Source organism: Bombina bombina, chromosome 10 (assembly GCF_027579735.1).
Source record: "Bombina bombina isolate aBomBom1 chromosome 10, aBomBom1.pri, whole genome shotgun sequence".
NCBI classification, from domain to species: domain Eukaryota; kingdom Metazoa; phylum Chordata; class Amphibia; order Anura; family Bombinatoridae; genus Bombina; species Bombina bombina.
Window position 1 is genome coordinate 114,728,620 of NC_069508.1, and position 60,948 is coordinate 114,789,567.

At 37.9% G+C, this 60,948-nt stretch overlaps 1 protein-coding gene across 1 annotated transcript; it reads left to right on the forward strand.

Annotated features, from left to right (window-relative positions):
• Window positions 1–36,562: 36,562 nt before the first annotated feature.
• On the forward strand, window positions 36,563–56,953 carry CTBS (chitobiase). Its single transcript, XM_053693308.1, has 7 exons — window positions 36,563–36,737; window positions 40,487–40,625; window positions 41,626–41,834; window positions 42,902–43,073; window positions 43,888–43,985; window positions 47,628–47,789; window positions 50,333–56,953. The coding sequence occupies exons 1-7, from the start codon at window positions 36,606–36,608 to the stop codon at window positions 50,513–50,515; spliced, it is 1,095 nt and encodes a 364-aa protein (XP_053549283.1). The 5' UTR covers window positions 36,563–36,605; the 3' UTR covers window positions 50,516–56,953.
• Window positions 56,954–60,948: the final 3,995 nt, after the last annotated feature.

A 60,948-nucleotide genomic window follows, 5' to 3' on the forward strand; every position in this document is an offset into this window, starting at 1 on the left:
AATGAGGCAGCAGGAGTTCTCTAAAAAAACCAAAAGTGATAATCTTGAGACAAAGTTGTTTTCTAGGATCTTTTCTAACTTGAGAGTAAGGGACATTTGGAGACTCCAAAATCCAGATACGCGGGATTTTACGTGTCTTTCAAAGGCACATAAGTCATTGTCCCGGATTGACTTATTTTTGATTGATGAAAGACTATGTAAATCCAAAGTATCAGCTCAAATATTGCCTATTACGGTATCTGATCATGCCCCAATCTGTTTTGAATCTCAAATGGGTACATCTTTGCAGGCCAATAATCGCTTCTTCTATCCTAAGTTTTTGTCTTCTGACGTTAAGTTTAGAAATTTTCTGGAAACCAAATTTGCGGATTTCGCTATGTTTAATGTAGAGGCCATGAGTCGGCCGTCTCTGTTCTGGGAAACGGCCAAAGCAGTGATGAGAGGGGAGATTCTTGCTTATACTATTAGGCGTACAAAGAGTCTTAAAAAGCGTGAGAATGAACTGCTTCAGGCAGTCACAAATTCTTATAATCTATACTTACTGGAAAAGACACCCCAGAAGTGGGCCAAATATACTACTGCATTAGAGGCGAGAGACTCATTGTTGATATATAAAGCCACTCAAAAGGATATACGCTTTTCCGCAAAATTCTATAAGTATGGGAATAAGACGGGAAAACTTCTAGCTAGATTAGTTAAGCAAGATCTAGGATCCCAGTTAATTGACGGTCTCCATAGAAAGGGGCAAATAGCCAGCTCTCCACAGGACCTTCTGCAAATTGTTTTTGATTATTATCAATCTATTTATTCGGCTAAACCAACTGATACCTTGGAACGTCAGAGGTTTTGGTCAGGCATTACATTCCCATCATTAATAGCATCGTTAACGGAAGATCTTGAATCTCCTATTACTGAAGCAGAAGTGGCTAAAGCGATTAATAAGTTGGGATATAATAAAGCATCGGGACCGGATGCAATACCTAATGAATTCTATAGATCGATACCAGATATTATAACACCGTATTTAACTACATTATTTAATCATATATATATAGAGGGTAATGCTCCTACACCTAGCTTTACCGCATCATTTACGTCCCTGATTTTAAAGAAGGGAAAAGATCCAAAAGCAATAGAATCTTATAGGCCAATTGCCCTCATGAATACGGATTATAAATTGTTAACTACAATCCTTGTACAGCGGCTGCAGTCCCTTCTTCCTTCTATTATCAATTCAGACCAGGCCGGGTTCATGAAGAATAGGAATTCTGCCGCCAAGATAAGAGAACTTTTGCTAACCTTAGACTTTTTTTCCAATACTACGATCCTCGATCAAATGGGAGGAGTAAATGAAGCGGATCTGGCAATATTAGCCATAGACGCCGAAAAGGCCTTTGATTCAATCCATCATGATCATCTTTTATTATCTTTAGAGAAGTTTGGGTTTAAAGGCAATTTCACGAATTTTATAGATAAATTATATCATACGGCTTCTACTAGACTAATAGTTAATGGCCAGCTGTCTCCAGAGATAATTCTTCAGAGGGGAACGAGGCAGGGGTGTCCCCTGTCCCCGCTCCTTTTTAACATCGCTATTGAACCTCTTGCACTAATGATAAGACAGAGGCTTGAGGGGATTGTAGTCGCTGGACGTGAATTAAGAATAGCATTATATGCGGATGATATTCTTCTGTATTTAGCTAATATCCGTAGGAATTTACCAATTTTGATGGCCATTATACAACAGTTTTGATCCTTCTCAGGGTATAGGGTAAATATAAGTAAATCTGAATTTCTTTGGGTTAGGCAGACAAGTAACTCTCCTATAAACATACCTTTTTCCATAGTGAAGGATTCGTTTAAATACCTGGGCATAAATATCTCTAGTAACCCCGACACCTGGTATGCGCTGAATATCCCTCCTGTTTTAAACAAGGTTAGAGCAGCTCTCAAGAACTGGCAGAATTTACCTCTGTCATTATCTGGACGCATAGCAGTATATAAAATGATCCTACTACCTAAAATATTGTATGTTCTACAGAACATTCCTGTATTATTGAAGAAAAAGGATATTACTTTATTTAATTCATCTCTTCGATCCTTCTTATGGCAGGATAGGAAGCCCAGAATGTCACTGGCAAAACTCTCTTTCCCAATAGGAGTTGGGGGTCTGGCTCTACCTGATTTAAGGGCATATAATTATGCTTTTCTAATTCGCATTGTAGCGGACTGGTTATTTCAGCGCAACTATGTTACAAATACTGATCTTGAGACTAGCATCATGTATCCTTATGTACCGGCGGCACTTATACATATGGACACGCCCAATATTCCGTCCCATATTAGAAGATATAAAACAATACATAACATAATCCTTGCCTGGAAAAAAGTATGTAACCTGCTTGGAATAGAATATCACGTATCCCGATACTTGCCATTTGTAGGGAATCCACAATTCCAGGACGGTTCACCCTCTTTAATTTTTTCAAAATGGAATACTCGAGGGCTCAATAACGTTTCCCAGCTGCTTGATATAGAAGAAGGCTGTATTCAATCATATGATGCATTAAGATTGAAATTTAATTTTCCACATAGTAATTTTTATGCTTACCTTCAAGCTAGACACTATGTCATGAAGTTAGTAAATGAGTTCGGCTGGAACTGGTCTCTAGGGCAGCTGGACAAGTGGCTTATTTTGGCAAAGAACGGAATTACGTCAATCTCCCCATGCTATAGGTTACTGGTATCGGACAGAGGTACAATCAATCTCGATAAGATTGCGGGTAACTGGGCTAAGCTCTTGGATAGAGAAGTTGATTCTAAAATACCTTCTATTTCAATTCAAGAGGTTGCTCGGACAACTCTCTCGTCTACATGGAGAGAATCCCATGTTAAGTTGCTACATAGGACATATTTTACACCAGAAAAGGGAACAAGATGTGGGAAAACTAATTTTACTATCTGTCCTAAATGTTCACTTCCTTCTGCAGATCTTTTGCATATGTTATGGACTTGTCCAAAAATTAGGAACATCTGGTTTAAAGTTCAATTTTGGCTTTGTAGAATACTGGGTCTCCCCTCGATAAGTCTGACAGATCTGAATGTAGTTTTTCTTCTTTCCAATCCAGAAGATAAGCAGCTTAATACTAAATTGATTAATATAACTATACTGGCTGTCAGATATCTGATTTTTAAAAAATGGAAAATTAACTCTGGTCCCAGTATATCTGAAATTAAAAATTGCTTAAAAAAGCAATGTGTTCTCGAACAACATAATGTTAATATCGATAACGACAATGATATCTCCAGGTTTTTTTTAAAATGGTCAGTATTTATTAAAACATTTCCCCTCGCTGAAAGGGAATGTTTGATATACCCTTTACGTAACACTGAACTAGTCCTCTTAGGGAGGTGGTGACGGGGGTCTGAAGATTTGCGTGCAGGGGTTTTTTTTTTTTGTTTTTTTTTTTTGTTTGTTTTTTTTTTTTCTTTCTTTCTTTGTATTATTGTTTTGTATTGTCTTGTGCTGTTTTTTTCCTTGTTTGTTGCATAGTGTGTCGTTAGTTATGTCTGGGTAAAATTAATACAAAATCATCCAACAAAGAATTGAGTATTATTGTAACGAAGGAAAACTATTATATTTTGGGGCAATCCTTAGTTAATGAATGCTATATAGTCATTTGTTTTTTTTTTTCTTGTTTCTCTTTTTTTTGTGTCATGCTGTAAACACCTGAGGTTTTTTTTTTTTTATGATCATGTCTATTTTATGCCTGTTATTATGACGTCTAATTACTGGTCCATTATCTAAAATGTATTTACTTGAAACCCAGAGTGGATTGCTCTTGTTTGACTTTTGTTTTTTTCTCTCTTTTCCTTGCCATTGACTGTCAGTGTATCTTGTTGGATATAAATAAAGACTTTAAAAAAAAAAAAAAGTGCGGGGGGAAAAAAGCCAGCGTTAGCTACGCGGGTCATTACCGACAAAACTCTAAATCTAGCCGTAAGACAATTATTTTAGACTTTTTTTAGGCTGTCATTTCTGCAATTAAACAGCTCTAGCCACATTAATAATTACATTGTAGCTATTTTAGGATTTATTTTTATTTTATAGGTAACTTTCGCCTAGATTTAGAGTTCTGTGTTAGCCATCCAAACCAGCGTTAGGGGGTCCTAACGCTGGTTTTGACCGCCCGCTGGTATTTAGAGTCAGTCAGGAAAGGGTCTAACGCTCACTTTCCAGCCGCAACTTTTCCATACCGCAGATCCCCTTACGTCAATTGCGTATCCTATCTTTTCAATGGGATCTTCCTAACGCCGGTATTTAGAGTCTTGGCTGAAGTGAGCGTTAGAACTCTAATGACAAGACTCCAGCCGCCGAAAAAAGCAAGGAGTTAAGAGCTTTCTGGGATAACGCCGGTTCATAAAGCTCTTGACTACTGTGCTCTAAAGTACACTAACACCCATAAACTACCTATGTACCCCTAAACCGAGGTCCCCCCACATCACCGCCACTCTAATAAAAAATTTTAACCCCTAATCTGCCGACCGCACACTGCTGCAACCTACATTATCCCTATGTACCCCTAATCTGCTGCCCCTAACATCGCCGACCCCTATATTATATTTATTACCTCCTAATCTGCCCCCCCCCCCAACATCGCCGCTACCTACCTACACTTATTAACCCCTAATCTGCCGACCGGACCTCGCCGCCACTATAATAAATGTATTAACCCCTAAACCGCCTCACTCCCGCCTCAAAAACCCTATAATAAATAGTATTAACCCCTAATCTGCCCTCCCTAACATCACCGACACCTAACTTCAAATATTAACCCCTAATCTGCCGACCGGACCTCGCCACTGCTCTAATAAATGTATTAACCCCTAAAGCTAAGTCTAACCCTAACCCTAACACCCCCCTAAGTTAAATATAATTTAAATCTAACGAAATAAAAAAAATCTTATTAAATAAATTATTAAAGCTAAATACTTACCTGTAAAATAAACCCTAATATAGCTACAATATAAATAATAATTACATTGTAGCTATTTTAGGATTTATATTTATTTTACAGGCAACTTTGTATTTATTTTAACTAGGTACAATAGCTATTAAATAGTTAATAACTATTTAATAGCTACCTAGTTAAAATAATTACAAAATTACCTGTAAAATAAATCCTAACCTAAGTTACAATTAAACCTAACACTACACTATCAATAAATTAATTAAATAAACTACCTACAATTACCTACAATTATCTACAATTAAATCAACTAAACTAAATTACAAAAAAAAACAAACACTAAATTACAAAAAAACAAACACTAAATTACAAAAAATAAAAAAAGATTACAAGAATTTTAAACTAATTACACCTACTCTAAGCCCCCTAAAAAAATAACAAAGCCCCCCAAAATAAAAAAAATAAAAAAATGCCCTACCCTATTCTAAAATAAAAAGTTTACAGCTCTTTTACCTTACCAGCCCTTAAAGGGCCTTTTGCGGGGCATGCCCCAAAGAATTCAGCTCTTTTGCCTGGTAAACAAAAACATACAATACCCCCCCAACATTACAACCCACCACCCACATACCCCTAATCTAACCCAAACCCCCCTTAAAAAACCTAACACTAAGCCCCTGAAGATCTCCCTACCTTATCTTCACCACGCCGGGTATCACTGATTCGTCCAGAAGAGGCTTCCGAAGTCTTCACCCTATCCGGCAAGAAGAGGTCCAGAAGAGGCTCCGAAGTCTTCATCCTATCCGGCAAGAAGAGGACATCCGGACCGGCAAACATCTTCATCCAAGCGGCATCTTCTATCATCATCCATCCGATGAGGAGCGGCTCCATCTACAAGACCTCCGGCGCGGAACATCCTCTTCTCCCGATGACTAGACGATGAATGAAGGTTCCTTTAAGGGACGTCATCCAAGATGGCATCCTTCGAATTCAGATTGGCTGATAGGATTCTATCAGCCAATCGGAATTAAGGTAGGAAAAATCTGATTGGCTGATTGAATCAGCCAATAAGATTCAAGTTCAATCCGATTGGCTGATCCAATCAGCCAATCAGATTGAGCTCGCATTCTATTGGCTGATCGGAACATTTTGTAATTATTTTAACTAGGTAGCTATTAAATAGTTATTAACTATTTAATAGCTATTGTACCTAGCTAAAATAAATACAAAGTTAATATAAATCCTAAAATAGCTACAATGTAATTATTAATTATATTGTAGCTATCTCAGGGTTTATTTTATAGGTGTAACATATCTCAGCCTAATGTCACTATCCCTTTAAGACTTCCTTCTCTGACTGCTGCATTTGGGCAGTATTCACATTCAGCTTGCTTGCCTGCCTGATTAATCATTCATGCACCTGATTACCTCAGCCTCTTTTTAAGCCTTCTCAGGTCTAATGTGCTTTGCATTAACATTGAAGTTGTGATCCTGAACAACAGAGGTCTGTGACTGTTTCCTGTATGAATTTACCAACTATTTCAACCTACAGCATTTTCTATTCCAATGCCTAAATCATCAAATTGCAAGTATCCAAATAATTCCATGTTCTGTTTCCTGGACACTGCTACTTAACAAACTCAGAACTTTATTATAAATCAAGCATACTTTTGGTTATCATCACTCTCTAATTACAACAGCATCTTACTCAGAACTTTATAACTATTTCTCTGCTACAAGTTGTCATTGCTGAAATATCTTGCTGCAAATATGTTAACATATTCTGAACTCTGCATCTATGTGTTCAATTAAAAGCTTTCATGTGATTCTCCAATATATGTTCAAACAGTAATTGATGCCTTAAACTTAACTTTCACCTGTGCTGCTCTGCTAATTACTGACATACAGCTCTTTATAATATTATATACTGTGAACCTGCAACAAACCAAGTTTGCATCTAAATGCACAAACAGTAATTAATGCCTAAACTTGCAGCTTGTCTAAGTACCTGTGCAGTTGTGCTTAAACTCTGACATACAGCTTTATATAATATTATGTACTGTGAACCTGCAACAAACCTTAGTTTGCATCTAAGTGTCAATCTTTTACCAGATTACTCTGAAGCCTGGACATTCCACATTCCTATATATTTCTCTCATTGTATCCTGCAGTTACTTCTATTAACTAACTATAAGTCACAGTGAAGTCAGAATATATTGTATACAAATGTTGCACCCTCCATTTATTCTACAATAACTTCTAGCAACTATGAATCACAGAATATCATCTATCCACGTCCAGGATACTCTTCCCCGGGTCAGGGGTCGGTGTCTTCAAATCCCTACCACTGCCCCGAGGGTCTGTGTCCTGAGCGCATGTACACCGGATCATGACAATAGGTAAGTATTTAGTTTTAAATAGGAATAATTTAGTTAGTAATATTAATATTATTTATATTTATTTAAATAATAATTAAGTTAGGGGGTGTTAGGGTTAGACTTAGGTTTAGGGGGTAATACATTTAATGTAGGTGGTGGCGGTGTAGGGGGGTCAGATTAGAGGTTAATATATTTCATGTAGGTGGCGGTGGTGTAGGGGGTCAGATTAGGGGTTAATAAATTTAATGTAGGTGGCGGCGGTGTAGGGGGGTCAGATTAGGGGTCAATAAATTTAATGTAGGTGGCGGCGGGGTCCGGGAGCGGCGGTTTAGGGGTTAAACACTTTATTTAGGTGCGGCAGGGTCCGGGAGCGGTGGTTTAGGGGTTAATACATATAATGTAGGTGGCGGTGGGCTCCGGGAGCGACGGTTTAGGGGTTAATACACTTTATTAGGTATTGCGGTGGGGGATTGCGGTTGACAGGTAGATAGACATTGCGCATGCGTTTGGTGTTAGGGTTTTTTTTGCAGGCATTTTAGGGAGTTACGGTGTTCCCATACTCAGCGTAAGGCCTGCTACGGCTGCATTTTATGGCGAGGTGAAAATGGAGTAAGTTTTCTCCATTTTCGCCACGTAAGGCTGGATATTGGATACCAAATTGTGCGGGTTTTATATGTTAGACTATGGGGGAAAAAACTACGTCCGACGGGTGAAATATACGTGCCACATTTATATGCGGCGCTGTATATAAGATACCAAACCCGCCCAAAAACCGGTGTCGCCGGCTTTTGCGGGCAATGCTGCATATCGGATGGGGCCCAAAGTCGGAGTTCATAAGGAACTCAGCTGCTCCCTCGTCATTCATCAGATGCTCAGTCATAATTCTCTTTTTTCAAAGTGAATAGACATTTTGAAAGAAATTATGCTGCTAGAAAAAATATATTTTTTATTGCAAAAAAATAAGCTTCTTTGCAGTAAAAATACAGGGGTTTTGAAAGACGATGAGAGTTGTTCAAAGAGACTGTTTTGAGCACCTTCCAAGGGCTCTAAAAGACTGATTAAAAAAATATATACAGGTAGCCCTCAGTTTACGCTGGGTTTAGGTTCCAGAATGAATGGTTGTAAATCGAAACTGTTGTAAATTGAAACCCAGTTTATAATATAAGTCAATGGGAAGTGAGGGAGTTAAGTTCCAGGCCCCTCTCAAAATTGTCATAAGTAACACCTAATAAATTATTTTTAAAGCTTTGAAATGAAGACTTTAAATACAACACAGAATATATAATTAAACTAAGTTAAATTAACAAAAATATTTGCTAAACAGCATTATAAACCTAATAGAATAATCACACAACACAGACTTTACTTGCATTTTTTTGCAAACAGTTCTTTCTATGCATTCCACCTGATTTATAGACAGGAAGATCTTGTTCCTTTAAAAGCTGCTCCATAGCTCAGGTCTAGCAAACTACACTGATTTAATTTCAGCCTGCTTGTGTGCTTGGCTTGCATATCTTTGCTGCAACACAAGCAGACAGCTCCACCTACTGGCTATTTTAATCAATGCACAGCTTCTCAATGCTTTTCAATAGCAGTCACATGACTGAAAAAAAAGGTTGTTATTCTGAAATTGTGCAAATTGAACCGTTGTAAACCGAGGGCCACCTGTATATATATTTTTTTATTAAAAGCATCTCTCTAACATTGATTAATTTGTTATCACATGATCTAGGTGTTTATCAGATAACAACTATTATATCGGTATACGTATAGTAAGGAATTGTCATTTTTCTTAGCTAGGTGATCCCTCTAGTAACACTGGTTACCACGGTGATCATTTAGCTAATATACTTAAATTGATATTTTTTTAAAAAACAAGGACTAATTTATTTGAGGTAAATCTATTTTGGGGGTCTCTAGTCAATTTTGATCTTTATTTATGTGACTTTAGAGACCCCCTTATCATTTTTTAATTTAAGTACAGGAAGCCCTCACATTCCGCCGAGGTTAGGTTCCAGAAGGAATGGTTGTAAATCGAAACCATTGTAAATTAAAACCCAGTTATAATGTAAGTCAATGGGAAGTGAGGAATTTAGATTCCAGGCCCCTCTAAAAATTGACATAAGTAACACCTAGTACATTATTTTAAAAGCTTTGATATGAAGACTTTAAATGCTAAAGAGAATTATAAACTTTTTAATTATTTTTACTGCACTTTAAAGACTTACACCATTGAAAAGGTGAGGCGATTTCCTTTCCAATGGTGGGTCTGTAGCTGCTTTGATACACAAGATACGGGAATCTAAGCAGCATGCCCCCATATCTCCATAACTGTCAATTGACAGTTGTAAATAAAGTTGTGTGATGACGTAATCGCGTCAATCCATGATGATGTCATCACGCTCTGTGTGAAACCCCAAGCTTGCTCTTCAATATGAGGACAAGATCGGACAGGTGGAGGGAGGTGGGGGCTCTCAGTTCCCCCTCAAGGTTAGTGAGTCCTAGTGACGGCATGGAGCCATCGTTAGCAACTGTGAAACTTAAAGACCGTCGTTAGCACTCAAAGGCAGGTGCGTAACTAACAGTGGTGCAGACTCTGCACCTGCAACCGGGCCTGGCAGGTCCAACCCTCAGGAGGACCCAGCTTCAGCACAACAAACTTTTTTTTTTCACAAAAGTTTTTTTTTTCAACACATTTTTTTTTTAACAAACTTTTTTTCTTCCATATTTTTATTCAGTGGCTGCGTGCCTGTGCCCTAATAGTTTTAAATCAGAGCACGGAAAAAGGAGGCTGGAGCTGTCTCTGCGTGATTCAATGCAGCCGCCAGCAGTTGAAACCCGGCCCTAGACTGTGAAGTGGAAGGAAGTAGGAAGAGGTAAGTAAGTGAATTGCTGAACCTAGCTATCTAATTCTACTCGGTCATTACAACGACCCTCCCCTTCTGTATACACTTTGCATGTTAGATAAATATTGACCTAAATAATGTAACTATTTGACACAATATTGGATGCAAAAATAGCATATTTTAAACTTTACTAAACTTCTAACAGTTTTTTTTTTAAATAAAATGTATTGATTTTTCAATATACAGTGACAAATTAAATGCATAAAACATAGAATATGAAATGCCAGAGACCACAAAGTACTGTATAAAAGTCAGGCTATAACATTTTAGAGAGAGTCCTCCTGATTGAAGAGCTTGATTGTCAGTATATTTATAAGAATCTCCATAGTGCTCTCTAAATAATATGTCAGTCTATGGCAGGGTTATAATACAATATATTTAATAATTATCCTTTAAAATAAACCCTCAATCAATATGCATCTACTAGAAACCACAAAATTAATATAAATACCTGAATTATTTTTATTAGTAAATATCTATGAACACATTGAGATATATTTGCAATACTAGAATATGTGTCAATATTATATGCTTTTAAAAACTATTCAAAATATGCTATGTAGAGTTCATACACGTTTACCTTTAGAAGTGGCCTTATTCACAAATAGCCTTTCATTCAGTGTTGCATTTAAAATATCATAGTGAGACTTAAGATAATAGCTACTGATATTCAGACAATACAATTCTAACAATGCTTAGTAACCAATAGGGCAATATATATATATATATACACATCTATTTAGCTGCAATTGATTCTAATACAATTCTAATTAGGATACTAAAAATACATATATTCTTACTGTGAACAGTCACTTAAATGTCTATTTATTTAAACTGGAACAAATTCCTATTTACTTATAATTAAAACCAATTCTAAGATATATATATATATATATATATATATATATATATATATATATATATATATATATATATATATATATATATATATATATATATATATATATATATATATATATATTGCCTCTGTGGCAAAAGGTTTGTAGAGTAGGACCAGTCGAATTGGGGCACCTTGAAAGTGGTGACTGGCTAAGCAGAATATGGCCATATTGTGTTACTAAGTTCCCAATATTATTTTAAAAAGAATAGTTGTCTCTTGATGTATTTGCAGGCAATTTTTTGCAACAGTAAAAAAATATGTTATGCTTTGGAAAATGTATGTGCGCTGATACCTCTTTGTTTGTGTAATTACTGGGTCATATTGGCAGCACTCCCAGATGTGGATTTAAACTTTTTGTAAGGTGTGCTAAAAAAACAAATTTTGTATTTGTATTTAAAATTACCAGGGACACTGACCATCTTCCATTGGTTTAAGCACCCCACCCAAGTTCAGGTGTGCTCATAACAATGTTATAGAGTTGTGAATAAAAAGCCAGGGAGTCTCATTCTATGATGAAGAGTAAAAGCAGGAATGTTTCAGCCCTCTGTGGCAAAAGGATTGTAGAGTAGGACCAGTCGAATTGGGGCACCTTGAAAGTGGTGACTGGCTAAGCAGAATATGGCCATATTGTGTGACTAAGTTCCCAATATTATTTAAAAAAGAATAGTTGTCTCTTGATGTATTTGCAGGCAATTTTTTGCAGCAGTAAAAAATATGTTGTGCTTTGGAAAATGGATGTGCGCTGATACCTCTTTGTGTATTTACTGGGTCATATTGGCAGCACTCCCAGATGTGGATTTAAACTTTTTGTAAGGTGTGCTAAAAAAACAAATTTTGTATTTGTATATATATATATATATATATATATATATATTCTATATTTTGCACAGATGAATTATTTATGCATGCAAGATACAAACTTAGCCTTATACAGGATTATGAACATAAGCAAAAATACAGACTGCTCTCTTTAAATCTATTAAATACAAATTGACTATGTTCTTACCAATAACCTTTGTTTCAAATATTAAAATTTAGAACAATTATACTTCACCAATCTGAACCAATTTGTAGGGGTCTTTAGGTCATCTCATTTGAAGGAAAGTTATCGCATAGATCAAGGGTAAGCTTCCAGCTCCTTGCTGAAGTGAAATGTGTCCCATGTGTCCAAATGTGGTATGGCAGCCACAATCAAATCACCAGTTTCCAGCAAGTCACAAAAAAACTCTGTGTTTTGTTCGCATTTACTATTCCTTTTATCTAATCATTGATGACCTGTTTCGTTCACGCCCACGTGCTTGTCCCTTCTCATTGGATAACTTTAGGGAACGCTCCCCATTGGATTAGTATATATTGTCACTATGGAAACGCATCTTTTATTAACAGTTAAGTCCGTTAACTGTCATACTGGATTCTGGCCCTCGGGTGGCAGCAGACAAACACAAACAGATTCACATAACCATTTCTAACCTTTATGTTTATAAATCTTACATATCCCATATAATGAGTATATTAAACAATACTACAACATTGCATCTATCACCCACAATCCGAATTCCAGGCAGGGTGGCATCATCTGGAGCTTCTGATAATTTCAATACCAAGCACCATTATATTATATCAAAATAAGTACACTGTTAATTCAATTCTCCCTATTAAACATATTATAATTTATTTCATTAGTAAATTTCTCTTGTTAGCATTTATATTTCATTTAGCCTAACAGAAAATTTATAATTTGATATCAAACATCAATATTGTATAGTCATATCAACTCAAAATGACTTCCATATATCCATCTCACTATATTTCAAGAGATGTATTTAAAATTGTATAAACACTTAGTGCTCAATCATATGATATGACTTGGTTCATCCCATGTATGTTTCATCTTTTGGCTCCATCTGGAAAAACAGAAAAACATGTTATATATATATATATTTCAAACATGGGATTATTAAAATTGTTATTTAATCTATGATAATTCTGAATTTATCTCATATATATATATATATATATATATATATATATATATATATATATATATATATATATATATATATATATATATATATATATATATATATTCAATGCAGCAATTATTTATTTAATATAATATGCCCCATTTCATATATGGGTTATTTTAATTATTTCAAACACACACATGAAAAATTTGCATCATTCCTTTTTCAAGAATAATATATTTTTATTTATGCTATACAGGGATAGTAAATGTTAATTTGTCTGTCCCCTGCACATGGGAAAACTCCTCAGGAGACAATTCACACATGGCCTCCTGAAATGGCTCAATGGTCCCTGTTTGTCAACTTGGCCCTTGCCCTCCTGCAGTGCTGCTGGCTTCAAAAACGATGCTATCTTTTAATCAGGATAAACATGTCTTCACCCAGCTAAAACTATTTGGCAAGGGGGGTTTGTTTTATATTAGAATAGAACTGTTGTCTCCAAAATTTATGAGACACAATATAGATGGCTTCAGAGCAGAACTAGGGGTCATTGATCATCTGATAGGGATTTTAAATTCATGCCTCAGTGGGACATCCTTTGGAAACAGTCCTCTGTTTACAGATGTGGAATATATAGAATATACAGATGATTATCTTTGAGGTTTTTTTTCTCTCTGGAATTGTTGTTTAAATTAAGTACACCAAATGTTCTATTGTCCTTGTGTGTTTAGAATAACTTTGCATACTAAGTGCGAGGAGAGCTGAACATGAGTGAAGTCAATTTTTCCAAATGAATGAATGATTTGCTACTGACTGGCCAAATATATGATTAATATATAAAATATATAGATATATATATAATCTTTACTTATACCTTGACATGATGAATGATGAGTCTCTAAATCATAAGGTCCATCAGTAAATGACACTATATGTGTGATATACCTTTAAGGTACATCCCTTCCTTCACCTCTGACCCTTTATAAGGCTTCCTGTTTTGCTCATTCCTTGCCTGAATATTGAAGGACTGACACTACCACAGCTACTAGCACCTTCTGGCTCTCCTAGCTATAAGCTTTGTATTACCCGTTTAGGGTTCTAAAACTTGCCGCAACAATTTGTCTCCTAAATTCTCATTCTCTCTCCTAAGGACAGGATTATTGCTCTCACGCAACTTCCCTTTACTCAAAATCAAAGTTACCTCTTCACTGTCAGAAGACAGTCTCTGCTTACATGTTACACGGAGAACGCAGCTACCGCAGGACCGAAAGTGAGACACACACACGCTTCAGTCTCAGCTCGTAACGCTCCACGCCAAACAGGTACTAACAAAACTGTCTTATAATACTATCTAGACGAACTGTGACTAATCCCTATATATGCTATTCATAGCCCTTTCAGAATAAGAACCAACAAATTTGCTTAACTTGTTGAACTTACCGTTCCCTGACTTGGCTATATTGGTTCCTTGTAAATAATTGATCCGCTCTGTTTTTATCTGTGTGAACTGGCGTGCCTGAGTGAATAGAGTGTGTGTGTGTGTGAAGGCTACAATCAAGCTGATTACTTACCTAAGTTTACTCACTAGAAGATAATAATCTTATCAAGTAACTCATACCTATCTACTGATATAAATATAAGCTCTAGGAGACACAAGTATCACGAAGCAGTCACGCTGTTTCTTTCTCTTGCTGTATTATTAAAACACGCTCACTGTAACTTTCTCCCTGAGTAAAAGGATACTTCTGGGGTCTGTTTACATAGGAGCAACAAACTATATAATTCTCATAGAAGTCATAAAGAGAAGTATTACATAATATTCAGGCCAATTAACATTAGGTTCCGGTTACCAAATAAATAAAGGAACCATGGATCCTAATGAGATAAAACAAGAATTTAATAATATTTATCAAAAACTTGATTATGTGGCACGTGCTCTTACAGACCTTCAAGCTGAAAACAAAGCAATGAGACAACTGATTAAGGACTGTTTAACCACTAAAGAATCACAAATATCTGAACCTCACATACAGCTTCCCACACCTTTCTCTGGGAAAAGGTCAGAATTCCGTGATTTTAAAAATGCATGTAACTTATTATTTTCCATGAAACCTCGCACATATCCCACAGACCGGATAAGGGTTTGTACCATCATCTCCTACCTAAAGGGTGAACCACGTACTTGGGCTAATAGATTCTTCGAGAATAATAATCCAATTCTAGATTCTTTGCAGGAATTCTTCACAGCACTGTCAAGCCTTTATGAGGATTCTAACAGCCAATTGAATGCTGAAACAAAATTACGGGCTCTCAAACAAGGAAAGAGAACAGTGGAAGAATATACCACTGACTTCCAAATGTGGGCTGCTGATTCTCTTTGGGATGAGATCAGCTTAAAAAATCAATTTCAGTTAGGACTCTCAGAAGCCTTGAAAGATGAACTCTCCCGCTTAGAAATACCAGAAACACTTACAGCATTAATCAAACTTAGTACTACCCTGGATCGTAGATTAAGAGAAAGAAAGGCTGAAAAGGGATTCTATGATTCTTCAACACAACGCATGATGCCAACCACACCAGTACAAGAAAGAAACCCCATTCAAGCCATTCCTATGGAAATTGGTGCAATAAAAGGACCATTGTCCGCAGAGGAGAAGACCAGAAGGAGATTGGTCAATCTCTGTCTTTACTGTGCCAATAAAGATCATTCTGTCTCTACATGCCCATTACTGGCCCAACAAAAGAAGGGTAAGATAAAAAATTTAGTATCAATATGTACCTTTAGTGTTCCAAATCAACTCACTTTATCCATTTCTTTACAGTGGGACCAAACACTTATCCTGACTGATGCCCTAATAGATTCAGGGGCATCTGGGTTGTATATAGATATTACTTATGTTAAAAAGAATAAAATCCCAACTGTGTGTAAAAGGCAGCCAGTGTTTGTCAAGTTAATTAATTGATGGTACTTTGATCCAACACGGTCCTATAACTCATCACACTATTCCACTGCTTACAACGACAGTACATGGTCATACTGAATATCTTACATATGACATAATACCCATTGACAAACATTCAGTTATTTTCGGGTATTCTTGGTTACACACTCATAATCCACAAATTGACTGGTTCCATAACTCTCTACAACTCTCCTCTGACTATTGTTCCACAACTTGCTACCCACATGTTTCCATAGGTAACATTGAGACTGGTATACCCATGGCATACTCAGATTTGGCAGATGTATTTGATCTAAAAGAGGCCGAGAGTTTACCTCCACACAGGCCTTTCGATTGTCCGATAGACATAATACCAGGTTCGGTAGTCCCATATGGCAAAATATATCCGTTATCCCAAAATGAATTATCTCATCTTCGCACTTATTTAGATGAAAACCTCAAAAAAGGATTTATTTCACATTCCACCTCACCAGCAGCCGCTGGCATATTTTTTGTGAAAAATAAGGATCACTCACTCCGTCCGATTATAGACTATAGAGCTTTAAACGCCATAACCATAAAAAAACGCTACCCTCTACCCCTGATTCCAGAGCTGATAGAAAGGCTTACAAATGCCACTATATATACCAAGCTGGACCTTAAAGGTGCCTATAATTTCATTCGCATCAAAAAGGGAGATGAGTGGAAGACAGCTTTTAGGACCCGCTATGGGTTATTCCAATATAACGTGATGCCATTCGGGTTAACAAATGCCCCGGCAACTTTTCAATTATTTATTAACGAAATCTTTTATGACCTCACAGACATATGCGTCATCATTTACTTAGATGACATTTTGGTGTATTCCAAAACTCTTCAAGAACATGAGAAACACGTAAGGTGGGTCCTGACAAGATTACGAGGAAACAGATTGTTTGCAAAGATGGAAAAATGCAATTTCCATGTCCAGAAAATAAAATTCCTTGGTTATGTAATCTCACCGAGTAAAATCCAAATGGATCCAGACAAGATCACTACTATAAGTAACTGGCCACAACCCAAGACAGTTCGAGCACTCCAGAGGTTTTTGGGGTTCTCGAACTTCTACAGGAAATTTATTTAAAATTTCTCGATGGTAGTAAAGCCACTCACATTGCTCACCAGGAAAAACCATACCTACAAATGGAACAAAGAAGCACAAATGGCTTTTGATGACTTAAAACATTATTTTACCACAGCACCTGTTCTAACGTTACCAGACTACAGTTCACAATTCATTCTAGAGGTTGATGCTTCTAATTTTGGTATTGGAGCCGTCTTATCACAGAGAGATAAAACAACACAAGAGATGCATCCTATTGCATTCCACTCAAAATCCTTGCTTCCAGCTGAAATAAACTATAACGTAGGTGATAAGGAATTGCTAGCGATCAAATGTTCTTTAGAGCACTGGAGGCATCTTTTAGAAGGGTCTTCAGTCCCGTTTTTGATCTACACCGATCACAAGAATCTTGAATACCTCAGAAAAAACAAGACACTGTCTGCGCGTCAAGTAAGATGGTCACTGTTCCTGGACAGGTTCGATTTTTTAATCAGATACAAACCCGGCACATCAAATATTAAAGCTGATGCTCTATCCCGAATCCCTGAAAACAAATTACATCCTGAAACTTTGAATCCAATCATTCCTCATGAAAAATTCCTAAGATCCCTCACAACTCTGGAAACAGAGATCATTCTAGAGGTCAATAAAGAAAAGGACATACCTATAGAATGTCTAAAAGATAGCAACACGGGTCTTTACCTACATCACGATAAAATATACATTCCCAGAACACTCAGAGGGATTATACTACAACACCATCATGATAACGTCTTGGCTGGGCACAAGGGTGTACAAAAAACCACTGAGTTAATCAAACGTTACTTCTGGTGGCCTCAAATGGAACATAACATTGTAACATATATAAAATCCTGTGACACCTGTGCAAGAAACAAAATTATACATAAAAAACCAATAGGTTATCTCACACCTCTACCAATACCGAGTCTAGCATGGTCCATCATATCAATGGATTTTATAGTGGATTTATTAGTATCTCAACAATACAACACTATATTAGTAGTTATCGACCATCTTACTAAACTGGCACACTTTTTACCACTTAAAAGATTACATACCGCTATAGCAACTGCTAAGGTTTTCTTAGACAACATAGTACGTCTACATGGCATACCCTCAACCATAATTACAGACCGGGGAACGCAGTTCACCTCTTCTTTTTGGAGGTCCCTCTGCAAACTTTTGAGAATAGACACAAGATATTCAACAGCCTTTCACCCACAGACAAATGGTTTGACTGAACGTTTGAACCAGACGTTAGAGCAGTTCTTAAGATGTTATCTCACCCATCTACAAGATGACTGGGTAGATTATCTGCCAATGGCGGAATTTTCATACAATAATTCAATATCAAGCTCCACTAAGATGACACCTTTCTTTGCCACCTATGGTTATCAACCCTCTACAATAGCCCTATCTCATGTTGCCGTACCCTGCCCAAGTGTAACTGACTTCTCCTCAACTCTAGAGGACAGATTGAAAATAATCGAACTTCATTTAGCTGAAGCAAAAGACCGCCAGAAGAAATACTATGACCAGCACCATTCTCCAACTCTATCTTACAAAGTTGGTGATTCTGTACTTCTATCCACTAAAACATCTAAAACTTCAACTCCCCAGTAAGAAATTGGCCAATCAATACATAGGACCTTTTTCTATAGTTTCCATCATCAACCCAAATGCTGTCAAACTAAAACTACCATCTGATTGTAGATTACACCCAGTTTTTCATGTATCACTCTTAAAGCCTTACAATTCCCTACAAAAGGGCTTATCACCTCCTCCTTTATTGCTTTCAGATGGGCCTGAATTCGAGGTCGAACATATACTAGATTCTCGTAAATACAGGGGTTCTCTCCAATATTTGGTTAAATGGAAAGGCTATGGGTTGGAAGAGAATTCTTGGGTGTCCCACTTGGATCTTCACGCTCCCAGAATCCAAGCAGCTTTTCACCTTCGATACCCTGACAAGCCTTCTTGACTGGGGGATTTGGGGGGCCTTGATGGGGGGGTATGTGATATACTTTTAAGGTATATCCCCTCCTTCACCTCTGACCCTTTATAAGGCTTCCTGTTTTGCTCATTCCTTGCCTGAATATTGAAGGACTAACACTACCACAGCTACTAGCACCTTCTGGCTCTCCTAGCTATAAGCTTTGTATTACCCGTTTAGGGTTCTAAAACTTGCTGCAAATCTATATCAACAATTTGTCGCCTAAATTCTCATTCTCTCTCCTAAGGACAGGATTATTGCTCTCACGCAACTTCCCTTTACTCAAAACCCAAGTTACCTCTTCACTGTCAGAAGACAGTCTCTGCTTACATGTTACACGGAGAACGCAGCTACCGCAGGACCAGAAGTGAGACACACACACGCTTCAGTCTCAGCTCGTAACGCTCCACGCCGAACAGGTACTAACAAAACTGTCTTATAATACTATCTAGACGAACTGTGACTAATCCCTATATATGCTATTCATAGCCATTTCAGAATAAGAACCAACAAACTCGCTTAACTTGTTGAACTTACCGTTCCCTGACTTGGCTATATTGGTTCCTTGTAAATAATTGATCCGCTCTGTTTTTATCTGTGTGAACTGGCGTGCCTGAGTGAATAGAGTGTGTGTGTGTGAAGGCTACAATCAAGCTGATTACTTACCTAAGTTTACTCACTAGAAGATAATAATCTTATCAAGTAACTCATACCTATCTACTGATCTAAATATAAGCTCTAGGAGACACAAGTATCACGAAGCAGTCACACTGTTTCTTTCTCTTGCTGTATTATTAAAACACGCTCACTGTAACTTTCTCCCTGAGTTAAAGGATACTTCTGGGGTCTGTTTACATAGGAGCAACAAACTATATAATTCTCATAGATGTCATAAAGAGAATTATTACAATATGGTTGTTACCACATGGGGCAACACAAAACTCGAATGTCCATCAAGTCATAGGTAAAATCCATTAGGCACTAATTACAAAAAGAGTATGGGTAAGCATTTGCAAATCATGTTCTAGCAATATATTAAGAACAATAAGATCAAATAATAAATTGTAAGGCACAAGTTAAGATTTAATAAGAGAAAAAACTAAATAAAACAAAGAAAAAGAAATCTAATTCCTGTCTTCCTTTAGGTTGTTTTTTGTTGTTTGTCTTCCTCCCTTTCTCTCTCCTAACCCATATAGGATGTTATAACTGATGGTAAGTGGTTAGGGGGGAAAAAAGGGGGGAAGGGTTTCTCACCCCCACAGTTGCGAACATAGAATAATTTAGATTAAGCTAGCCTTATAATGGGGATGTTAAACCACATCCCGGAGTAGTCATTTTTATAGATTTATAGGTTTATATTCTGCAGAAGACCCACTAGACTCATCGCTCATCACATCTCACTGACATTGTCTCCAACGTAACCAGGCTTTAGTGACTGATTAGAAGTGACTCTGATGGAGTAGGAGCTCTGCTGTGTCGTGTGACCAGATGTGGCAGATCTAGTAGAAAGCTCTTTCCCACACAGAATTTTCTTCCTAGTACATGAGATCATCATATGAAGCTGGTTTTTATTTCCAATACAGGTTTCCCTTTTGCCTTGTTAAAAAAATCCCTTTAAACCCAGCTATTTTCCTAATTTCATAGCAATGTCCCACATCTAATGAGACCTTGTAGCCAAAGTCTTAGGTTTAATTTCCATGGTTTAGACAGACCCCAGAGCCAGCCAGGGGTAAGGGGCATAGAGAATTGTTTTCCTGTATAAACTGACAGAAGTTTATTTATCTCTGGGTTGTATGTGCTGCTCTGTAGGGACATTATTGTCCATAATGCTACATGACAGACAGCACAGATAAAGACATACCTCGAGACCCCCCTCTGATGTGTGACACTGACAGCTCTCCGCTTCAGTGCTCACTAAAACTAACCCTGCTTCCTATCAAACAGCTTAGGTGAGGCTTCCTGCCCTGTTAGCTGTAGTCTATGTGCAGATCATTTTTTTCAACCCATTGGGCTTATTCCCTGACCTCTGCAATTATCTAGAGTTTAACTGATGATTAAGCAAACGCATCTGGTAAAAATGTTGTAAAAGTATATTAGTATATTGCTTCTATATTTGTGTATTTATTTATTTTACAAATATGCTTCATATTGATTAATGGTCTTAAAATGTCTTCTATAACTATAGGCTCTTCAGTTGCATTTGATTGTAAATCAAGATCTCTCCATGTGACAGATTGTGTCACTTAATTATTAACCCCTAAACTTAAGTCTAACCCTAACACCGCCTAACTTAAATATAATTAAAATAAATCTAAATAAAACCTACTATTAATAACTAAATAATACCTATTTAAAGCTAAATACCTGTAAAAAAAAAACAAAAAACTAAGCTAGCTACAATACAACTAATAGTTACATTGTATCTAGCTTATGGTTTATTTTTATTTTACAGGCAAGTTTGTATTTATTTTAACTAGGTAGAATAGTTACTAAATAGTTATTTACTAACTACCTAGCTAAAATAAATACAAATGTACCTGTAAAATAAAACCTAACCTAAGTTACACTAACACCTATCACTACACTACAATTAAATAAATTACCTAAATTAAATACAATTAACTGAATTAAATACAATTGCCTAAATTACAAAAAAACATACAAACACTAAATTAGCCAAATAAAAAACAAATTACAAGATATTTAAACTAATTACACCTAATCTAATAGCCCTATAAAAATAAAAAAGCCTCCCAAAATAAAAAAAAACCTAGCCTAAACTAAACTACCAATAGCCCTTAAAAGGGCCTTTAGCGGGGCATTGCCCCAAAGAAATCAGCTCTTTTACCTTTAAAAACAACCCCCCAACAGTAAAACCCACCGCCCACACAACCAACCCCCCAAATAAAACCCTAACTAAAAAAACCTAAGCTCTTCATTGCCCTGAAAAGGGCATTTGGGTGGGCATTGCCCTTAAAAGGGCATTTAGCTCTATTGCAGCCCAAAGCCCTAACCTAAAAATAAAACTCACCCAATAAACCTTTAAAAAAACCTAACACTAACCCCTGAAGATCCACTTACAGTTTTGAAGACCAGACATTCATCCTCAACGAAGCCGGGAGAAATCCTCAATGAAGCGGCAAGAAGTCCTCAATGAAGCCGGGAGAAGTCTTCATCCAAGCCGGGAGAAGTGGTCCTCCAGACGTGCAGAAGTCTTCATCCAGATGGCATCTTCTATCTTCATCCATCTGGCGCGGAGCGGGTCCATCTTCAAGACATCCGGCGCGGACATCCTCTTCGAACAAAGTCTTCTTCCCGAATGAAGGTTCCTTTAAATGACGTCATCCAAGATGGCGTCACTTAGATTCCGATTGGCTGATAGAATTCTATCAGCCAATCGGAATTAAGGTTGAAAAAATCCTATTGGCTGATGCAATCAGCCAATAGGATTAAACTTGCATTCTATTGGCTGATTGGAACAGCTGATAATGCCAGATGTTTGCCCCAAGACGCAAAGGATAAAAGTCCAGGAAAAAGACACAGAAGAGATGGAGAAAAAAGAGGGGGAAAACCAACAAAAAGAAAAAGTGACACAGCCAACCAATCTTGGTCATGTTGCTATTGATGGACTTAGTGCTCACAATATTTCATGTTATAATCTAAGGTAAGCAACGATGAGTTGGAAGTCCGATCTAAAGGATTGGGATTTGCACCTACTAATAGCTTCTCTAGTTTTAATACCTTAATTAATGTCAATAAATGTATACATAAATTAACCCTTAAAAGGTTATTTTTGCACTGTCCAATACAAATCCTAGTATAAATTAATTTGATGCTACAGATATCGAGAGTGACACTACGCAGTTTAGGAATGCTCCACATTTAACTTTTAGTGATGCCTGTGCGATTGTCACTCTTGAAACCCTGTACCATCCTGAATATGATCCTGAAACCCCTATGAATATACCACAAAAACCTAAAAAGGATAGGTCTATGTTTTATTCTATGAAGTTTAGGGGTCCCATGATAAATGCATATCTGAGAACCGTTGAAGAGGATATACTTAAATTAGAGGGAGAAACCTTTAGTATCGGGGAGTCCTGCGACCCCTAATCTGAACCGCAAAGAGCGTGTGGCACTTATAGGCAACTCTCGGATGTGACAGTATACCGACAACTACCTAATAATCACACCTTTGTCTTTAAAAGGGACATGGTTAATTGAGGATGGTATTTTATGTGGCGTATTTACTACTAAAGACCAGGACATATTGATCCCTGATCACCCAATAACCCCTATATTTCACCATGTCCCAAAAATCCACAAAGACACATCCTGTCCACCTGGTAGGCCCATTGTGGCTGGTAGGTTCACTATTAGAATCATTAGGTGAATGGATGGATTTAGTCCTCCAACCAATTGCTAAAAGACAATTGAGTTATTTACAGGACACCTCTCACCTATTAGCTACTTGGACACTATCAGCTGGCAGGAGGACTTTTGTTGGATTACAGCTGATATAGCCTCTCTTTATACTAGTATACCACAACATCTAGGTATTAAAGCTCTAGACTTCTTCTTAGAAAAAGATTCCAATTTTTGTGACTCTACAAGGCTATATATAGGGGATGTCTTGAGATTTCTGCTGTCTCACAATTTTTTCCTATTTGATGGGGATTACTACTTGCAGGTCACTGCAGGGTACTGCAATGGGTGCAAAATTTGTCCCTGCATTTGCTAACACTTTTGTAGCTTGGTGGGAGCTAATATATGTTTACTACAACCAAAACCCCTGGCAGAGCAGGATAGTGCTCTTCATCAGATACATAGATGACCTCTTTTTGTGGTACGTGATTGTAATAAGCCTGACTTTTTGGACCAATTATTGACCTATTTGGGTTCCAATGAATTAGACAACATGGAGAATTAGACAACAAAACTATTAACCTCTTAGATCTTACACTATTTATATCAGTCAATCAGATTGTTACAAAAACATATAGAAAACCAACGGCTGGTAATACCATCTTGCATGCTTCCTCTCAGCAACCGGGGCATTTGATCAAGGCCATTCCCAGAGGCCAGTTCATAAGACTTCGAAGAAATACGAAGTCAGATGAGATCTATGATTTACAATCCTATGAACTGGAGAATAGGTTCATTAGGAGAGGTTATGACCGGTACTTATTGGAAAAGTGCAGAAAGGAGGTCAAAAATATGAACTGTAGGCTGAATAGACAAGATTGTAGACCTGTGGATAATTTTAAAGACTGTATAGTTTTCACCACAGAATACACTAAACAATATACCAATATAGTGAAGATACTGAAGAAACATCTCCACTTACTATCAGGAGATACAATATTGAAACCGTTTATTGGAAAGTATAGATTTGTGTCTAGAAAACCGAGAACATTATCCAGATCATTGTCGCCTAGTTTGGTTGAATCTAAAAGTAACCCTAGGTCCTCTAATTGGTTGAACAAAAAAGGCAACTTCAAGTGCGGTAGCAGAACTTGCAACACTTGCTCCAACATCAGGATGGGTGATCACTTTGTATCTTATTTTGATAATACATCATTCCTAATTGACTTCTATGCAAATTGTAAATCTACATATGTGATCTATTTGCTCACATGCAATCTATGTAGAAGTCAGTATGTTGGTAAGACCTCACGTGAAGCCAGAACAAGATTTGGCGAGCATGTCAGAGATGTGAAAAATTATTTCAAGGATTCTTCAGTAGCGAATCATTTTAACAACTTTCATTTTACACACATAGCTGACATGTCCATACAAATCATAGACAAAGCAGTAGTACCAGTGAGCGGTGGCAACAAACAAAAAATTCTAGACAAAAAGAATTATATTGGATACTATAACTAAACTCACACACTCCTATAGGTATGAACAAAGAATGTGACATTAGCTATTTTATTGATGATTAAAAATTTTAAACCTCACCACTTTAAATATAATAATGATTGGTGATAGCTTTGTTTACTTGCTCATTTATTTGTTCATCCGTCGATCTATTTATCTACTAGCTTATTCCAGTAGAAATCAACCTCTATGCGCTAATATGTACATAAATCATTACAACTCTGTGCAATAATTGGTATATGTTCATATGCGACTGTCAAAGTAAAATAGGGGTAATAAATTTATAGATTTTATTGTATAATATTATATAATTGATTATGCACATTACAGATATTCCTATGCTTATTAATGACCCACTGTAAGAAAATTGTATTGTTGTTTTTAAACTAATTGTTTTTTCAGGAAAGGGTTAACAAATCCCTATATAAGGGATACCTGTTTCCTTCTATGTTAGCCTATGATTAAGCGCCACTAGGGGGCACGAAACGCGTCAGTCAGTCGGTCCCTCTTGTTAGTCTGTGTATCTGCACTGCACTGAAGGTATCTGTCAGGAACCTGTTATCATTCATCATGTATCATACTTATTTCCCCTTTAAGAGTTTTTGTCATGTGACCTCACTTCCTATTTAACCATCTCTGACCATCCTACCTTTGCTAGGTAATTTGATCTCATAGGATACCTAACGGCATAACCTAAGCTCCCCTAGCTATTTCTCTGTTTTGCAGCTTCCTGTGTTACATGCTATATATCTACTACGTAGCGTCATACTACGCTCATATTAACTAACCTGAACTGTGGTCTCTTTGGACAAGCACACCAATACATTTTGATTATATTCTTAGCTGTACTGCAAAACTCAGGCAGTTATCCTGAACTAAATAAAAAGAGAGAAGCGCTCAACCTGGGAACGAACAATAGCATAATAGCTTGTTCTATGGCTAGTTACCACCCTAGAAGCAGCCTCTTTTTGCTCAATATGTGCCTTTCACAGAGAACTTTCCTGTAGCATATCAGTCTGATCCTGACTTCACAGTACAGTCCAGCCCCGAAATACCAGGCAATCCCTCTCTGAACAAGAGAAACAGCAAAACCCCAGACGTACGTTTCGGCCTATTGTGGGCCTCGTCAGTGAGGTGCAGCCATATTCCTCTAGGCACACTGAGCAACGGGTCCACGTCTGGATTCCTGCATCACACTTAGGGAGACATCCCTAAGTGTCATAATTTGCATAAATAAAAAGAGAGAAGCGCTCAACCTGGGAACGAACAATAGCATAATAGCTTGTTCTATAGCTAGTTACAACCCTAGAAGCAGCCTCTTTTTGCTCAACATGTGCCTTTCACAGAGAACTTTCCTGTAGCATATCAGTCTGATCCTGACTTCACAGTACAGTCCAGCCCCGAAATACCAGGCAATCCCTCTCTGAATAAGAGAAACAGCAAAACCCCAGACGTACGTTTCGGCCTATTGTTATCCTGAACTCTCTCCTAACATTATTGCATGTGCATTATTCTGAATATAGCTTTTGTTCAACACTATTTCTTCCTTAACTTTAGACCCCCTGTGGTCTCCCTCAGATCTATGAGCATAACTAGGGTGTTAAATACATCATAATACCAGAGGTTTGGTGTGAGACTGAGTTGAGCACTAACAGATATATGATACATATATATATAAGGGTAAACCAGTTGTATCCTTACATATCCTTACAGTATCAGTTTTTTGTATTGTTTGCTTCTTTTCCTGTTATTACATGGAATTGCACAATAAAGCCTCTGTTTGCTTTTTACCTACACCTAGAAGTGCCTGCATCCTTTTTTGCTCTAGTTGTTTAATATCGGGCTGATCACCCGTTGCTACGGCACTCCGTTTTCTTTTGCCACTGATTGGATGTCCTTTACTGGTTCCGGTTCCGGTTTGGCGCAGCCGCACGCCGTGGCTCCAAACTTGTTTGTACATTTTTCTGCAGCCTTTCAACAGATTAACATATCAGCAGTCTCAGCTATAATAGAATCGATTAACAACTTGTTTGCTGCAATAGTTTTTCAGTGGTCAAACTCCAGCCACCACTTGGAGGAGTTGAGAGGACTTGCCACTGTAATTTAGTTAAAGGGACACTGAACCAAAGTTTTTTCTTTCATGATCCCGATAGAGCATGCAATTTTAAGCAACTTTCTAATTCACTCCTATTATCAATTTTTATTCATTCTCTTGCTATCTTCATTTGAAAAGCAAGAATGTAAGTTTAGAAGCTGGCCCATTTTTAGTTCATAACCTGGGTTGTCCTTGCTGATTGGACAGCACCAATAAACAAGTGCTGTCCAGTGTCTGAACCAAAAAGTCGCTGGATCTTTGTGGCTTTCCCATATATGCCCATTTTAAGATAAGTTTAAAATATATCTAATATATTCACTAGTCATGTTGTTTAGATTTAAGTTTTCTGTTCTCTTGCCAACCTATACGATTGTATTGCCTTATTGTTTAACAGTTAATGATCAGCATATAATGACCTTATACGTAATTAAGATAATATCATCTTATGAGTATAGTGGAAGACTATATTGACTGAAGCCACTGCTTAAGCAAATTAACATACTCATTTAGGTTCACTTGCTACATCAAATTATCTGGGTATAATGCACTGTCCAGCATGTTTTTGTCATAGTGGTATCTCTTTGTGTATATGCTATGCCTCTATATGGCAAACTCCATCTGCAGAAGTGTAAGATAACTACCCCCCCCTATTTAATTTATTCTACAGATCTACCTCCCCTATATACCCTATATATCTATCTAGGTTTACATTATGCATAAAGCATTGCTGCCAATATCTAATTGAAGCTAGACTCCTACTATAATACTTTGGGTACTCTTATTCTTCCCATGCGTAACAGATATGATCTACTATAATAGGTATGCTGACCATGAATGTTCATACATTTGGGTAGATATAACACAATATTAGTGACCCTGGCCAGGTCACAGATATTTAGCTGTTTATCAAGAGACACTCCTACTTATGTTTATATAACTATACACTTTAGAAGTTGTGCATAATAGGAGACATTTAACTATGGGTCTGAAACTGTACAAATGATCCTGGTCATGTATTTCTGCTTAATTCGGCCTAATGGGACATAGTTAGCCAGGCTAAGCCTTTAACCATGAACCCAGTACTTGTTGTGCTCTTAATATTACTTTATCTTTGCCTTATTACAGCATCTATTCCCCTTATTTGGCAAAGCTAGAGACATTTAGGTTGTTCATGCTATTGTTCTTAGTTAAGCATAACATTTATAAAACACAAACACTACTATTGTTCCCCTTGTTCAGGGGTCACTGTTCTGCAATGTTTGATGTAGGCTGAACTGTATATATAAGTTTGATACCCACGATTTATTTACCCATTTTAATACTAACTGTTCCAACTCAGGAGCTTAGATTTCATACTGTTCTGAACAGAATTATATTCCATTCGCACTAGATTATTATTATAGTTAAAGGTATTTTGAATGCCATCACACGAGCACCTGTTACAATTTAACCATTATACTAGACCCCCTAGCCTTACATAGCTTGCCTCTTGAGTACTCACATTGCTAATTATACTGTGTATACATTGATCTGTAAATGTTTTGGGGCATACCCTATAGCCTGTATTTGTTTATGACTTCAATAAAAATCATTTAAAAAAAAAAAAGGGTCTGGATTCTTAGCTTAAATGCCTTCTGTTTCAAATAAAGAAAGCAAGAGAACGAAGAAAAATTAATAATGTGAGTAAATTAGAAAGTTGCTTAAAATCGCATGCTCTATCTGAATCGTGAAAGAAAATAAAATGTGGGTTTAGTGTCCCTTTAACAAAATCTCCATTATTTGGCTTCAGAGAAAATTGTAAGATAGCAAACTGTATATAAGGGAGATTTATGCACCAAGGTTAGGTGTGTGAAGTTGGTCATGTTCACTTTCAGTTTTCAGGACTTGAATATCAACAATTTTCCACAGGAAAAAGGGTGCAAAATAAACAATTAAAATATTTTGTAAAGCAGTTAAACTATTATGTATTTTTATTACAATTTCAGTGTAGACATCAGAGTACTTTATATTTGCACTTGTACGTCCATTTAATGGTTTCCTTACTCTTCTGAGGGGGGGGGGGGGGGGACTGTTAAAATGACACATTCAGGCCCATTTATCAAGCTCCGTATGGAGCTTGAAGGGCCGTGTTTCTGGCGAGTCTTCAGACTCGCCAGAAACACAAGTTATGAAGCAGCGGTCTAAAGACCGCTGCTTCATAACCCTGTCCGCCTGCTCTGAGCAGGCGGACAGGAACCGCCGGAAATCAACCCGATCGAATACGATCGGGTTGATTGACAGCTCCCTGCTGGCGGCCGATTGGCCGCGAGTCAGCAGGGGGCGGCGTTGCACCAGCAGCTCTTGTGAGCTGCTGGTGCAATGTTAAATGTGGAGAGCGTATTGCTCTCCGCATTTAGCGAGGTCTTGCGGACCTGATCCGCAGTGTCGGATCAGGTCCGCAAGCCCTTTGATAAATGGGCCCCATTATATATTGCAATCTTAGTTTAGCGTTCTAAATTATTTTCTCAGCCATATCTCATTATTTTCCTACAAAAATTGGTGTGGGGGTTCAGATGAGGGTTACCAACAATGCTGCAATGTTTGTGTCTCTCCAGGAACAAAAAGGGAGCCATATTTTGGGGTGTAAAGTCCCTGTTTTCCCCATCGACTTTCCACAGCCAGCCAGCTCTGCTCACCTACATGGATACATTGTATCAAACACTCAGCCTACAGGTTTTTATACATTTGTAACTGTTTACTGTACACAGACACTTAAAGCAGACCTGTCGGTAACAACTGTACAAACTGCTGAGAAAATAATGTTCACACAGCCTTAAAGGGCAGGATAGCACCTGGTCACACAGTCTTAAAGGGAAAGAAAAAAAACCACACAGCCTTGAAAGGGTCAACTAGCACCACACGCACACAGTCTTAAAGGGACAGATCACAGTAATGTGCACGCAGCGCAACCTTAAAGGGCAGCTCGACACCTGCGCACAGAGCCTTAAAGGGACAGATCACCGTAATGTGGATGCAGCGCAACCTTAAAGGGCAGCACGACACCTGCGCACAGAGCCTTTAAAGGACAGATCGCAGTAATGTACACGCAGCGCAACCTTAAAGGGCAGCACGACACCTGAGCACAGAGTCTTAAAGGGACAGATCACCGTAATGTGCACACAGCGCAACCTTAAAGGGCAGCTCGACACCTGCGCACAGAGCCTTAGAGGGACAGATCACCGTAATGTGGACGCAGCACAACCTTAAAGGGCAGCTCGACACCTGCGCACAGAGCCTTAAAGGGACAGATTACCGTAATGTGCACGCAGTGCAACCTTAAAGGGCAGCTTGACACCTGCCCACAGAGCCTTAAAGGGACAGATCACTGCAATGTGCACGCAGAGTAACCTTAAAGGGCAGCTTGGCACCTGCACACAGTCTTAAAAGTTTTCAAAATGAGGAAGTGAGCGCTCAAAGCATATAGGGCTAGAATAAGGACGGTATAGATTTAAATCCCGTTACAATGTTTTTAATATAAACAAATATTACAATACAATAAAATTAAAAACTTCATGGATCCATGATAACATATAAACAATGATGTAAAAGCAAACGGAAATGCAATAAATATACAATGTGCTTAGTTAAGGGAGACACAACAGATGTCACTCCTTATTACAGCAATACAATGATGCAGTTAAAAAAGTAGATAAACGTGAACACATATAAATATGAGAATCACTAAGGTGGAATAGGAAGATAGAGAATTCTATCTGTGGTAGTGTTAGTAGGTGTATATAGTAGCCTGATCCTAATACCTAACAGTGAATGGTGAGAATGTGTCTCAAATGAATAAAATCCAAAAAATCAAAAATTGAAATGAAGCAGGGAATCAAAATGCAGTCCAAAAAAGAAAGAAATCCAAAAAAAAATGAATAACAAAAATTGAGACACATTGGACTATTTATCACCATTCACTGTTAGGTATTAGGATCAGGCTACTATATACACCTACTAACACTGCCACAGATAGAATCCTCTATCTTCTTATTCCACCTTAGTGATTCTCATATTTATATGTGTTCACGTTTATCACTTTTACATCATTGTTTATATGTTATCATGGATCCATGAAGTTTTTAATTTTATTGTATTGTAATATTTGTTTATATTAAAAACATTGTAACAGGATTTAAATCTATACCGTCTTTATTCTAGCCCTATATGCTTTGAGCGCTCACTTCCTCATTTTGAACAGCTGTACACTCCTAAGTCCACTTGGGCAGTGGTTCTCAACCAAAGTGACCTCAAGGCCCGGTAAATTTTAGCTAGACATGTCCGGGGCCCAGTAGTTTATTTATATATTTATTTATATATACACATATATATATATATATATATATATATATATATATATATATATATATATATATATATATATATAGTGAGCAGCAGGGGCGGGCTGATCAGCCAGGCAAATAGGACCTGGGCCGAGGGACCAGCAAGTAGAGAGGCCCACAAATGGATTCTCCGCGGATCCTGGTGCATTCCTTAAGCTGGAGTTTTCAGTTGCCCTATCAGTAACTAAGCAAATAAGTGTGTGTTTAGTGGGGGCCCTGGCAGGGGTCTGTCGCTGTGAGGGCCATGGAGTGTGGGGTCTGGCCCTGGAGGTTGGGTGCCCTTTCTCTGGCCCTTAATGTTGGGGGTCCTGGCTCTGTAGGATGAGGGGCCTGTTAGGGGCAGGGCAGTAAGGCTACCATGTACATTTGCATACCATTTAATACATTTTGGTCAGTGTGAGACAGTGTTCCTGGGGCCTTGATTGGTCTCAGTCTGCACCTGGTTTGCAGTGGGGTAAGAATGTGCAGTGGGGGCATGACAGGTCAGGGCCCACCAGCAGGGCTATCACGGCCCGGTACTGGGCCACGGCCCGGCTGTTGAGAAACCAGGCACTAGGGGACTTTTTTTGGAAGAGAGCTATAGGGGTACCCACTAGTGCTTTATCTACAACATACTTACCACAGTCCTAAAGGGGCAGGCACACACAAACTTTTAGTGAGTTTACACGCACAGTTTTAAAGGGAGCGATAGTATGCATCCCCATGTGATGCACGCAGCCTTAAACGGACGCTCTGTCTTAACGGGACAGTGGCACGTGCACGCACACAAACACACAGAGCACTCTCAGCCTTTAAAAGGACAACTTGCACCACACGCATACAGCCTAAAAGGGACAGATCACCATAATATTCACGCAGTGCAACCTTAAAGGGCAGCTCGGCACCTGTGCAGTGTGCACACAGTCTTTAAGGTACAGGCACACACAACCTATAGTGGTTAAACAGACAGTTTTAAAGAGAGTGCCTTAAAGGGACACTCTGTCTTAAAGGGACAGGGGCACGTGCACAGCCTTTAAAAGGACCACTTGCACCATAACCACACAGTGTTAATAGAACAGCTCACACCATGCACACCTAGTGCAGCCTTAAAGTGCAGCTCACCACCTGCTCACACAGTCTTAAAGGGGCAGGCACACACAACCTTTAGTGGGTAAAGTCACACCACACGCACACAGTCTTAAAGGGATCGTTAACAGTATACATCCACACGTAACGCACACAGCCTTAACGGAACATCTCACACAATGCTCAGTCTTTAAGGGGCAGGCACACAGGCTTTTAAGCACACCCAAATGCACACAGCCTTAAAGGGGCACCCAGTATTAAAGTGACAGACACAAACGCAGACTTTAAAGGGGGAGCACACACCACACACACACAGTTTTAATGGTACAGGTGCACAAACACAGCACACACAGCCTTAACAGCACAGATCACATTACGCTTGCAAAGTCTTAAAGGCACGGACACCCTCACACAATGCACACAGTCCTTAAAGTGATAGTAAACTTTTCCCCTTTGTCTAAACAAATCTGGAACGTTATAGATATTTTTGGAAGGAGTTTAACTCTTCAGTTGTTATGAAGATGCACTATAACTTACTTTTTAATGTAGCGCTGAAATTCAAATACCCTGCCCTCTGGCCACAAACTTGAAAAGTAATATTTTTATTGATCTAACAGTTTGAAATATTTTCCAATCATCTCTCTAAAACAAAGGTGCTGTATGACTAGAGGGCTGATTGGTGAACCGTTCAAACTGTTAGCTCCACAACAAAAAAACACTCACAGACTAAAAGCACAGCTCATGGCTTTGTGTGGATGCCATAAAATCTCTATAACTCTTTTTATGATTGCCTTGAGCCATCTCTAAGGGTCCGATTTACTAAAGTGCGGACGGACATGATACAATGTAGCGTATCATGTCCGCCGCACATTGATAAATGCTGACAGCATACGCTGTCGGCATTTATCATTGCACAAGCAGTTTTTGTTCACTGCTTGTGCAATGGTGTCCCCTGCAGATTCACGGCCAATCAGCTGCTAGCAGGGGGTGTCAACAGCCTGATTGTATAGGATCGGGCGGATTGAAGACCGCAGCCTCAGAGGCAGCAGATCAGTTATGGAGCAGCAGTCTTTAGACCACTGCTTCATAACTGCCATTTCTGGTGAGCCTGAAGGCTGGCACGGAAACAGGGGGCATCAAGCTCCATTCGGAACTTGATAATTTGGCCCCAAAGTCCGTGTGTACCATAAACCATTCATTTAAAGCATTTAAGGCTGAGCGTGAATGCCATGAGCTGTCCTTTTAAAGCTGTGTGTGTGAACATTGTGGCATCTGTACCATTAAAACTGTGTGTGTGTGGTGTGAGCTCCTCCTTTAAAGTCTGCGTTTGTGTCTTTCACTTTAATACTGGGTGCCCCTTTAAGGCTGTGTGCGTTGCGTGTGGATGTATACTGTTATCGCTCCCTTTAAGACTGTGTGCGTGTGGTGTGACTTTACCCACTAAAGGTTGTGTGTGCCTGCCTCTTTAAGACTGCGTGAGCAGGCGGTGAGCTGCCCTTTAAGGCTGCGCTAGGTGTGCATGGTGTGAGCTGTTCCGTTAACACTGTGTGGTTATGGTGCAAGTTGTCCTTCTAAAGGCTGTGCACGTGCCCCTGTCCCTTTAAGACAGAGTGTCCCTTTAAGGCACTGTACTTTGCGTGTGGATGCATACTATCGCTCTCTTTAAAACGTTTAACCACTAAAGGTTGTGTGTGCCTTTACCTTAAAGACTGTGTGCGCAGGTGCCAAGCTGCCCTTTAAGGTTGCGCTGCGTGAATATTACGGTGATCTGTCCCTTTTAGGCTGCATGCATGTGGTGCAAGTTGTCCTTTTAAAGGCTGAGAGTGCTCTGTGTGTTTGTGTGCGTGCACGTGCCACTGTCCCGTTAAGACAGAGTGTCCCTTTAAGGCTGTGTGCATCACATGCGGATGCACACTATCGCTCCCTTTAAAACTGTGCGTGTAAACTCACTAAAAGGTTGTGTGTGCCTGTCCCTTTAAGACTGTGAGCAGGTGCCGAGCTGCCCTTTAAGGTTGCGTTGCGTGCACATTGCAGTGATCTTTCCCTTTAAGGCTCTGTGCGTAGGTGTTGAGCTGCTCTTTAAGGTTGCTCTGCGTGCACATTATGGTGATCTGTCCCTTTAAGGCTCTGTGCGCAGGTGTCGAGCTGCCTTTAAGATTACGCTGCGTCCACATTATGGTGATCTGTCCCTTTAAGGCTGTGTGCGCAGGTGTCGAGCTGCCCTTTAAGGTTGTGCTGCATGCACATTAGAGTGATCTGTCCCTTTAGGGCTCTGTGCGCAGGTTTTAAGCTGCTCTTTAAGATTGATCTGTGTGCACATTACGGTGATCTGTCCCTTTAAGGCTCTGTGCGCAGGTGTCAAGCTGCCTTTAAGGTTGCGCTGCGTGCACATTACGGTGATCTGTCCCTTTAAGGCTCTGTGCGCAGGTGTCGAGCTGCCCTTTAAGGTTGCGCTGCGTATACATTACGGTGATCTGTTCCTTTAAGGCTCTGTGCGCAGGTGTTGAGCTGCTCTTTAAGGTTGATCTGTGTGCACATTACGGTGATCTGTCCCTTTAAGGCTCTGTGAGCAGGTGTCGAGCTGCCCTTTAAGGTTGCGCTGCGTCCACATTACGGTGATCTGTCCCTTTAAGGCTGTGTGCGCAGGTATCAAGCTGCCCTTTAAGGTTGCGCTGCATGCACATTACAGTGATCTGTCCGTTTAAGGCTGTGTGTGCAGGTGTCGAGCTGCCCTTTAAGGTTGCACTGCGTGCACATTACGGTGATCTGTCCCTTTAAGGCTGTTTGCGCAGGTGTCGAGCTGCCCTTTAAGGTTGCACTGCATCAACATTACGGTGATCTGTCCCTTTAAGGCTCTGTGCGCAGGTGTCGAGCTGCCCTTTAAGGTTGTGCTGCGTTTACATTACGGAGATCTGTCCCTTTAAGGCTCTGTGCGCAGGTGTCAAGCTGCCCTTTAAGTTTGCGCTGCATGCACATTAAAGTGATCTGTCCTTTTAAGGCTGTGTGTGCAGGTGTCGAACTGTCCTTTAAGGTTGCACTGCGTGTACATTACGGTGATCTGTTCCTTTAAGGCTCTGTACGCAGGTGTTGAGCTGCCCTTTAAGGTTGCGCTGCGTGCACATCACAGTGATCTGTCCCTTTAAGGCTGTGTGCGCAGGTGTCGAGCTGCACTTTAAGGTTGCGCTGCGTCCACATTACAGTGATCTGTCCCTTTAAGGCTCTGTGCGCAGGTGTCGAGCTGCCCTTTAAGGTTGCGCTGCATGCACATTATGGGGATCTGTCCCTTTAAGGCTGTGTGCGCAGGTGTTGAGCTGCCCTTTAAGGTTGCGCTGCATGAACATTACTGCGATCTGTCCCTTTAAGACTGTGTGCGTGTGGTGCTAGTTGACCCTTTCAAGGCTGTGTGGTTTTTTGTCTGTCCCTTTAAGACTGTGTGACCAGGTGCTATCCTGCCCTTTAAGGCTGTGTGAACATTATTTCCTCAGCAGTTTGTACAGTTGTTACCGACAGGTCTGCTTTAAGTGTCTGTGTACAGTAAACAGTTACAAATGTATAAAAACCTGTAGGCTGAGTGTTTGATACAATGTATCCATGTAGGTGAGCAGAGCTGGCTGTGGAAAGTCTATGGGGAAAACAGGGACTTTACACCCCAAAATATGGCTCCCTTTTTGTTCCTGGAGACACAAACACTGCAGCATTGTTGGTAACCCCCACGCCAAGTTTTGTAGGAAAATAATGAGATATGGCTAAGAAAATAATTTAGAACGCTAAACTAAGATTTTACCGCAGAATTAATTCATTTTACATTACATAAAACAGACACATACATAAAGTAGCAATATGTGTCACTAAACTTGCACTTCTGGTATTTCATATACACAGCATGTGACTTGCTGAAATCTCTTCCACAGTCTCTCCTCCCCTCCAGCCCGTCCCCTCCCCTTATTGAGCTTTAGGTCTGTTGTGCAGTCAGTCAGTGCTTGCAGATTGCTACTGATCTTCAGTCACTATGTGGGCTGCTTCAGGCTGCTGGGGGGGCTTCTGTCTGCTGCTGTTTGCTGTCCTGTCCCCCTCTTTAGCTGTCTGCCCCTGTGAGGACCCGGCACTCTGTGAACCAATTAAAGACACCAGGGATTTTGAGGTACTCAGCTCTCAGACTTTCCTGGTTTTTATTCATGTAAAAGGATTCCTGGTCAACTAAATCAGAAGCCTTGTTTTTAGTATTTGCTAATAATTAATAGTGTTTATTGTAGTGATTAGATGATTACTTTAGTACTGCAATGACCCATAACTTGTTACACTGGACCCATGCACCGTTTTGTACTTGCTTGTGTTTGCAGTTTCTGACCATTTATAAATTAATTTAGTGTATTTTTTGGGGCATTTTTAGGAAATGCTAAACAGTGTGTGTGTATGTGTGTGTATGTATGTGTATGTATATGTGTGTGTGTGTGTATGTATATGTATGAATGTATGTATGTATGTGTGTGTGTGTGTGTGTATGTATGTATGTGTGTGTGTCTATATATATATATATATATATATATATATATATATATATATATATATATATATAAAATGTGTGTGTATGTATGTATGTGTGTGTGTCTATATATATATATATATATATATATATATATATATATATATAAAAAGTGTGTGTATGTATTTATGTATATGTGTGTGTATATATATATATATATATATATATATATATATGTGTGTGTGTGTGTGTGTTGCATTAGGATTCACAGTTTGTTTGCAATTCAGAAATGTCTTATTTAAAGGGACATGCAACCCAAAATGATTCCGATAGAATTTACAATTATAAACAACTTTCTGATTGATCTGTATTACCAAATTTTTGCTTAATTTTCTTGCCATTGTTTTTTTGAAAGAACAGCAATGCACCACAGGGTGCTAGATGAACACCTTGGGTGAGCCAGTGACAAAAGGCATATATGTGCAGTTACCAATTAGAAGCTAGCTCCCAGTAGTGCAATGCTGCTCCGTAAACTACCTAAGTATGCTTTCAACAAAGGCTACCAAAAGAAGGATGTAAATAAGATAATAGAAGTCAATTGGAAAGTTGTTTTAAATTAAATGATCTGTCTGAATCTGGAAAGAAATGTTTTGGGTTTCATGTCCCTTTTAAAAATCAGACATTTATGAGTTACAAATTCAGTGAGTGAGTTAAAGTGAAGGTCAATTTGGATGAATTAGTGCCCGGTTTTTAATAATCCTATTAAAAAAGAGGGCACTTTAATTCATCAAAATAGACATTTCACTCCTTTTCTTCAAAAACTTACCTTTTAATACTGACAGCCGCTGCAGCACTTCCTACGCCCGTTGCAAGCCCTCTTTGCGGGTCCAAAATGACGAATCCGGCTTCCTCCAATCATGGCTTTGCATCAGGCCATGATCCCCCCCGGGGGGAAAGCCGTGATTGGAGGAAGCCGAATTCGTCATTTCTGTCGTAAGAAGATGCTTCCGACGGCCGGGGGGAATCGCTGGAGCGGCTTTCAGGATTAAAAGGTAAGTTTTTGAAGAAAAGGAGTAAAATGTCAATTTTGATGAATTTAAGTGTCCTTGTTTTTAATAGGATTATTAAAAACCAGGCACTAATTCATCCAAATTGACCTTCACTTTAAAAGTTACCATTACATTTTTATCATGCCCTGCACCCTGGTAGCTGTCTCTTGTTATGGTGAGAGCGCACTAGATTTGATCATTTGGATCCTTCCTTATGATCTGAATGCATTCGGCTCTTTTAAGAGTCATAATTATTCTTGTGAAAGAGCAAAACACACAAATCCAGATCTTAGTGTGTTAAACTTTCACAAGAATAAATCCGGCTCTGAAAAGAGCAGAATGCCACGAGTGTCCGTCGCCTTCTGCATTTGGATCCTAACAAATGACCTAAATGCACATCCCCAAGAACTTGCACACACTAAAGTAGGGCTCGCCAAACCCAGGAGCCAGGGAGCCACTGACTCCTAACTTTTTTTTCAACTCTCCATATATCTATATACAGATATATACCACTGTCTGGCTCTTACATTTTTAATAGATTTGTCAACCACCCCCCAATTAAAGATCCAGTAGAAATAATTTGTTTCTGTGTCATTAGATTATTGACTAGAAGCTTATTTGCAGATCTAACTCTTTTCCGTGTTGTGCCCTCATTTTCTTGTAACAAGCCTTTTGGGGGGGGTTAACTTCAGGTGAGTCATAATATCAATTGAATGCTGTAACCTCAGCACTTTTGTAAATGTATTAAAGGGGCAGTCTACACCAGAATTGTTATTGTTTAAAAAGATAGATAATCCCTTTATTACCCATTCCCAGTTTTGCATAACCAACACTGTTATAATAAAATACTTTTTACCTCTGTGACTACCTTGTATCTAAGCTCTGCAGACTGCCACCTTTTTAAGTTCTTTTAACACTTGGTTTTTAGCCAATCAGTGCTGATTCCTAGGTAACTCCACGTGCGTAAGCACAATGTTATCTATATGGCACACATTAACTAATGCCTTCTAGTTGTAAAAAAAATGTCAAAATGAATTCAGAGAAGAGGCGGCCTTCAAGGGCTAAGAAATTTAGCATATGAGCCTACCTAGGTTTAGCTTTCAACTAAGAATACCAAGAGAACAGAGCAAAATTGATGGTAAAAATACATTGGAAAGTTGATTAGAATTACATGCCCTATTTGAATCATAAAAGTTTATTTTTGACTAGACTGTCCCTTTAAGCTGCACTCAACTTTTAAAGCCTTTAGGTGCAGGCTCTTAAAGAGACATGATACCCAAATTTTCATGATTTAGAAAGAGCATGCAATTTTAAACAACTTTCTAATTTACTTCTTTTATCTAATTTGCTTCATTTTCTTGATGTACGTTGCTGAAAAGCATATCTAGATAGGCTCAGTAGCTGCAGATTGGTTGCTGCACATAGATGCCTCATGTGATTGGCTCATACATGTGCATTGCTATTTACTCAACAAAGGATATCTAAAGAATGAAGCAAATAAGATAATATAAGTAAATTGGAATGCTGTTTACAATTGTATGCTCTACTTGAATCATGAACGAAATTTTTTGGGTTTAGTGTCCCTTTAAGAGCTCACATGAGCAGGACAGCATTGCACAAGAATGATATTGTGGGTTGAATTTTGCCACACAATGCAAAAGTCGATTGCAGGTGAACCTGTCAACTTGCAATCATGATTCATTTTGCCCTCTGCATACAGCCTATGGGATTCTCTTGGGCATGCCATATTAGATTATCCATAGACTCCTTGCAGCCCATCAGTTTGTTGTCCTTTGTGTGACAGGCAGTATTAAAGGGACATTGAACATTAGATTTTTCTTTGCATAAATGTTTTGTAGATGATCCATTTATATAGCCCATACAGTTTTTGTTACAATGTATACTTTTACTTATTTTTAAATAACATTGTGCTGATTTTCAGACTCCTAAACAAGCCCCCAAGTTTTATACTGTTGTCTACCTACTCCAACGTGCTCCTGTTTGTGTAAAAAGTATTTTCATATGCAGGGGGAAAGCTCTTTTTGCTTTCCAGCCCATTTCAGTGAGTGTCCCAGCCTAACTTTTTCAACAGTGCTAAACTGGTAGCTTCAAAGTGAGTACTAGATTTTTAGATCAGTATCTGTGCATGATTTTTCTTTATAGTTTTGTCTATTACATGCAACTATATGAAAATTGGTGTATACTGTCCCTTTCCTCATCAACCTGGTACCGGATATTTATGGGGTAGGTGAAAATCTTATGCATTTGTCGGCAATCAAGAAAAAACAGAGCACATGTACAACATATCTAAAGAAGAGAGGTCTCAAATAATCTATTGGTTTTTAATCTGTTTTTCAGGTTTATGTATTCCATAGTGGAGGAAAACATTGGAAGTCCTTTGATTGGACACAGATTACTACAATTGCCTTATTTGCAAAGTTTAACCCTGAACTCTTATGCTTTGCCCATTCAAAAGGAGTAAGAGTTGTATTAAAAGGTAAATAAATGTCTACACAAACTATAGAAGAAAAAATATGTCTATAAAAAAAAAAAAACTATTTCAAAACCTGATTTGTGTAACACATAAAGTGAATAATATATTGGTTTGTAACTTCTGCTTTGACTGGTAAATATAAATAAATCAGACAATATAAACAGGAAACAGGAAATGGGATTAAACAGGAAATGGGATTGTGCTAGGGAGCTCTGGGTAAAATATGCAAATTAGATATACAATATATAATGCTTTTTGTTAAAGGGACACTGAACCAAATTTTTTTCTTTTTTAATTCAGAAAGAGCATGCAATTTTAAGCAACTTTCTAAAGCTCCTATTATCAATTTTTCTTCATTCTCTTGCTATCTTTATTTGAAAAAGAAGGAATCTAAGCTTTTTTTGGTTTCAGTACTCTGGACAGCACTTTTTTATTGGTGGATGAATTTATCCACCAATCAGCAAGGACAACCCAGGTTGTTCACCAAAAATGGGCCGGCATCTAAACTTGCATTCGTGCATTTCAAATAAAGATACCAAGAGAGTGAAGACAAATTGATAATAGGAGTAAAGTAGAAGGTTGCTTAAAATTTCATGCTCAAACTGAATCACGAAAGAAAAAAATTGGGTACAGTGTCCCTTTAATGCTGCCTGTTACATAGACTAAACACACCTGATGCTCTGCAAAGAGTATGGATCCTCTAATATGGCGGGCCCAGGAGCATCCATAGACTCTTTGGAGGATGGAGGATTTTAATTTCATGCTTTTTATCTACACCATAACTCAACTCTACACTACACTACACTCTTTCACTTTTTTTTCTCTTTTTTTTTTTTTTCTCTCTTTCTCTCTTTTTTTTCTCTTTTTTTTCTCTCTTTTTCTTTTTTTCTCTCCATAAAACATATACTGTGAGTGTTATATATTATATAATGTCCCATATATTTCAAACGCAAAATTGTCTGTCCCTGCTATTGTAGTATATATGGCTTTTTATCTTCCTTAGGTGATGTGCCCGTTAAGGATATAGTGGACCCTAATGTTAGAGCTGCTTGGATTGCAAATATGGTGAAGTTGGCTAAGGAACAATATATGGACGGAATCAACCTGGACATAGAACAGATAGTACTACATAATACCTCTGAGTACTATGCTCTAACTGATCTAGTTAAAGAAACCGCAGAGTCTTTCCACAAAGAAATCCCTGGATCACAGGTATACACGGTCATGTGACATTCATTTGGGACAAAGATTTAGATATATTTATTTATAAAACCTAATCACACCACTGTATGACACAACTTTAAAAGATTTATATTTACTCCAATTTTAATTGGGTGGAGACAAAAAACAAAATAAATAGTCATCATCATCATCTACAAAAGGAGAATTTAAAGAGACAGTAAACACCATGATATTTTTATTTAAAATGTTCAGTTATGCATACCAAATAACTTTGCCATATACTTTTCATTCTTTATTTTAACCCCTTCATGTAATTTTAAATTTGAAAAATTGTGGATTTTCTCATTTTCAGAGTGGGAAATCCAACCTGCTGACTTCTTAAGGAGAACCCTGTTACATATCTTTCCTTAACTGGCTTTAACAGTTAACCCTCACAAAACAATGCGCTGTGTATTGGCATAATGGCATTGGCTATCCATTTCATCTTCAGACTTACTGTATTGGCTCCTGGTGGGTGGAATTTGTCTATTGTAAAAATGAGTGCAGCAAAAAAGAAAAAAGATGTTATTTAGCAACACAAGACATCTCTTTTTACAAGGTGTGTTGTGCTTTTTTTTGTAGCATTAAGATATATATTTAGTTGTGCCACATAAACATGTATGCTCAATATTTTATAGAGTAAATAAGCCCTCAGCAGCCAATACTGAATGTGATTTCTGCATTTATGAGTTTCCTGATCTGTCTCCAGCTTCAATTTCCTTTCCCTGCGGGCAAACCCATGCGTTTACGCCTCTCTAGTTGAGGGATCCTGTCCAGAGAAGTCGCATTTTGTGATTAGACAGTTCATAAATCCATATTTTGTCATTTGTCTCTATCAATTGGGCCAACCAATTTGTTCTATGTATTATCATCATCATATACTGTATGTGTGCAGGGTGAATGTGCTAAACCAAAATTGTAGAGTGTTGTGGATTTACTATAACTAAAGTCAGCTTCAGATTTAAACCGAGTGGTTTGAGATGTTGACCCTCCTTTAATTTGCATTTGACCCTCAATGGATCAACTCATTCACATTATAACCTTCCTTTATCACTCAGGTAACCTTTGATGTCTCTTGGTCTCCTAAATGCATAGACCTTAGGTGCTACAACTACACTGGAATAGCTCACTTTTCTGACTTTCTGTTTGTCATGTCCTATGATGAGCAGTCACAGATATGGACAGAGTGTGTTGCTGGCGCTAATGCCCCCTACAATCAAACTTTAACAGGTACATGGTCTGACATATTTCAGTCTGGGTAGAAAAAAAACTTGCTTTCAAACATCAATATAAAAATAAATTGTGCTTCATTCAACGCTCCCTAAACTCTGTAACCTTCAAATGCTGCAAATCATTTTTTTTACACAAATGCAAAAGGTGTTAAAGGGACAGTCAACACCAGAATTTTTGTTTTAAAAGATAGATAATCACTTAATTACCCATTCCCCAGTTTTGCATAACATACACATTTTACCTCTGTGATTACCTTGTATCTAAGCCTCTGCAGACTGCCCCCTTATTTCAGTTCTTTTGACAGACTTGCATTTTAGCCAATCAGTGCTCACTCCTTGGTAAATTCACATGCATAAGCTCAATGTTATCTATATGAAACACATGAACTAACGCCCTCTAGTGGTGAAAAACTGTCAAATGCAGAGGCGGCCTTCAAGGTCTAAGAAATAAGCACATGAACCTCCTAGGTTTAGCTTTCAACTAAGACTATCAAGAGAACAAAGCAAAATTGGTGATAAAGGTAATTTTGGAAAGTTGTTTAAAATTACATGCCCTATTTGAATCATGAGTTGTTGGTTTTTTTGGACTTGACTGTCCCTTTAAAGGGACATTAAAGGCATTTGTTTGCTTTTACATTTAATATATTTACACCTAAAATCTCTCCTGTTTAGAGAGATCAAAGGTCTATTGCTTGTGTTTGTTTTTAGAATAAAACTGCAGCTAAATCTGTATATTTTTTTAAATTATATTAGCAATTTGAAATATAGATGTGCAGCACTGATTTGCTAACCTAATATTTTTTTATCAATAGGTTACAATCAATTTATTAACTTAGACATTGACCCCAAAAAGCTTGTAATGGGGGTTCCCTGGTATGGCTACGACTATGTATGCCTGAACTTATCACAGGTAATTCACAATAATTTATAGTACCCAAAACTGTTGTGCATGATTGTTCGTTTGGTTTTTCAGCCTTTGTAGTCTAGTTAGTGGTTTGTTTTTTTTGTTTTGTTTTTAATCCTGTGGTAAAAAATATTAGTTCACAAGATTTCCATAACTAATAATTGGTTTTAGACCAAAATAGGTGTGTGTGTGTGTGTGTGTGTGTGGAGTTTTTTTTTTGTTTTTTTTTTTTTTTTGTTTTTTCATGGTTTTTATTTATTTTTATAATTGGTTTTCTGATATTAGTAGATAATGTTAGTATGAATCAGGTCACATTAAGACAATGACTACTATAAATGTGGCTAGGCATGATGTTTGTACCATATAGACTATATAGTCAAAAATATACGGACACAAGACCCTCACACCTATATGAGTTTGTTAGATATCCCATTTCAAAACCATTAATATCAAATAGGTTCCCTCTTTGCCACTATAACAGCCGCAAAATTCTGGAAAAACTTTCCACAAGATTTTGGAGTGTCAGTGGGAATTTGTGCCCACTTAGCCAAAAGAGTATTTGTGAGGTTAGGGACTAATGTTGGGGAAGAAGGTCTGTCTCGCAATCTGCATTCCAATAAGTCCCAAAGATGTTCATTGGGTTGAGGTCAAGGCTCTGTTTTAGCCTCTTTTTTTAGTTTCTCCATACCAAACTTGTGGACCTTGTTTTGTGCAGAGGGGCACCGTCATGCTGGAACAGGAAAAGGCCTTCCACAAAGTTTGAAGCACCCAGTTTTCTAAAATATCTCTTTCCAGTGAAGAGTCGTCTTAGTGCTACAGGATACAAAGCGGCCTAGACCTAAAAAACAAACAAACAAAAAAAACAGCCCTAGATCATTATCCCTCCTCCACCAATTTTTACAGTAGGCACTATGCTTTCCAGTAGGTAGAGTTTGCCTGGCATCCACCATACTCTTCAAATTCTTCCATTGGACTGCCGGATAGTGAAGCATGATTCATTACTTTACACCAAACCAGCCAGTAGAGCATGCCCCCTCTTCAAAATTGAACCCCCCATAAAGGCAAAAGTATTGTGGTGTTAGGACCAGTCGGCATGGGACACCTTGTAAGTTGGGGTGACTAGCTAAGCAGAAAATTGCCATAATATGACTTAAGATCACAATTGTAATATAAAAGCATAGGTGATTTTGTTTTTGCAGCATTTAAAAACGGCAAATAGATGTGCCAATACCACCCTCTTTTGTGTAACTATTTTGTCCCATTGGCAGCACTTTCAAAGATGTATTTAACCCCTTAAGGACCAGGACAATTTTCAATTTCTTTCCCTTAAGGACCAGGGCTATTTTTACATTTCTGCGGTGTTTGTGTTTAGCTGTAATTTTCCTCTTACTCATTTACTGTACCCACACATATTATATACCGTTTTTCTCGCCACTAAGTGGACTTTCTAAAGATACCATTATTTTCATCATATCTTATAATTTACTATTAAAAGAATTATAAAATATTAGGAAAAAATGGAAAAAAAAACACACATTTTCTAACTTTGACCCCCAAAATCTTTTACACATCTACAACCACCAAAAAACAACCATGCTATAGTTTCTAATCTAAATTTTGTCCTGAGTTTAGAAATACCCAATGTTAACATGTTCTTTGCTTTTTTTGCAAGTTATAGGGCAATAAATACAAGTAGCACTTTGCTATTTCCAAACCATTTTTTTTTTTTTCAAAATGAGCGCTAGTTACATTGGATCCCTGATATCTGTCAGGAATACCTAAATATTCCTTGACATGTATATATTTTTTTTTAGAAGACATCCCAAAGTATTGATCTAGGCCCATTTTGGTATATTTCATGCCACCCTTTACCGCCAAATGCGATCAAATAAAAAAATTCTTCACTTTTTCACAATCTTTAGGTTTCTCACAGAAATTATTTACAAACAACTTGTGCAATTATGGCATAAATGGTTGTAAATGCTTCTCTGGGATCCCCTTTATTCAGAAATAGCAGCTTGTAGAGTTAATTTTAGCTGTAGTGTAGTAGACAACCCCAAGTATTGATCTAGGCCCATTTTGGTATATTTAATGCCACCATTTCACAGCCAAATTGCGATCAAATTGAAAAAAAACGTTAAATTTTTTGCAATTTTAGGTTTCTCACTAAAATTATTTACAAACAGCTTGTGCAATTATGGCACAAATGGTTGTAAATGCTTCTCTGGGATCCCCTTTGTTCAGAAATAGCAGACATATATGGCTTTGGCGATGCTTTTTAGTAATTAGAATGCTGCTAAATGCTGCTGCACATCACACGTGTATTATGTCTAGCAGTGAAGGGGTTAATTAGGGAGCTTGCAGGGTTAATTTTAGCTTTAGTGTAGAGATCAGAATCCCACCTGACACATCAGACCCCCTGATCCCTCCCAAACAGCTCTCTTCCCTCCCCCACCCCACAATTGTCCCCGCCATCTTAAGTACTGGCAGAAAGTCTGCCAGTACTAAAATAAAAGGTATCTTTTATTTTATTTTTATTTAATTTTTAGCATATTTACATATGCTGCTGTGTAGGATCCCCCCCCAAACAGCTCTCTAACCCTCCCCCTCTACATTTTTGGGAGCCATCTTAGGTACTGGCAGCTGTCTGCCAGTACCCAGTTTACAATATATATATATTTTTATTTTTTTCCACTTTTCTGTAGTGTAGCTTCACCCCCCCCAAAACTAAACCCCCGACCCCTCCCAGATCACTTAGATTATTAATATTAAAATGTTTTATTCCCCTCTCTCCCACTTAATTTAAACAAATTGTTCCATAGTGTAATGGTTCCCACCTGCTCCCTCCCCGTGCACGCGCCGCGCCCACCTCCTCCATGCACGCGCGCGTCCATGCGCGCCCCCCAGCTACCCCGCCCACCTCTGCACACAGCAAGCCATCGATGGCCGCCCACCCGCCTCCCACGTCGGCTCCCACCCACCATCGATTGCGGCCATCGATGTCCAGTGCAGAGAGGGCCACAGAGTGGCTCTCTCGGCATCAGATAGGGAAAACCTGTTATTGCAGGATGCCTCGATATCGAGGAATCGCTGCAATAACCGGAAAGCGGCTGGAACGACGTATGTCGTTAAGTGGTTAAACTCTGTTTTTGTAAGGTGTGTTAAGGAGACACACAATTAAAATTAAACTTTAATGATTCAGATAGAGCATGCAATTTTAAATAACTTTGCAATTTACTTCCATTAACAAAATGTGCAGTCTTTATATTTACATTTTTTGAATCATAAGTTCCTACTGAGCATGTGCAAGAATTCAGAGTATATGCATTTGTGATTGGCTGATGGCTGTCACATGATAAAGGAGGAGTGAAAATAGATATACATTTTAAATTTGTCAGAACAAATTCTACTACGCATTTGAAGTTGAGTAAGTGACATTGCATTGTCTTTTTATCTTGCATTTAATTATTGAAATCTACTTTTATTGTCCTTTAAACCAAACGTTGTGTGTGTGTGAGAGAGAGAGAACTAGAGTGTTTACATGATGATTACAAATGAGTACCCCCACAAAAAAGCTGTATGTTTGTATCCATGTGCAATGTTTTGAGTGGAAGGTAATATTTACTCATATTCTCATGGTTTATCCAGAATAACACGTGCAACATTAAGAGTGTCCCATTCAGGGGAGCGCCTTGCAGTGACGCTGCAGGTCGCCAGGTGCCGTACCGAGTGATTATGAAACAGGTGAACAGTTCTGTCACTGGGAGGTTATGGGATGAAACGCAGAAGGCTTCATTTTACAACTACAAGGTTGGTGAGATTCCACATTACTATGCATTGCATCACATAAAGGTTGTAAGATAATAAAGGATATTCTAATATAGGGAAACTGGTAACGTTTGCATTATTGTCCCTTGTAACTGTGCTTAAAGGGACATTGTAAAATGGATCACTGGGAATGCAAGGAAAATGTTACAGTTCAGTCTGGAGTGTATTAGATTGTGTACAAATAAATCCTTTTAGTTTTCTTTTTTATTTGAAATGTCTTTGCCTGTTAAAACTACCACCTAAACTGAATTTCATTACTCCAGTACTAGATTTAACAGATACAAACTGCAAAACAATGAACTTTATACTAACACAACCACCACGTCTGGCTTTGTCCTACAGACTCAAGCCCAGATTGGCTCCGCCAAGTGAGACAAATTGTGGGTGGAGTTTTGTCTATTGGAAAAACAATTGCAGCAAACAAGATGTTTTTTTAAAATGTTTAGACTTGGCTGAAGTGTTCTATAGCAAGAAAACTGAGTTTTGTTTTCAACTGCAAGGTGTGTTCTGTCCTATTTTTAACTACTCAGGGGCTACAAATAGTGGTATGAGCCAGTTGTTGAAAATCACTATCCTTGTCCTTTTCAAGAACAGCAATATGTTGCGGCACACAAGCAGGACTTTACCTATGTGTTTAGCTGCTTTACAGGTGTTTATGTATAATAAGCAAATGACTCTAATGCAAAAATGACAACTTCTAATTAATTAGTACCTGTGTTACCATTTTTTCTTTCTTTGACCGCCAGTTACCTTCCCCAATAAGACTGTTAGATATGCTCCAGAAGAAGGCAGCTGCTCGCAGCCGGATTTATTCTTGTTAAAGTGCAACACTGTAAGATCTGTTCAAATTCAGATCTTAGTGTTTTATTTGCACAAGAATATATCCGACTCTTAAAAGAGCCAAATGCCGTAAGTTGCCACCTTCTTCCACATTAGGCAGTGAACTAAAACTGCAGAATGCACAGATATAGAGGCCATGTAGCTCAGATAGTTAAATTGTTAACCCAATGATCACCTGTACATCAGATGAGCAACTGAAAATGTTAATTTTATAAACACCTAATTAGGCTGACCATATTGCCGCTTTAAAAAGGGACACATATGAAAAATACATATGTCAGGGCTGTTTTCATGGCTGTTTAAAGAAATGGTTTTGTATAAGAACCCTCACATATGTATTTTTCATATGTGTTCCTTCTTAAAGCGGCAATATGGTCAGCCTACCTATATTTCCATAATCTGTTGAGGCCCCTCCGTATATATTTTTTTTTTTTCACTGTGAAGCAGCAGCTAGTAGGCATTTTATCTAAATAACAAGGATTCTGTGTGTCTCCATTGATGTTATTTTCATGCTGCACAAAGAGTAATAAAGCATAAACCTTCTTACTGAACCGGCAAACGGTACAGCGCTGTAAATGATTCACTTGGATGTTATCAGCACAGAACCTATATGCAAAAACACACGAGGACATGTACAAAACAGCAAGTCTGCTAGACAGTCTAGTCACTACTCAAACATTAAAAGGACATTGTACTCCTAGGTTTTTCTTTTCATAAATGTTTTGTAGATGATCCATTTATTATATAGCCCATGCAGGGTTTTTTAATGTATAGTTTATGCTTATTTTTAAATAACATTTTGCTTATTTTCAGACTCTAAACCAAGCCCCAAAGTTTTAGAAGTATACTGATGTCTACAGATTCATGCTCGCTCCTGTTTGTCTTATGGGTCTTTTCATGTGTAGGGGAGGGGGGGAATGTATGCTCTTTTTGCTTTCCAGTCAATTTTACTGGGTGTTCCAGCCTAACCTTTTCAACAGTGCTAAACTGGGTGCTTCTAAGTAAGTTTTTTTTTTTTTTTTTTTTAAAGGTTTTATACTGGATTTTTAGATCTTAGTATCTGTGCATATTCTTATTTATAGTGGTGTTTATTACATTCAGTTATATGATAATTGGTGTATAAGGTCCAATTAAAGGGACACTGAACCCAAAAAAAAATTATTTCGTGATTCAGATAGAGCATGCAATTTTAAGCAACTTTTTAATTTACTCCTATTATCAATTTTTATTCGTTATCTTGCTATCTTAATTTAAAAAAGAAGGCATCTAAGCTAAGGAGCCAGACAATTTTTGCTTCAGACCATGGACAGCACTTGTTTATTGGTGCGTGAATTAAACCACCAATCAGTAAGAACAACCCAGGTTGTTCATCCAAAATGGGCCGGCATCTAAACTTACATTCTTGCTTTTCAAATAAAGATGCAAAGAGAATGAAGAAAATGTGATAATAGGAGTAAATTAGAAAGTTGCTTAAAATTGCATGCTCTCTGAATCACGATAGAAAAAAATTGGCTTCAGTGTCTCTTCCCAAATCCAGATGACCTTCACACCCCACACACACATCATCACTAGCAAAGCCAAAACATTTTTGGGCCAGTATTGTTTTTCATGTGATCTATTATATATGTCTTCCTCCTCTAATACTATAAAATCTAATTCCTCATTTTCTTAAATTGGTTCTATAGGATAAACTAGGATTCCATCAGGTTTGGTATGATGACCCTGAGAGTATTTCACTGAAGGTCCAATACGTGAAGAGTCGTGGTCTACGAGGCGTTGGCATGTGGAATGGAGATCATCTGGATTATTCTGTTGATCCAGTAGCACAGCAGCAAACAAAAGATATGTGGAATGCATTGAGACCATGATAATGGAATTAGTTGCTTTAGTGCCAGCGTTTTGTGCCTTACTGGTGCTTATAGGGACAGTAAACATAAAAATCAATGTTGCATAATACTGCACTATGGATTATGGAACATTAACCTAACAGCTGTGGAAAAATAAAAAAAAACATAATTTATGTAAGAATTTACAAGATAAATTCATTTCTTTCATATTGGCAAGAATCCATGAGCTAGTGACGTATAGGATATACAATCCTACCAGGAGGGGCAAAGTTTCCCAAACCTCAAAATACCTATAAATATACCCCTCACCACACCCACAATTCAGTTTAAGGGATAGCCAAGTAGTGGGGTGATAAAGAAAGGAGTAAAAAGCATAAACAAAGGAATTTGGAAATAATTGTGCTTTATACAAATCATAACCACCATAAAAAGGGTGGGCCTCATGGACTCTTGCCAATATGAAAGAAATTAATTTATCTTGTAAATTCTTACATAAATTATGTTTTCTTTCATGTAATTGGCAAGAGTTCATGAGCTAGTGACGTATGGGATATCAATAGTCAAGATGTGGAACTCCACGCAAGAGTCACTAGAGAGGGAGGGATAAAAATAAACAAGTCATTTTCCGCTGAAAAAATAATTCACAACCCAAAATATAAATTTATTCTTCAAATGACAAGAAAAACTTAAAACATCAGCAGATGAATCAAACTGAAACAGCTGCCTGAAGAACTTTTCTACCAAAAACTGCTTCTGAAGAAGCAAATACAACAAAACGGTAGAATTTAGTAAATGAATGTAAAGAAGACCAAGTTGCCGCTTGCAAATTTGATCAACTGAAGCTTCATTCTTAAAAGCCCACGAAGTGGAGACTGATCTAGTAGAATGAGCTGTAATTCTCTAAGGCGGTACCTGACCCGACTCCAATAAGCTTGAAGAATCAAAAGCTTTAACCAAGAAGCCAAGGAAATAGCAAAAGCCTTCTGACCTTCCTAGGACCAGAAAATATAACAAATAGACTAGAAGTCTTCCTGAAATCTTTAGTAGCTTCAAAATAATATTTCAAAGCTCTCACCACATCCAAAGAATGTAAGGATCTTTCCAAAGAATTCTTAGGATTAGGACACAAGAAAGGGACAACAATTTCTCTACTAATGTTGTTAGAATTCACAACTTCAGGAAAAAATGTAAATGAAGTCCGCAAAACCGCCTTATCCTGATGAAAAATCAGAAAAGGAGATTCACAGGAAAGAGCAGATAGCTCAGAAACTCTTCTAGCAGAAGAGATGGCCAAAAGGAACAACACTTTCCAAGAAAGTAGTTAAATGTCCAAAGAATGCATAGGCTCAAAATGGAGGAACCTGTAAAGGCCTCAAAACCAAATTAAGACTCCAAGGAGGAGAGATTGATTAATGACAGGCTTAATATGAACTAAAGCCTGTACAAAACAGTAAATATCAGGAAGTTTAGCAATTTTTCTGTGAAATAAAACAGAAAAAACTAAGATTTTTCCCTTCAAGGAACTTGCAGACAAACCCTTATCCAAACCATCCTGAAGAAACTGTAAAATTCTTACAATTCTAAAGGAATGCCAAGAAAATTCATAAGAAGAACACCAAGAAATGTAAGTCTTCCAAACTAGATAATCTTTCTAGAGACAGATTTACGAGCTTATAACATAGTATTAATCACTGAGTCAGAGAAACCTCTATGATTTAACACTAATCCATCAATTTCCATACCTTCAAATTTAATGATTTGAGAACCTGATGAAAAAACGGACCTTGAAACAGTAGGTCTGGCCTGTTGGCAACTGGACATCTGAACAAGACCTGCATACCAAAACCTGTGAGGCCATGTTGGAGCCACCAGCAACACAAACGATTGTTCCATGATTATTTTGGAGATCACTCTTGGAAGAAGAACTAGAGGCGGGAAAATAAAAGCAGGTTGAAAACACCAAAGAAGTGTCAGTGCACCCACTGCTTCCGCCTGAAAATCCCTGGACAGGCATCTGGGTAGTCTCCTGTTTAGATGAGAGGCCATCCGATCTATCTCTAGAAGACCCCATATCTGAACAATCTGAGAAAACACATCTAGATGGAGGGACCACCCCCTGGATGTAAAGTCTGAAGGTTGAGATAATCTGCCTCCCAATGTCTATACCTGGCAAATACACCACAGAAATTAGACAGGAGCTGGATTCCGCCCAAGCAAGTATCCGAGATACTTCTTCATAGCTTGTGGACTGTGAGTCCTACGCTGGTGATTGACAAATGCCACTGTTTGTGATATTGTCTGTCTAAAAACAAATGAACAGTTCTCTCTTCAACAGAGGCCAAAAACTGAAGAGCTCTGAGAATTGCACGGAGTTCTAAAATATTGATTGGTAATCTCACCTCTTGAGATTTCCAAAACCCCTTGTGCTGTCAGAGATCCCCAAACAGCTCCCCAACCTGAAAGACTTGCATCTGAAGTGAACATAGTCCAGGTTAGCCGAACAAAAGAAGACCCTTGAACTAAACGCTGGTGATTTAACCACCACGTCAGAGAGAGTCAAACATTGGGATTTAAGGATATTAATTGTGATATCTTTGAATAATCCCTGCACCATGGATTCAGCAAACAAAGCTAGAGAGGTCTCATGTGAAAATGAGCAAAGGGAATCGCGTCAGATGCTGCAGTCATGAGACTAAAAATTTCCATGCACATAACTACTGAAGGGAATGACTGAGACTGAAGGTGCCGACAGGCTGCAACCAATTTCAAACGTCTCTTGTCTGTTAGATTCAGTGTCCATGACTCTGTCTATATCTGGAAACCTAAAAAGGTGACCCTTGTCTGAGGAATCAAGAAACTTTTGGTAAATTGATCCTCCAACCATGTTTCCGAGGAAACAACACTAGTTGATTTGTGAGAGATTCTGCAGAATGTAAAGACGAGCTAGTACCAAGATATCATCCAAATAAGGAAACGCTGCAATACCCTGCCCTCTAGTTTCCATAAAGCAGGGCACCTAGAACGTTTAAAAAGATTATTTGAGCGGTTGCTAATCCAAATGGAAGAGCAATGAATTGGTAATGCTTGTCTAGAAAAGAGAAACTGAAAATGAACTGAATGAATCAGAATATGAAGGTATACATCCTACAAGTCCATTGAGGACATACAATGTTCTTGCTGAACAAAGGCAGAATAGTCCTGAAAGTCACCATTTGAAAGATGGTACTCTTACATAACAATTCAAAATTTTCAGATCTAAAAATTGGTCTGAATGAAATTTCCTTCTTTGGGACCAATGAATTGATTTGAATAAAACTCCAGACCCTGTTCCTGAAAAGGAACTGGCATGACTAACCCTGAAACTCCAGGACTGAAACACACTTCAGTAAAGCCTGAGCTTAACTGGATTTGCTAAGATACGTGAGAGAAAAAAATCTTCTCATAGAAGAACTTACTCAGAATCTTATTCGATACCCTTGAGACACAATACAGAATTTATCCAAACATCCTTGGAAAAAAAAACTTAATCTGCCCTCTACCAGCTGAGCTGGAATGAAAGTCGCACCTTCATGCGGACTTAGGGGCTGGCTTTTTGTTTCTTAAATGGCTTGGAATTACTCCATTTAATGAAGGTTTCCAAATGGAATCAGATGCCATAGGGAAGGAATAGGTTTTTGTTCCTTAATTGACAAAAAGAACGAAAATGATTAGGAGCTTTATATTTACCTTTAGGTCTCTTATTACCTTGGAAAGAAAGAGATAGCAATCTAGACTTAAAAAGTCATATCAGCATTCCAAGAATAAAGCCACAAAACTCTTCTAGCTAAAAAATGGCTAAAGACATAGATCTAACATCAATCTTGATGATATAAAAATGGCATCAGAACTGATTAGTATGTTGCAGTAAGCGAACAATGCTAGATAAATCAGAATCCAATTCTTGTTGCGCTAATTCTCCAACCAAAAAGTTGATGCAGCTGCAACATCAGCCAAAGAAATTGCAGGCCTGAGACGACCTGAATATAAATAAGCTTTCCTTACAAAAGATTCAAGTTTCCCATCTAAAGGAACTTAAGTACTATCTTCCATAGGAATAGAGGTACGTTCAGCAAGAGTAGAAATAGCCCCATCAACTTGAGGATCTTTTCCCAAACTCTATATTAATTGCTGGAAAAGGATACAATTTTTTTAAAACCCTGAAGAAGGGAAAAAAAAGAAGTACCCAGCTTATTCCATTCCTTATAAATCATATCAGAAATAGCATCAGGAATAGGAAAAAAAAACCTCTGGAGTAACCCCACGGAAGGTTTAAATACAGAATTTACTAGTTCTAATATCAAGAGGACTAGTTTCCACAATATTCGTTCTAACAAAGAACCAAAAATACTTTATTTAAAATAAATAAGTAGGTTTGTTAGTGTCAATATCTGAGGAAGGATCTTATGAATCAGATAGATCCTCATCAGAGGAGGATAATTCATTTATGTAGTCGGTCATTTGAAATTTCATCAGCCTTATGAGAAGTTTTAAAAGACTTTATAATAATTAGAAGGCAGAATAGCAGACAAAGCCTTCTGAACAGAATCGGTAACAAATCTTTAAATTTCATAGGTATAATGTACTTTAAAAGTTGAAGGAACAACAGGCAATGTACCATTTACTGATGGACACAATATCTGCATGTAAAAGTTTATCATGATAACCAATACAAATGACATTCGGAAATATAATGCCCTTAGCTTTAGTAGAACCGACATCAGGCAGCAAAGTTCCAACAGATACTTCTGAAGCAGGATCAGATTGAGACATCTTGCAAAATGTAAAATTAAAAAACAACATATAAAGCAAAATTGTCAATTTCCTTATATGACAGTTTCAGGAATGGGGAAAAAATGCAATAGCATAGCCGTCTGACATAGAAAAAGGCAAGAGGCAAATAGCAATGGGGTATTAAAATAATGAAAAAAATCTGGCGCCAAGTATGATGCACAACATAACTGAAATTTTTTTGGCGCCAACAACATTCAGAAATGACACACGCGTCACTAACGACGCAACCCTGTGTAAGGAACTCAGCGGAGTCAGCGTCGACTACGACGCTGGAAATGACGAACTTGCGTCAACAGACGTACCTTCGCGACAAAGAATTCTCGTGCCAAGAATGACGCAATAAAGTCTAGCATTTGGCGCACCCGCGGGCCTAATCCAGCCCGCAATTTGCAAGAAAAATGTAGTCAATTTGAAAAAAAGACTAAACCCCAGGTAAGAAAAAATATTTCTTAATATGTTAATCTTCCCCAAATATGAAACTGACAGTCTGCAAAAGGAAATACATCAACCTGACTCATGGCAAATATAAGTACAATACATATATTTAGAACTTTATACAAATGCATAAAGTGCCAAACCATAGCTGAGAGTGTCTTAAATAATAAAAACATACTTACCGAAAGTCACCCATCCACATATAGCATATAGCCAAACCAGTACTGAAACAGTTATCAGTAGAGGTAATGGTATATGTGAGTATATCGTCGATCTGAAAAGGGAGGTAGGAGATGAATTTCTACGACCGATAACAGAGAACCTATGAAATAGACCCCCGTTAGGAAAAATCATTGCATTCATGCAATAGGTGATACTCTCTTCACGTCCCTCTGACATTCGTTGTACTCTGAGAGGAATCGGGCTTCAAAATACTGAGAAGCGCATGTCAACGTAGAAATCTTAGCACAAACTTACTTCACCACCTCCATAGGAGGCAAAGTTTGTAAAACTGAATTGTGGGTGTGGTGAGGGGTGTATTTCTAGGCATTTTGAGGTTTGGGAAACTTTGCCCCTCCTGGTAGGATTGTATATCCCATACGTCACTAGCTCATGGACTCTTGCCAATTACATGAAAGTAAAGGGATTTTAAAGATTTACCTCTCCCCCCCCCCCCCACCAAAAAAAAAACAAAACAAAAAAAAACTGTACTTTCTTTACTGTCCTTTTTAGTCTCTTCTGCTTCTGTGTTTTTTGTTGTGTGGTTGTTTTTTTTTGTTGCTGTTTTTCTTCATGGGTGCACTGTCTAATAACAGCTCGCCAGATTGAGGGTAAAGCAGCCAACAATTTTACACAACGTAGGAGTGCACTACGTTTAGTTCAATATCTAATCACAGCACGGGGCAGAAGAGACTGGAGAGAAAGATAAGGTAAGTACAGGTTTTTGTTTTTTTTGGTGGGGGGAAATCACTAGGTTCATCTTACATAATTCTGCACATTCCTACGTTTTACTGTCCCTTTTTAAGACTCCAGTAACTCAACCACACATTTTGTCTACCAATGGCACCTTTAAATAGACAGACAAGGGAATTTTTAAACATATTTCCGTATTCGTTCTATTATATATATATATATTTTTTTTCTCTTTGTATTTTTTTGTAAAAAATACCTGAATAATGGAAGAAAATGTTTGGATTTCATGTCTCTTTATTGTTGCCTGAAAATAAGAATGTCTAAGATTTGGGACTTTTTAGTTAGGTTCTGATGTTTTAATCCAGTCAGCAGCCGTGTGCAGTTTTTTATTTTTATGCAGTTTGTTTCATGTTGGTGAGACATGCACTATAGCAATATGGTTTTATAAACACTGCTGGAAAGAAAACACCTAGTGTACTGTTCTAGCTTTACTGCGTAGTCAGAATCCCTTTATATAGAACCTCCATTCAGCTTAGTGAATTTCATGTTAAAAAGCAAAAGACAAGGCACATCCATAATTCACAGTATACTTTAATCGGAGTTGACACGCATAACACAAAGAAACACATTTACAGGAAACCTATATAAAAGCAGCTTATCTGTATTACTGCTCAGGCAGTCTGTTTATGACAGGACTCCACGTTCCGGATTCGCTTCCCTCTGAGCCGCCTGCAGCTGTGGGGTAAAGAGGTTTCTTACACAGTGTGCCTGGATGCTTGGTGATATTGCCAGGACATAAAGTTTGTACAGTAGGGTGACACCAATCCGTATTCCAGGTATACCTTCATAATTTTGACACACTACCTGCTAGACCCTCACCTACACGTTTCATCAGCACGCTAGCCGACTTTCTCAAGGGGTTATTGTTTGCTGGTAGTGGTAAACGGCTCAATGTTTAAATGGCCGGTGGGACCTTACGTCATTATCCAATAATAATTTCATTCATAAAAGATACAATTTAACTCATATAGATGTTGCAAGATCCTAAAAGCAATTTTCATAATGACAACTCTAAAATATGATTTTTTTAAAATTATAACTTCTATAAAATTCATGCATCTAAAATAAAACATATATATATAAATATCTCTTATACACATCATTTAGTACTTGTTTCACTAATGTGGTCCTATTGTTATTAGGGAAATATATATATATATATATATATATAAATACCTCAAATACCTATATACTAATTGAAAATTCCTACATATACTAGATTCTGTTTAACAATGTGATCCACTAAAAGACTGCAATATTTAAAAACTGAAAGATTCTCCTATTAAATGTAATCTTTATTTATTAGATCATAAATGCAGCTAGGTCAATATCTATGTTTAGTCCCAGAGGGATTAGACTTCCCAATAGGTGTATCCATTTGGTTTCAAATTGTCTAAGATTAGTCAGTCTTGTAAGCTCATCTCTATAGGGGCACATTCTAAGATTTACATTTTTAGGTCAGATGGATTTTTATTATGCTTTATTCTAAAATGCTCAGAGACACTATGATTTTCCAGACCTGTGGTAATATCCTCTAGATGTTCATACAGCCTCCTTTTTATCTTTTGCATAGTGCGACCTATATAGCTTTTCCCACAACTGCATTGAAGATGATAAACTACAATGCAGTTGTAAATGTGGCCAGACAATTACCTCTGAAATTGATAGTGTCATATTATTATTTTTTTTGTGGTCCCAGTTATATACATCATTTGATTTATCAATGTTATTGCACATGTAACAGTTTAATTTACCACATTTATAAGTCGCTGGTTTTAGACCTGCCCAACTTGATAGTGTATTGGAAGAGCTATTGGTAAGGGGTTTAAGTTTAGACTGTGCTAATAGGTTTTTTAAATCTTTGTTTTTTCTAAAAATGACATTGTGGTTTTCTCCAATGTGTACCTTTTTAAAATAGGATCCTTTTTAAGAATGCCCCAATGTCATTTCAGAATATTTCTTGTTGCCTTTGCCCCTTCGTTAAAGGTAGTTTATAAATTTTACATCATCCTTCAGAATTTTATTAGTATGTGTATCATTTGGCTGTTTTTTTTTCCTACCCGCCAATAATTCTGTTCTGAATAAAGTGGTGCATTTTAAAGCTGCAACAACTAATCCAATATATTTTGATAAAAATCAATTATGAAAATAGTTGTCAACGAATCTCATAATCGATTAGTTGGTCTGTGCACTGCACCAGCTGCTTCACGCCGATGAGCTCCTGCACATGGTATTGTGTTTTATGGTTATGCCCTTAGCCTAAAGGACGTCTACAGACATTTACTTTTCACTTTTTCAGGACAGTATAAATTTACAACTACTCCTGGCTTGTGTGCAACCCAGAAATAAAATAGGAGTCATCAATTGGATTGTTTATAATAAAACCAGGTGATTTGGGACTATGCTTTACATGATATAGTGCTGAGCATATTATTTACACCTAGCCCTAGATTAATGGGAGTTGTTTTTTGAATTGATGTGCACTATTATCTGTTTGTACAATTGTTAGCGGATCGCTTGCTATTGCTAATTATATGTACTGTATAGATAAATGTGTAAGGCTTTGTCCTCTTGTTAATATATAGTCATTAGTGCTTTTGACTTTTTTTTTTGTTTATATTTTAATTTAGTTGTAATATGTACCAAATTCAACCGCTATAAGTATATATCTGTTATTTTAGGAGCGGACTAGATATTTTTTCCCTAATCTTATAGCTGGTAATTTATCATTGCATATAGATATTCAAGATATTTTTATGTTAGAATGAAGTTTAGACTTATTTTAACCCCTTAAGTGCTAACAACGGCTTTGAGCCGTTGCAGAGTTTCCCACTCTGGTGCTAACGACGGCTCAGAGCTGTTGCTAGCACTCTCTCACCTTGAGGGAGATCTGGGGGCTCCTACCCCGGCAATCGGGCCTGCATAGTGACAGGCATCGCCGGGCTTCACGTTTTGCGCGGTGACGTCACGCAGCAACTTTATTACAAATTTACAATACAAAGTATAGGGAAAGGGGGCATGCTGCTTAGACGCCTGCAGCTACAGACCCCAAGACCCACCGTTGGAAAGGTAATCGCCTAACCTTTCCAATGGTGTAAGTCTTGGGGAGCTGGAAAAAAAAATTCAAAAGTTAAAAAAAAAAAACTTAAATCACCTTAGCACCCAGGTGGGAAAGTGCTTATCGCTCAAAGGTTTAAGAGGCCCCTTGCCAAGGAGGAAAACTCTTTGCATTGGTGGAGAGTTAACAAAGCTAAATATCTCACTGTAGTGAAATTGGCAAAACCTACTTATGCACCACAACACCATCTGAGTGCCTCTTCTCTGCTGCAGGCAAAATTGCTGCAAAAAGAGAGCCGGCCTCAGCCAGGAGCGTGTGGTCATGTTGACATTTTTGCATTTCAATGCAAAGTTTCTGAAAGAGTGAATAACATAATGTGATAAACAGTGAGTCTAACTCTTTCTAGTTCTACCTCTTTTCAAACAGTTTGTGGTTTGGTTTTGCTTGATTATGAAAATGTCTTCTGCTGCCTAAAATTTGGAAAAAACAGTTGTGTTAATGTAAAGTTTTAGTTTGAAGTTTATATTTGTAACACCCAGTATGTGGATTTTATTTTAAACATAGGAAAAAATGTTGTGTGTGTTTTTTTTTTTTTTTTTAATCCGATTAATTAAAAAATAATGGGTCAACTTATTCAGAACAGAATTATTGGCAGGTAGGAAAAAAAACAGCCAATGATACACATACTAATAAAAATCTGAAGGATGATGTACAATGTATAACCACCTTTAACGAAGGGGCAAAGGCAACAAGAAATATTCTAAAAATGACATTGGGGCATTCTTAAAAAGGATCCTATTTAACGATAAAAACATGGACTCAAACAGCGATCACAATGGGAGGAGGCGGAGTCATGTCCACACAAACATAGCACACCTTTTATGAGTGATTGTAGCCAATCACAGTTCTAAACAAAATGGTTCCCTTGGAAACAACAAACAGGTATATGTGCACTATACATGTGTTACAAATATATGTAAAAGATAAATTAAAATCAAAATGAAAGATATAAAACTACATCTCTGCTTAACGGTTTTACAGATACATATATTATATCAAATTCTGATGGTTAACCTCACAATAACCCAAATTAAACAATCTTAGACAATCTTAAATAACCTCCTCACAAAATCTACATGATTGTCGTTGTGTGGCTTAA

Excerpts from the sequence above, each read along its gene's own strand:
- CTBS (XM_053693308.1), top strand. The coding sequence starts at position 36,606 with ATGTGGGCTGCTTCAGGCTGCTGGGGGGGCTTCTGTCTGCTGCTGTTT. Across the intron at positions 40,626-41,625 it reads AGTAAGAGTTGTATTAAAAG|GTGATGTGCCCGTTAAGGAT; the intron begins GTAAATAAATGT and ends TATCTTCCTTAG. Across the intron at positions 47,790-50,332 it reads CTTCATTTTACAACTACAAG|GATAAACTAGGATTCCATCA; the intron begins GTTGGTGAGATT and ends TTGGTTCTATAG.